The 64,788-nt window shown below is 39.6% G+C and overlaps 1 protein-coding gene across 2 annotated transcripts; it reads right to left on the bottom strand.

The window, feature by feature from the left end:
* Positions 1–14,392: 14,392 nt before the first annotated feature.
* On the bottom strand, positions 14,393–63,968 carry NR1H4 (nuclear receptor subfamily 1 group H member 4). Of its 2 annotated transcripts, XM_053464455.1 has the most exons (10): positions 63,735–63,968; positions 48,836–48,981; positions 41,807–42,175; positions 31,964–32,104; positions 24,290–24,423; positions 22,437–22,538; positions 19,751–19,853; positions 19,515–19,661; positions 16,739–16,852; positions 14,393–14,934 (listed from the first exon to the last, which is right to left on the bottom strand). In XM_053464455.1, exons 2-10 carry the CDS (start codon positions 48,918–48,920, stop codon positions 14,699–14,701), a joined length of 1,431 nt encoding a protein of 476 aa, XP_053320430.1. In that variant the 5' UTR covers positions 48,921–48,981; positions 63,735–63,968; the 3' UTR covers positions 14,393–14,698. The 2 variants fall into 2 exon arrangements, with proteins under 2 accessions (XP_053320430.1, XP_053320431.1); XM_053464456.1 differs by lacking the exons at positions 48,836–48,981; positions 63,735–63,968 and adding an exon at positions 45,435–45,570.
* Positions 63,969–64,788: the final 820 nt, after the last annotated feature.

Genomic DNA, 64,788 nt, shown 5'->3' with positions numbered 1-64,788 from the left:
CGCCGTGGGTAGGAGGAGGGCCCTTCCACCTCCGCGCTAGGGCATGCTTTACTGCTGAGCAAATACGGTGAATGAGGCGCTGAGAGGCAGGCAACAAGGGTAAGTCCGGAACATCCATGACGAGCAGTGCCACTTCAGGCGAAGGGGCAACCGCAGTGCCTAAGGCTGTCGATAGCATGGCAAAGTAAGTGGACCATATCGGGCGCACCAAACTGCACGACCACCAGGCATGCAAGTAAGTACCTCTCTCCCCGCACCCCCGGAAGCAGCTAGCGTCACTATTCTGGAACATTCGTGATAGCCGCACCGGCGACATGTACCAATGCGCAAGGACTTTGAACGCACATTCCTTGGTGGACGTGTTAACTGTCAGTTTGTGAACGTTAGTCGTAGCTTCGTCCCAGATGTCGTCCGGGAAGGACAGTTGGAGTTCTTTATGCCACTTCGCGCGGTAAGGAGGTGGTTGAGGAAAGGTGACGTCCAGGAAGTGAGAATAGTGAAGTGATATGGAACCCCTACATCTCTTGCCTGCAAGGAAACGACTCTCGAATGGCGTCAGCGGAGATAAGGTGCCACCCCTGAGGAGGGAATGGACAAAGTGGCGGATCTGTAGGTAACGGAAGAGTTCACCCGGAGGAATGTGCCTTGATTCTCTTAGATCCTGGAACCGCAGCATCGCACCAGCCCTCACCACCGACCCCAGTGTACAGAGGCCGGCGGAACTCCACCACTGGAAGCGGGATATGTGATGGCCTTCTGGGAAAAGGGGGTGGTTGAGCAGCGGAGTGAGACGAGAGAGCGATCCTCGAAGGTGAAGCTTGAGGCTCCAGGAACGCCACAGGGCCAGGGCCGCCACGATGGTCGGCAGGGCCGGGGACCGCAGGGGCATGGGAGGGTCAATCCAAAGTAACTGCCCCAGTTGGGGGCCGCAAAAGTAGGAACGTTCAATGTCGACCCAGGGAAGAGAGCGAGCTGGGAAGGACCACGCCTCCAGTTGAGATATACGGACTGCCACATAGTACAGGTACAGGTGGGGTACGGCCAGACCCCCAGCCAATTTCTGCTTGTACATCGTAGTCCTATTGATCCTAGCACGCCGAGAACCCCATATAAAGCGAAATATACGGGACTGAAAAGTTGCAACGTCGGATTTGTTAACAGGCGTCGGGAGCGCTCGAAAAAAATAGAGAACTCGGGGGAGAACGTTCATTTTTACCGCGTTGATGCGGCCCAACCACGAGATTGGAAAACGGGACCACTGCTCGAGCTCCCCACGTAGAGCGGTGAAGAGAGGCGGGAAATTAGCTTGGTACAAGGAAGCAAAGTCTCTGGTAAGGAGAATGCCCAGGTATTTGAGATGGGAGGGTTGCCAAGTGAAGTTAAAACTCGCAGCCACGGAGCTTCGCAATGGGTTGTCCAGGTTGAGATCTAGAGCCTCACATTTGGCTTCGTTGATTTTATATCCCGAAAGCTTGGAGAATGTGCGTAGAGTAGCGTAGAGGTTTGGAAGCGAGACGAGGGGATTAGAGATGGTGAGTAGAATGTCGTCCGCGAATAAGCTCAATTTGTACTGGGTGTCGTGGATCCGGATGCCTGTGATGTCTGGATGACTCCTGATGGCCACAGCCAGAGGCTCAATGCAGAGGGCGAACAGGAGGGGAGACAGCGGGCACCCCTGTCTCGTGCCATTGCGTATGTCAAGCGCCGAAGACTCACACCACAAAAGGGCGACGATCGCTGAGGGGTGGCAATACAGGGCTCCTCCAAGACCAAATCTCTCCAGAACAGCCCACATGTAGGTCCAGTCGATCCTGTCGAAGGCCTTCTCTGCGTCAAGGGCCAATAGCATGGAACCCTGGCGTGTCATCTTGGCCGCTTCTATCAGGTCTACCGTTCGACGGATATTGTCCGGGGCCTCCCTGCCCGGAATGAACCCCACCTGGTCCGGATGTATTAGCGTCGGGATGACCGACCCCAACCTTGTTGCAAGAAGCTTCGCGTACAGTTTAATATCCGCGTTTATAAGGGAGATGGGACGGTAGCTGCCGCAATTAGACGGATCCTTGCCGTCTTTATGGATGACGATTATCTTGGCCTGCAGCATCTCCTTAGGTGGAGGAACCCCGGACAGGAACCCGTTAAAGAGCTTAAGCAGGCGCGGAATTAGTATTGACTGGAACTTTTTATAGAAGGAGCCAGGGAGGCCATCCGGACCAGGGGCCTTGGAGGACTTAAGAGAAGCCACGGCAACGCGGATCTCCTCTTCAGTGAAGGGGCCACACAGTTTGTCCGCTTGGTGCTGCAGAAGGGTCGGCAGGGAGAGAGAGTCAAGAAACCGGAGCAGGGGACCCCGGTCTATGGCATTCCCCGGAGCCTTATTGCCATCGTACAGGTTCTGGTAGTAAGCAGCGAATTGATTGGCGATATCGGTAGGGTGGACCCAGGTTTTCTGGAGGGGATCCACTATTTTGGGAATGTTCTGTGCTTTCCTCTGCGACCGCAATCTCCTAGCCAGCATGGTGTCGGGTTTGTTGACTTTTTCAAAAAATTTCTGATTAGTAGCATTGAGGGAGTGGAGGACCTGCTTGCTGAGGAGTAGATTAATTTCGCCTTTTAATTGAATGATATCGTGAAGGACGTTAGTGTCCAAGGAGCGTTTATGTTGTGATTCCAACTCCTGCAATTTAGAGGAGAGCGTGTCAAGAGTTTCCCCGTAGAGTCGCTTGCGACGAGCCGCGATGCGGAGAAAGGAGCCTCTGATGAACGCCTTGTGAGTCTGCCAAAGGAGCGTCGGGTCTATTTCAGGGGATTCATTGTGGTGAAAGAAGTCTCCCAGATCCCTGAAGATCTCCTCCACAACAAGAGGGTCGGTAAGTAGGAACTCGTCGAGCCTCCATAGTCCCCGCTGCTTCAGGGCGCCACCCAGGCTCACAGTACATTCCACTGCACCATGGTCCGACCATGTGATAGGATGGATCCCTGAATACACCACAGAGTGCGCAGAGCGTTGGCCAAGAAACAGATAGTCTATCCTAGAGTAGGACTGGTAAGGATGGGAATAAAAGGTATAATCCAGAGACTTCGGGTGGAGGAGTCCACCAAGGCCGCGGTCCTCGCGAAGTCTCTGAGATGTTTGGCGTTCGTAGGTGGATGCCGCAGGGGTGACGGACCCCTGAGGTCCAGGAAAGCCTCCCACAAGGTGTTAAAGTCTCCACCGACTATAACTTGATGATTACGGTGTGGTAGCAAAATGTCGGAAAGGTGCGCATAAAAGGAGGCCGCCGCTGTGGAAGGAGCGTAGACATTGAGGATGACCGTCGGTTGGGAGTGGAGAAGCCCGGTTACGAGGAGATACCTGCCCCATTTGTCGGCTGTGACCTTCTGGAGTTGAAAGGCCAGGGACGTGCGAAGAAAGATGCTGACCCCGTTCTTCTTCATGGTAGGATGTGTAGCGTGAAAATGAGTGCCGTAATGCTTACTCCAATACGACGGCAGATATGAGGATCGAAGATGCGTTTCCTGGAGCAGAACAATATCACCTCGGTGTCTTTGGTAGTAGGTCATGGCCAGGCGCCGCTTCCGAGGGGAGTTCAGGCCCTTGACATTGTGCGATATTATGGTGACGTTACTTGCCATTCAGAAATGTAGGGATATCGCTGAAGGTCGGAACAGCAGCTGAGGAGCGGCCGGCACCCTGGAACACTCGAAGAGAGGAGAAGGGAAAGAGACCGAGAGGAAAATGGAGAAGAGAAGAAAGAGGAAAACAGAAAGGAAGAAAGAGAAGAGGGGAAGAAGAGAAGGACCAGGAGAAGGAACAAAATGGCATGGCAAACAAATGATACAACAGTGCGGGTATAGGCCGCCAAAAAACATAAATGTAAGGAGCTGAGTAGTTGTAGGGCAGCCTAAGGGGAGTCAGTCTGACCGGCGAGTCACAATATGGACTCGGCGTCTGAGACGAAGGCTCAGGTGTCAGTGGTGTCACTATTTTTACAGGAGGATTGTATATATATATATATATACAGGGACCACACCGTGCAAAAGGCCCCGCTGCAAACTGTGCCAACACATATGCACAGACAACATAGCCACCCACAACAGCAAGACCTACAGTATTAAAGGATCATATACTTGCACATCTAGCAATGTAGTGTATATGATACAATGCACTAAATGTGACCTAGGATGCTACATTGGAGAAACCAGCCAGCAATTAAATGGAAGAATGAACATGCACAGACATTCCATTAAACACCACAAGGAAAATTCCTACTGCACCCCTGTGGGACACCATTTCACGCAAAATGACCACTCTGTCAAGGACCTAAAAATCAAAGTACTGAAAAGAGACTTCAGTAATACCAAAGAAAGACAAACATTTGAAGTCAGAATGATTCAACTATTCAACAGCAAGAATAGAGGACTCAATGTCGATTTGGGTTTCCTGTCCCACTACACAGGTTTTACATAACCCCCCCCACCTGCTATATGTACTGTATCTTTAGTGCACCATGTTCATCTATATGTACCTGTATATATGACAACATGTGTAGACATATACATTCCCATCGCATTCTTATATTCATCACTGCATTCCTATTCCCTGTATGTGAGCACTACCATCCTTTTTTTTTTTTTTTATTTATTTTTTTTTGTTAATTTATCTTCAGCAGTGCTAAAACCCCCCTCCAAATTCCCTACTCAGTACATTTATGACCCTCTGGAGGGATTACAACATCTCACCCTCCCTTATCAGATCTGGGTAGTAAGCACCCCCCCCCTCTCCTGCCACACTACATTGAATTCTATGTGTCGTTTTGCTCAGATATGCTTTAGACTTGAGAAAGGGAGAAGAGCTCCCGAAAGCTTGTCATTCCAAAATTCTCTTAGTCCAATAAAAAAGGTATTATCACAAGATACTTATTCCATCTGTTATTTGATATTGACACCACTGGACTAATACGGCTACAACCTCTACTCTACTATATATATATATATATATATATATATATTGTACAAGTAGCATATTTCAAAAACATTTTCTTAAATTCTGGTAACCCTTTCCCATGTCCTATTTGAGGCATCTTTGAAGCCAGACAATTTAATTTGCCCTCATCATGCTGGTATTTGAAGTTTTTCCATGCATGCATTTTACCACCAGCCCTTGTTAAAATTTATTTGCAGTAGTATTTTCTGTGTGTATTTATTTCACACACGGACATCAGGTATGAATTTATAGTTCCTGGTATATGTTGCTGACAAACAACACCCCAATATGTGTTAAGCAACATGTCCCGAGTACCGTGATACCTCTATGCATAGGTTTGTCAGATTATTTGGAAGCTAAAAGACCACATTTGTGATGTGCACATTTGTTTTTCATTTTGACATCTGGTCAGTCTGCACCCTTGTCCTATCTGGTACATTTTTGAACCCGGCCAATTCAAGTTACCCAATCAAACCATAGATTTATTTTTTTAATTAGACACCACAATGTTAAAATTCCCCACTAACAAAACTTAAACTAATGACTTCCAATTCACCTAAGCAACGTACTAGCTAAAAATACTAACATTAAAATTCCCTACTCAGTAGCCTTAACACTAAAATTCCCTTAGTAACTCTAACTGTAACACAAAAATTCCCTGCTAAATAACCTTAACCATGTTTGTATTATTATTTATTGTTTGTCTAGCCTTCACAATTTGGCCCTTGTGAAAGTCGCTCAGATTCTTCCGCTTGCCCAACTTTGATGAAGAAGTGCTCATTTGCTGCCTAATATATCCCACCCACTGACAGGCGCCATAAGAAAATTATCAGTGTTATTCAATCAGTGGTCCTAATGTTATGGCTGATTTTTTTTTTTATTTTTTTTTTTACATTTTGTTGGAACAGGGTGATTCCCCTGATGGTGACAACAGTGGGGGTTTATTTTTACATGTTACAACATTTTTTTTTCTAACTATTTTTATTATTTTTTTATTTTACTAATCACATTATTATTAGTAAGCTGGGCTCCATCGCCTGGCATGGTTGAATGCAGTACCTGTAGTGTTCTCTTGAGGGTCTGGAGAGACCTTCTTGAAAATTTTTGACCCTGCATATGATCTTGTTGGATGTCCCATTCCAAAACCATGGACACGTTGTGTTTTTAAATATACTTTTTATATTTGGGGAAATATAGGTTTTTATACCTAGTTTTCCTTATTTTAATAATAAAAGAATCCAGAAGGAAAAGAACTGTGTGGATCCTTTTACTGCCTGGAGTGGGTTCAGAAGGAAGGCATCCTTTCGTTTACACTCCAAGTGGGCACCCGGAGCTGTTTATAAAGAGCCTGTTCACGTCTCTATCCCATGTGAGTCTACTATATACCCCATTACAATCATTACTGCATTTATGGGTTACACTATGATCTCTCTGTGTCTCAATTTACAGGGCTAAAAGAGAGGTCTAAACCACATTTTATGCAAGTATATATACATATTTACTCTAAGGTTGTGTATTGGGGCATGTGCGCTTACACCTTTATGTTTATTGTTATTTGTATTAATATGGAGATGTCTCCTCTATTACAGCTATAACAGCCCCCTCTCTTCTGGCATGATGTTTCACAATATATTGGAGTGTGTCTATGGGAATTTGTACCCATTCAGTCAAAAAATAGTGAAGCGTGATTAATTACACATTTCCACTGCTCCAGAGTCCAGCGATGGTGTGTTTCACATCTCTACAGCTGACAATTGACATCGCACATAGTGTGCTTGTGCTGATGTTACTTTTATGTTGCTCATCTTTTTCAGGGATCTGGGGAGTATTCTGATTTATATTTGTTGTCCACAGGTGAAAGCTGTCAAGACCTGGGTGACGGGGGTGGGGGGAGTGGAATTGGTCACACAGATCTCATGTTTGCTGCATCTAAGGTGACTATATCACTGTCTACTTGGCTGGATTTGTTTCCTGGGTGGGAAAACTGTTGGTGAGCCAGCAGCATGGGGTGGCAGTGGCTTGGGAGGGGGGCTAAGTAGTAGTGCTCTAAGCAAAAATCTTATGCAGAGAACACTAAAATTCACTCATACATCACATCACTTCTAACATGTAACACAATCTCAATTCCCAGCAGTGTAAGAGGAAACTAAGAAATGAAAGTGACGTTTGAGCCTTAATTGGAAATTATCCTGTACATATCGATGGCAAAAATCTGTCACATCTGGTGTAGCACTGCTTGAAACACTTACTGGTTTTCAGTATGCAGTATGATTAATGGCTTATTATGCATAGACTTTATTTTGCGGGCTCTGTACTAGTCATAGTAGTAGGCAAACACTAAAATGATGTGCTCGCTAAATCAAGAGTGTCATGGAGCGAGTATGAATGTACCTGGATTGGGGAAAAGGTATTTCTAGGATCCGCATCAAACTGCTGTGTACAATAAAGGTAAAGGCCGATCCCCACAGGACATTATGGAAAGAGAAGGCACGTTTCTGATTTGGGACCCTTATTCCTAGAACAAAATGGAGAAAGTAGGCATCCTTCTCATTGGTCTCTGTTTTCCATTGAGCTAAACAGTGAAAGTAGGTGCTTCTTCCATTTGTAATCTTATGCCCTAGCCTAGACCATACATGTTGTTCCCCTTAATCAAGATGTGTCCGTTTTTTAGTATGACAAACGACTTCTTAAATTGCTATTGTATTGCTTAACATAGTATTTCAGAGACAGATATATCAGCAGAACTTCACTGGGTCCCTGGAACAGGGATAGGTGGAGACAAAAAGCAGAGTTTAATCCGTTGCACCCTGGACACCAGCACAATGAGTTTGCAGAGAAGTTGAGTATTTCCTCATCAACTTTACTCTGTATTATGAATGATCACATGGTCCCTGCATAGTGCATATGTAATATGGGGGATATATTCAAACATATCTCACTGAGTAGGCATAATGTAGGGCCAGCTTGGACATTGCAGAATTTTCTCCATTCCTTATTTCATAGGCACAAGAACATTCACTATACCTACAGTCTGTATAACACAATGTTGTACTTTTGATTTCTCGCATTTTTTTTTTTTACCTCCCTTTATTTTGAAACAGTTCCCCAAGAGCAATGATATGTCTAAGGAGGACATTATTAGAAAATTCTGACTGTTATATGTTTAGGGCCATTAATTGTGTACATGTGGGTGTGTACATTAGTCAGCAACTGAAATTGCAATTTCTAGTAAAAAAGAGGAAAAACAGAGGCAGAATATTTGAGTCAAGAGGTAGTCACAGAGTGAGAATCTGTGTTTCAGGATGTTGGACAGATTCCACGTTCTATAGAATGCAACTGGGGTTGCACAAGTCATGTAAAAAAATGAAGCAACAGCTGTGATATAACTGTAAGCAGACATTGATATGCTGTCATGCAGACTTTGATGTAAAATAATTGTTCTTATGTACAGTTACAGGGGTTTCATGCAGCCACAACCCAGCAATCATGTCACATCAAGGTAAACGGGTCTTATTCTGTGACTATATATATTTATATAGGATAATGTGTGTACATGTATGTATATGTCATTGGTATGCATGTGTGCATGTATGTGCTGCCACCAAAACACAGCTGTGGCCACTTTGGTAGACACCAAAAAATCTGAGAGCCACTCATGGAGAATGCGACCTGATGCATACAAAAAATGGTTGAGTGAACAGGAAAATACCTACCTTCAAAGCAAATCAACCTGCCTGTTGCGGCACTTTTGAAGAATGTTAAGAAATAGAGTAACTAGTCCAGTGTGCCATATTGGACATCGGGTACTAAGTACATTGTACAAAATATACTTTTACATTGCTATGTGAACCAGAATGTACAGTATTATATGGCTGGTGATAAATTATTAATTATCTTGAGAGTTTTCTCTCCAAAGCTACTGGGTCTTTTAAGCAATATGCCCATTGTTGTGGAGTGTTTTTATTGCTTACAAATAACAGCAAGCAAGAAAGATTTAATGTCCTTTGATAATTAGCGTGATTTACCACTGATGCCACACTATACGCATTTTCATACCAGGAAACTTTCTAAATGAGCTGACCCTGAGAGTCTTGAAATATTAATAGAGCATTGTGAAAGTTTTACGTTGTGAGTCGCCTAATGTTTTACCCAGATAGCTCTAATACTGCATGTGAGAGTTTGTTGTGATAATATATCAGCATGGGGACAACACATTAAATGTAATTCTTAAATACAGTTGTGCTTAACCCCTTAACGACAAAGCCCGTACATGTATGGGCTGCTGTTAAACAGCTGGATCACTGCGTTTTCGCCATGATCGTCGGCTTTGCAGCATCCACGGAAGCCTCACAAGTGAGAGAAGAAAGCAATCTCAGGTTGCTTTCTAAAACAGTTTAACCTTAATGACGTACCAGTCACGTCAATTGTCCTCAATGAGATGCTTTTCCGTCTTGTTCCTGGAGTACCACTTGTTGTGAAGTGGTTAAAGGTCTGTCTAGTTTGTGACCTTAATTTAAGTAAAATATTAGATATCGGGTCTACTATTTTATCTTTATCTGTCCTCGGACATGCTTTATTTATATGTTTCCACCAACTTCCAAGCAAAAGAGCAGAAAGTATACACATAATAAAGCAATTGTCTTAGATATGAATATAATTTATACTAATAAATCTCACATGCAAAAAAAAACAGTTGGCAAGGATTTTTATAATGGCATTGCATGCCATTTATAATATTTAAAATATGTTGATTTTTTAAATATAATTTACCTTTAGACTTGTTTTCAGAAGAAGGTTCTTAACAAACACAAACTGGGGATGGTTATCTCAGGCAGGGGACTTTTCTGGAAAAATGAACATCTGTTTTCACTTTTAATATAGTTACATTTCTGGATGTATTGTTGTTCTTAACAGGATTATAAAAAATGATGTATTTATAAAGTCAATGGATAAAAACTTAAAGGATCTTTATGCAAATTATTGGTAATATCATTTGAAAATATTTTTTAGGAGTGTGTTCGTTTTTGGTTAATATAGGGAAAACTTTTATGTGTATCATAGCAGTGTATTATTTAAGTTTGTTCCTAAAAAGGCAATTATCTGTTCAGTACACATATTTAGGAAAATTAAGTATTTACAAACAGTATGTACAACAAACATACTACACAAAGTAAAAATACACGAGATGGTATCCTCATAGCTAACAACATTTACAATATTTAATAGTTTCTGGGGATTAAAAAACATTTAACAATGTAAATAAATGTTATAGGTTAAATGATATGTTACATTTACATCTCTACATGTTTTCTTACAAATCATTATCAATTAACGAGAAAAAGAACATTGAATCATTAAGAAAAAGTTCAAACAGTACACTTACTTTACAAATTTACAATATGTGAAATTTCATTCATCACAATAAATAGTTTCTTTCCTTTAAATTTGTGTATCTGATGTATCTGGCTCATTACTGCAAAACTGTTTCGGTTGTCACACTTGACAAGGCCAAAATATGTTGCAAGAACTGTAGTGTATATTGAAATTTATAAATTTTTGTAATTTACATAATATAGTGGCCATATCCATTTACATTTCAAATCACTAAGCAGGCAGCACATGAATTCAGACCCTCGTTTACTTACCAAGTATTGCCTTATCATTATTCATTTGTACATCAGTCTAATTGTTTTGTGTCTTTAATCATCTGAGATTATAATTCTTTACATCTGAAGTCCCTGAGCAATGACTCTGTGTCAGGCTAAAACCTTACCTACTTTTGTACCTTCCTCCCATATTCTTAAATAGAAATTTAAAAGTAATTCCACTGATGAACTACAGATTATGTACATAGATGTGTATTACTGAAAGGATTTACATTGTGTAAATATTCCCCCAAACTAGGTATTTGACATCCCTGTCTACTAATTATTCCAATGTATTACCAAAATTGTATTATTGCTTGAGTTTTCACACACATTTGTTTTATTCACCATACTCTATTCTACATCACACATTTCACATTGACTGTTCTTTGTTAAAAAAAGCCAATACATACATTTGTCTACCATCTGTACTCTATGAACCCATAACCTGAGCTCCCATTTCATGGTCCATGGTTCTGCTAACATATATTACATTGGGATAATATACGGTATATACACAACTCTTTAACTGTGTATAACTATGTTTATTTGTTCATACATCTCTTCCTTCATACTCAAAACAAAAGGTCATACATCAAATTTTGGTATTTGATTCCCCAACAGCCCAGGTTGTTAGTAGTTCCCAAGGTCACCATGATCAATTCCATCAGTAACTGATTAAATCCAAATACTGATTAGGGAGCTATTTTTGTACCTATGACTATATCCCGAAAAACTACATTTTTCGTTTTCCTTGAGGGTCAGAGGTAGAAGTCAACACTACGAAAATCTGCCAATATGTTGGTTTAATAATTTAATTGGCTGGTAATTATCTACCAAGCATAGCTGAAAATGCATTTTTTATGTGTGAATGATAAATGTATAGCCTTTTTGTGAGAAATCCACTTAAGGCTATGCACCATAAACACTGCATTTTTCTTGAGGGTAATAACTGGAGCAATTAAGCACTTACATCTTGTTAGCAAATAACCACCTTCTAATGCACTGTTCAGAATCAATGCTCATGACAGTAACCAAACCTTCACTGTAGTGAAGCGATAAGAATTAACCAGGAACATAAGAAAACATCTTAACATCAAGTTAATAGTACTACAAGCACATTGAATGGTTTAAGGTAGGGTTACTGTATGTCCCCCCTTTAACCCCTTCAGGACCGGGATTTTGATACTAACGTGTCGCTAAAGGACCGGAGCCGGTTTTGTGTTTTTGCCACGTCTTTCTTCAACTGTAATTTCTCTCTTATCAATTGGTGCACCCACACAAATCATATATTGTTTTTTTCAGCACAAGTAGGGCTTTCATTTGAAACCATATTAAGCTGGGTAGTAGATTGTTTTGTTTGAAATAAACTGGAAAAAGTGGGGGGGGGGTGAAAGAAAAACGCATTTTTTTACAGTTTTGTATACATACAAATTGTACACACATTGAACCAATGGGAAAAAATTATCCCAAATATATTCATTAAGTTGTCCTGATTTGGAAACCACCCAACATGGCCAGGATTTTTATCTATTTTGACCAGTATAGGGCAAATATTGCAAGGCATGCATCACGTTTTTGAAATGTAATTTTTTTCAAATTTGGCATGGTAGTCTAATAACTGCAATAGTTGTCACAGATACTGATTATCCCCCCAAAATTATATGTTTATGAACAGTAGATAAGTCAAGGTGTACAACTAGGGTCATTTTGACACTTTTCAAACAGGGATTTTATCGCCAATTGCTGCCAAATTTTGAGGTATGTTTTTTTGCATATGTTGTTTTAGATTTTATATTATATTATATTTTGTATAGAATATGTGCAACTACAGAAGAAAACACCAAATTGTGTTCACCAACATCCCCCGGTTCCAACAAGGCCTCACATGCATGGTTCATGCATTTTTTGAGGAAGCTATGAGGGCAAAACTGGAACATGTGCATTTACATTTTTTAAAATATTTTTTTTTTCATGGAGCGATCAGACAGCAGGGGGGTGTTGGGTCAGGTCCCCACACTTGTGTGGGGACCCATTCAACACACCACCCCCTTCCCTGAAGCTGCCTTGGCAGCTGAAACCCCGATTGCAGATTTTTCTGCAATCCCGGTTTCTGCCTAGAGAATCACTCTGTTTCAGTAGCACTTATTATATTCTGGTCACTCACATAAAGTACCTCCTATTTACTGTTTTACGCCTGCCGTGAAACACATTATAAAGAGTTAAAATACTGAAACAAGCAGCCAATCAGAAAGAAGGGCCAGGTGCAGAGACCAAGAAATATATCTGCAAATTATCTTAAGTACAGTTTAGTGACCACCAACAATTAACACATATTCAACTACTTTAATATGCATTATTTTACCTAAAAAAAAAAATGACAAAATTTAAGGTTACAATGATTTTGCTGTAATTGGTGTAAAAAAAACTAATTCAGGTAACTAACTGAATACTCTGTTGACCTTCACATGCTTTTTCTAGCACACAAAAGCCCAACATTTTAAATGGACTGGTGTATTTTTAAAACATACTTGAAAATAAATAATGTCGCTATATTTGGACAATACTTCACCATTCGCACTGTTACAATTGATTTTCAGTAGTGAACCATGGATATTTATACAATATATACATACTTGAAACTCAATTATCATGTTAGAGCTTTTTTAACCCCTTAGGTACAGAGGGCATAATATTACATCATGCAAAACTGACACAAGTACCAAAGTGATATTTTGTCCCTACTAATTGCAGCCACGTTCAGGAGCCCCAGACAGACCAGCTGCGGCCAATAGGAACCATGTTTGTTAACATTGCCATTGGCGGTGATCACTGCCTCTCTCTGTCTCACGTTGATTGTGAGGAAGAGAGAGGAAAATAAGACAGCTGGGGTGAATACAAAATACATTTTTAATTTTTTTTTCTAGTTGATTGATCACAGCTTCTCATTTTTTTAACCGTAAAGAGTTTAGGGTTTTTTTTCCATTTAGAGTTGAGAGAGGGTTCATTCATAACATGACATACCAAGGTATACTGAATGGTTCTAAAATCTGGACACATTCTGTCTATTAAAATAGCATCAAATTATTCAGAAATACAGTGTAGACGTTGTAAATGTTGTAAATGACTATTGTAGCTGGAAACGGCTGTTTTTTAATGGAATCATCACTCCTGTGTTCCAATGGCAAGTTGTGTTAGCTAATCCAATTTTAAGTTTAAAAGGCTAACTGATCATTAGAAAATACTTTTGCAATTATGTTAGTACAGCTAGAAATTGTAATTCATCTGCATTGGCTATGTATATTTTTTAGGTAAAATCGTGACAATTTTATTGTTTCTAATTTGTTCCCATTTTAATGGAAAAACTATAAAATATATAATTTGTGTGTTAAAGCTAAATATTAGAGGGGAAATAATGCTTGAAAACTAGATAGTAGTAGAAGCATTATTAAACACTCATCGACAGACACCAGACAAGCCAGAAGGCTTGTTTTTCCCTCAGAAATCTCATGGTGCTGCCACAACGAAAAGAGATTCTGGGTAGGCACATGCAAATAAGGTCAACAATGATCACCTTTTGCCTCTAGATCCACTTTATTCTGAGGGAAAAAACCAAGCCTTCTGGCTTGTCTGCTGTCTATAGATGAGTGTTTAATAATGCTTCTACTACTCCCTTAATTTTAAGTGGTTTCCATCACCTTTACCCACCATAACTTTTGTTATTGGCAATGGTTTGAAAGCTGTAACATCACTTTGTCCAGACATTACCTATTCATTATACAGGCTCAGGTTCATAATTCTGTCAGATTTAAATGCCAAAGGCTTAAACAGAATATGGATCTTATCACATCCCTAACTGCCTCTTTTTTGAGTGTGCATTTGTCTATATCTCTGTAAATTTCAATAATGATGTAGTGTGATCAATTACTTAAAGTATTCCTTTCCGGTATATTAATAATACAAATTTAGACATTTCAATAAAAAAGTACATGTTTAAAATGACACCTAAAATGAAACGCTTTCTAAATTGTGGCTCCAATTTTTGACACAAAGCAAGCTATAATGATCAAACATCCCAGATTTCACAAAGGAGCGGGGTAAATTTGTGCTCATTGACTCTCCATGACATCAACATGTCAGTATGGTGGTGACTAAATGTCCTTAATTCAGTCAGCCGGCCAAGTAGCCGAGCAAAGTGCTGCGGATTGTTGGGATGATGTTGCTTACAAAGCTTCTCCAGAATGTTTAGGAAGGATTCCTGAAGTTTTTCCACAGACTCTTTATCTTTGATGTATTGTCGATCTGTGTAGGTTTCATGGAGAAGAAAAAATACAAGATCAGCATTGTTATGCTTTTCATGACAAATTAAAAGCCCTAGCATTAGAACACCCTCTTTAAGTATATTCAGACTATACATTTAAATCAAAGTTAAATGGGCAGCTTGTAAGGATATATCACCATCATATCAGATATGATCATCTTCCCAGCAGAGGAGACAGAAATCCTTTTTAGTTGCTAATGCACCTTTCTTTTCCTGACCTCTCTTGTTTCTAATTTGCCCCACCAATGTCTCATTATCCTTCTATGCCCAGATCTCCATCACAGTTGAGAATTTGCCAATATACCAAACAGCCTTTGGCTCTAATACACTCGAATCTCTCGGTTACCCCTCACAGGCAGCTGTTTACCAAATCTTGCTGCCTTCACTTAAATATCTTCTTCTCACAACACATTTTTTAAATACTAATAAATTTCCTTATGATATCCCCTCTGCATTATTGCAGCACTAACTGGCTTCCTTGTCTCATGCCTTTTAATCTTCAAATGTGCAAATGGGCCAAAAATGATTCAGACAAATGTTTGGGTTTTTTCTGGCCCATTCAATTTCAGGAAATGTGTTGCCCCGTGCCCACATTCACTCTCTCTCACTGTCACTCAATCTCTCACACACTCATTCTCGTTCACTCTATCACGCTCTCTAAATAATTTCCTACTTTCTCTGCCAATTACTTTCGCTTCTGCTGACCACTTCCGTATCTTCATCTTCTCCATTTTCTTCCCTATTCTATCTTCAATTTTAAACCCTTAATCTTTTTCTTTGTCCTCATCTCAGGGGTCATAACCCAGCAACTTCTGCGGTGGTGTCCTCCCCGAGGACCTCACCGAATGCGCCAACTTTGGGCAATCTGTTGGCGCTTGTGGTGACGTCCTATCCTCCATTTGGGGCAGAGGACGTCACTGCAAGCACAGCCCTCAGTTCCTGTGAGGGCAAAATGACGGCACTTCCAGTGAACTTCCTCTCCGCCAATTGGAGGATCAGGGTGATGACCTCACCATAGCGCAGCAATTTTGGCGGAAATTTACGTGTTATGAATGCTGAGATAAAACCGAAAGAATATTAAGGATTGAAGAATAGAAAAGAAAGGGAAGAAGATAGTAGATGAAGAAGTTGCAGAAGAAGATGCGGAAGTGGTTGGCAGAGAAGGCAGGGAAACATTTAGAGAGCGTGAGAGAGGGTGAACGAGAATGAGAGTGAGTGAATGTAGACCCACGCATGTCGGACTAAAATTCGGAGCTTTTTGTAGTAAATTTCCAATTCATACGAATCTACCTCCGATACATTATGTATAACTCTGTCTAATTGTCTTTTCCTATAAAGCCTTATCCAATACCCCACCACTGGCTCCCTCTATCCTCAAAATTAAACTAAATCCCAATCCCACTGAGCCCTTAACAGTGTGTCCCCCATATCTCTGCTCTTTCGCCAAATACCCTCTTTACGACCTACTACACTTTGACTAATACTTGTGTTTTTCTTCAAACATTACGAATTGATTCCACTCATGTCTCCAGGATTTTTCCTGCTTTTTACCTAGTCTCTAGAATTCCTTCTAGCAGACTCTGCTCTACTAATTCTAATCCAAATATTCAGAGAAGCATACACTCCACCCTCCTGACAGCCACAATCAGAGTTCTGAAAATAAAACATCTGTTCTCTCTACCTTCAAGATCTGAGGAAGAATGTGTTTAACTCTCATTTTCAGATAGAATAGTTTTTCACTCAGCTATGTAGAGGAAAACATTCTGATTCTTTACAGTAACAAACCTGGAGTTAGGATCACTATTGCTGATAGAAGAGCATATTCTTCTTCTGCCATATTTAGCTCTCCAACACTTTTGTAAAAATTAAACAATGGATTAATGTAGTCCTGCGAAATACCTAGAAAACAAAAGGGAATGTGAAAACTTTTCACTAATTAAGCCTCCTTAAATAACAATATAACAATTCAGATGCTCCTGGAGACCATAGGGTAAGCTAATCTTAGACCTGTTGGCACTATTTTGATGACTTCTCGCTCTTAGGAAGTCTGAATAGAAAAATAGCTGAATACTAAAAAGAAACTAAACCAACAGCCTTCTGCAAAAAAAACACAAAATGAATGCCCTTCGTGTGAGTTCAGGATATCCTGAGAAAATGTATTCTAACTTAGCATGATTTTTAAAAACAAAAAATTATAGGTATGGCCTACCTCCCAATATTTCCCTCAAACCATTAAATTACCAATAAACAGAGTTAAAATGTATTACATGAAAGTACCACAACGATATTATTTTACCAATCAGCAACTAATTGTCTATATTCTTGCATTTTTTTAAAAAACATACTTTGTAATATTTTGTATAAATATTTTTGATTTGGTATATTCTATAGATTGATTACCTCAACAATTTGTATCCGAGGAAAACTATGGAAAAACTAGCATTACCGTAACCTGTACAGTAATTTAATTTCCGCACTAGAGGGCACTATTCTCAAACGTATACAGTGATTAAGTGTGATAAAATTATACAGCCTGTTCTCTGTCAATGTTTATTATTTTAATAAAAATATCGGGATTGCAAAGAAAAGGATTCTCTTTTTTAATGTTACATATTTTCATACAGACTATTGAAGTTTTAAATATTATTATTATAGTTACTAAGGTTGAAAAAAAGAAAAACACAATCCATTAAGTAACTCTTCCAGGCAAATAACAGTGGTGGAACTACCGGGGTCGCAGGGGTCGCGACTGCGACCGGGCCTTGGAGTTCTGCCAGTCAGGGGGACCCAAGGGGTGCCGAGTGTTGGTGAAAACGACTGCTCGGCACCTCTTGGGCCCCCCTGACTGACAGAAATCCAGGACTCCTCTGCTCCCCGCCGCTGCCGCCCTCGCCGCCGCCTGAGCCAGCGTCAGCACTGCCTTAACAGATTCTCGCACCGGGGCCCTGAGGTTTCTAGTTACGCCCCTGCTCAATGAGACACTTATCCAGCCTAGATCATTACTTGAATGTCTGTATTCACAAAAGCACCAACCCAAAGGGACCGTTTAATGTCCTTGACACCCCCATTAAAAATGATGTATTGTAAATTACTATGTGTGGAACAAAATAAAATAAAACACCTGAGATACAAGCTGCAGCCCTGCTGCTGCAACTGCCCTTTTCCTGCATAGTCCAACATATCTTGCCACTGATTGGGTACTTGAAGGAGCCAGTCAATGGCAGAAAGAGCACCCACTGAAATTAACCCTGCCCACAACTTTTGCCACACCAAAACTGGAGCTGACATAAGTAAATCACACGCAGGAATATGTCTCCAGCACGGAAAATAGCTGGAGGATGGGCATAATGCATACGGGGGATTCTGCAAAAGTAAGACCATCAAAATGTAAAGAGACCATGCAGCTATCGTACCCAGTAATGTGCATATCAAGGCTGGAATGTCCCTTTTAATTATTAACTGAATATGTCCAAACGACTTGGCAGTGCATTCCACATCTAGACCCCTTCCTGTACCAAAATTATCATGTGTGGTCTTACCAATGATGTGTAAAGAGGCAATAAAAATAATACTAATTATTATTATTTTTCATATATCAAAATTTGTATCTAATAACTTTCACTAGTACTAATATAAAAATGTAAAAAAATTGGGAATTGTAGAAACATCATCATGTCACAATTACTGTGCACATAGAAAAGAAGCCTAATTAATATTTATTCCGTGACAGTATCTCTGCATCTATAATTAGATAAATTAGCAACTATATTAAAAGATTTGAATTTGAAAGCTTCTGAACAAAAGCATGTTTTTATTATGAAAAAGAGCCACACATGAAAGAGTCAGACAATGTAAACAGCATTATCACAAGCACATGAGGACAACAGCTGGAGCTCCAAAAAGATATTATATCATTTACTGATTGCACTTGTTTATTAGACCAACGGGACAAGACAAGCAACAAGGAAAAACGTAATCGGATTGGCAAAAAAGGCCTTCTTTGTTTTATGTTAAAGTAAGGCAAATGGTATGTTGGGCCTTTCACATGGTCAAATACAAAGTGATAAATGTTATACATGAATATTTTTTTTTATACGACCATTGGATCAGTGAATAAACTGGTGACGGTTATCATTAGTTCTTAATGAATCAATATAAATGAATAATGTTGAATTCTTATCAATCAACATATTATGGGGTAGGGAGGGCATAAACGTGTATACATGCAAAATGATGCAGACAAGATCTACCTAAGTGCCGAGCACAATTCAGCCTTCCTGGAGATAGTATTTGCTAGTATCAGATATCTTGAATCTTACATTTAATATGTGCTGCTATGAGCATATATTGGGGATATTCATTGATTAATTATATATTTAAATTGTTTATGAATTTATTGTTTGTGTTAAGGTTATTTTTTAATTGTATTTTTTCCCAAGGTTTTGTTGTAACCATCTCGCCTCTTGATATGGAGTGTATTGTTAAAGAGCTACTCGGTGATAGCCAGTACTTTGTATGCTACCTGTTGGAGAGCTCCACTACACAGAAATTGAAATCTTACCACTATTCCGAATTCTCTCTGCTAGTCGATCCGTATGTGTGTCAAGTAACTTCCTGTTAAAAAGCTCTGCTGATCGAAGGAACATTGCTTCAACTGCAGAACCTTTTAGCAGAGCAATCTGGTCTTCATGGTCCAATGTTTGGAAACCTAAAAAATATAACAACATATTATATATGGAATAGTGTGGTCTTTTGCAAAACTATATCATTATTTTCGTGGATTAATATGAAATTTACCTGGTAACTTCTTTGTAAATTCCACAAGGAGCTGTACATGACTTGTAGCCATAGTTGTCAAAAACACAAAGTTGTCATCATTTGTGACAATATCATCCTGCACCTTAAACAAAAACAAACAAAAAATTACATTAGTGCATGTATTTTACATTATCTGTTTGACTTATCTAGTTTCTCCAAAAAGAGATTAGCACAACAATTAATTGCCTGGGAAAAATAATGATGTATATACAGATATCCTCTGAACATTTTAAGGAAGTCAAGGATCCAATAATGACTGACTGTGAACTAAGTAGGGCCAAACTAGCCCAAGGTTTTCTAGCACCTTAGGGAAAATATGTCTATTCCTCCATCCTCCGTTCATTTGGAGATCAGAACCTGGAGGAGCCAGCTGAGTGGCATAGGAAACTGCTTGTATGCATGTCATAAGAAGGTAGGCAATTATGGCTCTGTTGCTACCATATAAGCATATGCCCTTGCTTGTACCACGCTGTGTCACACAGTACCAAGCCTAGCACAACCTCTCTTCTTCATAAATTGCACTCTCACCAGTCTACAAGTCTAAAAACAATAATAACAGTTATATAAGTATATACATTGTGACATCACTATAAAATGTATAGTAAATGTAAAATGTATAGTAAGATAGTAATTTGTATTACTATAAAATGTAATTAAGAGGGTTGTATAAAACACAAAGGGTTAACACGGTTTCCTGACAATTTGTTGGAAAATCAACACAAACTGTAATAAGGATTTAACTTTTGTTTGTTAATATACTTGTTTTGTACATATTTAGTTGTACTTAACATGTATTTTAGGCAATATAATATAAAATAGACTTGTGCATTTAAATTCATACAAATTTCAATTTGGTCAATTCATACGGATCTCAGAAAATAAAAAAGCTCCTAATTGGTGGTCAAGTGGTTTGGCCGTTTTCACAGCTTATGTTGCTTACTGTTTACATGTAATATAGACCATTTGTATGTTTTTAGTCTGAGGCACTGAATTACCACATTTATACTGTGTATGGAATGGCCGTTCTGTATTTTCTGTAAAATTACCTGACTTGATTGAGTCAGGTCATTGAATCAAACCTATTATGCATAGGCTACCTATGTGCTGTGTTTGCCTCTCCAAGCTATTTAGAGCTATATAAAAGCGAATTATATATATTTTTTTTATATCTTACTTTTACTTTATATACTATGTTTCAATAGAAAGGTCTGCTTAGGTGACAGGTCTATCCAATTACGCTGACTATCCAATAGCAATAGCGTAAAACTATTATGCGGCTAACCAGTTCACAGTAGTGAGTTTTAAACCTTGAAATCACCTCATAATCCTTGGAGTAATGTCTATAAGGAGATCACTAGAGATTACATATTTTATCACAGGCTACAATCCAGATATTATTTGGAATGACACCTTTATGATATGCCACACCAAGGCAGATATGAATCTATGCTTACAAGTCTGTATCTTATCAGTATCTTTATAGTCACATTTTCTTACACATCTTACATGGCACAAGGCCACTTTAAAATAAAATATTAATCAGGCTACTTTACATGGATACAATGATCATAGAACAATAATTTCATAATACCATTTATGCCAAACTGTTTTATTGGTAAAAAAAAAAAACTTTCATTTGTTACCGTTTATTAAAATTTAACACAGGAACTAGTCAAGATGTACTGCTCTGGCTCTCGTACAGTTAAAATAGGAACTAGATAAGAAGGTTATCACCAAGATCTGAGACAGATTATCTATTTTATAACGTCATTCAAATTCCTAAAGGTTTTCACAACCACCTTAACTTTAAAGTTTCTTTAAAAAAAAAAAAAAGATTGTTTGGCTGTGATTTCAGAGCATGTGAAATGTCAGTTTTCAGTGCTTATTAAATTATAATCTGGTAGATTTTATAAATGTCCCCCAGCATTGTAAACAGGCTGATGTACCCAATATAAATTGCTGAGGATCATTATTCTTTGTAACATATTAAGTGTGATTGGGCATTATTTGCCACCCATCACCCTTACTACTACAGTGATGTCAAAACTTCCTAAAGTATTTCTGCTAATACCGGGAGTTTTTCAAAGAAGCTGGTAACAAATATTTCCTTTTAACCTCTTTATAACCAAGGCTGTGTTAGCGTTTTGTCTGCTTTTTAACCCCTTCACAACAAAGCTCATACATGTACGGGCTCACAATCCATTGTCTTTAATGTGTTTAAGGACAACCCATTGCCTTCAGGGATTAAATACTTTTGCTATGTGTTTGTTCAACTGTGATTTCTCACTCACTGGTTTAAGGTCTCCATATGTTTTTTCAGGAGAATCATGGCTTTCATTTCAGACCATATACATACATATAAAATAAGCATTTAAACATTACTTGATGTATATAAAATGGGTGCAGATCACGCAGTTTGTCTCCATTTGTGATCAGCCGCTGAAAGGGTCATCAGAAACACCACCGAGTCTCTTTTATTATGGCTAATGTTTCCTGTAGTGTCAGCTTTGATAATGCAGAAAACGAGCGCCCAATCTTCTGCTTTCAGCATTTACAGTAAATGCTGTTGGTGTAACAGCACTCTTGCTGATCGTTGTTACGTCTGCTAAGAGCCATATCATTTCACAAGAACCCCAAACAATTACTTAAATTCAACAGTACTCACTATCAGTTTAGTAGCCAGTTCCTGAGGCAGGCGATTTTTATTATATGCGTCCATCACAAACTGTAAAAGTTCCATCTGCTCTGATGTAAGTTCTGTGTTTCCCTGTAAAAAAACAACAATCTCCATGTTCACTACATCATGCTGATCTGACATATTGTGGCCCCTTAGTTATATCTGCTGTACTTCAGTTGGTGTCTCATGACAGGTGCATTGTCTATCTGGTTATTATATTATATTAAAATAAAGACACAGGCAAAGAGGCATGGAGATAAAAGGCTTCAGTGTTATTGAACACTGTGTCCATTTATTTGAAGGCAAACTGTAACAAAATATAAAGGGCAACTTATCAAACTTGTTAGCATAAACTTGCTGATGTGATTTTAATGAATGGCTGGGGCCCCTGAAAGTACTACCACTGGCGTAGCATCCACTGTACTGCGGATACACTGCTTATCACTGCGATTGGCTACTTGTGCTAGCCTCATGTGAATCGGCCATACATCAAACAGCTAAATTCTGCACTGATGCCAGACCTCAGGGACCCCTGCCCTATGCCATTCATCTTGTCCTGAAACAAAGAAAAGGGTAGGGGGGACAAATCCTTACTTACCTGTACCCTGGGCACTGTGTATATTGAGGATATTCCATACCCAGTCAAGCAGCCCCTTATTAATGCTGCACCATGGGGTGTTATCTCACATATAGCAACAACCCATATATTGATTATAGGAAATCACGTCTCACAACTTGCATAAATGTTCAAAGCCCAGGCTTACAATTATCCTCACTGAATGTCATGTAGGGCAGAAAATGTGAAGGGATTGGGAAAGAGGTGATTATGTGAAAGAGTTCTAGGTAGTGGCACTAAGCTTTCTGAAAGACCAGCCATGGTGTGTCCTAATGCTTTAGTATTGTATTTTTTGTGGATTTTTGTCGTTGTTATTGATTAAAAGCATGCATAGTCTTCCCATGATGGTTAAATGCTTTTTTGACATATATTCTTTAGCTTTATTGTTACTGTGGACAAACAGCAGCTGTAAAATGCATACCTGCAATGTTTACCTGGCATTGGTATTGATTATATCTAAATGTCAGGTGCCACTTGTTTTTTTCACTCACGCTCTACGTATTAACTAGTCAGTGTTTAAAGAAAAGTCATTTTTTAAAAGCTACATATCTAGTTTAACGTCCTCAGTGTTAGTTTTATGAGAAGTGGCAGGTGTGTATGTGCATACTGTGTGTAAAAATAGCACAAAAGATATTAAAACGCAAACAGATCACCCTCTAATATATGTAATGCAGCCAATTACATTTTAAGACTACATTTGTAGTAATTTAAAATAGAATATTATATATTTTTCTATAAAAATGTACATTTCCAATTATTTCCTATACAAACAAAGCACTGTAACTTATTTCAGATCAGCTCCAACTTTTTAATATTCATTATGGTGAAAAAACAAATGACTGCAAGTCCAATACCTCTGCTCCCTGCAACCCTTTTGCTGATGCCCTAGTGAATAAGGGATCCGAGGTTTTCAGTTATACAAATCTCCTCTAGGGTATAATTCATTTTTAATAAAGTTTCATTTGCAACTGCCAACAAAAAATCCATATTGCTAGACTTACTCGCAAGGACTGGACTGAGCCACAAGTGAATGGTAGTTATAATGAAAAGTTTAGAATCATGTGCATCTGAGTGGAACAAAAATAGTTATATAAAAGAGCCAGGTTAAACAAAAACTCTGCTCACCCAGTCCCCTAATTCATTCTACCCTTAATCACGGAAAGCAAGAATTCCGCTCAAAATGAAAAACAATTAATGGAAATAAATAAGTAAAATATAAGATCACCTTGCTTGATTTTGTGGTGGAGGATACTTGTTTCAGCTCAAGTCCGTCATTATCTTCACTGAAACATTTTTCTGAGGGAAGCTTCATGTTTTTACGAAGGCGTTTTGACTTGCATTGTATTTCAGTTAACAAACCTAAAACATTAAATATATTTAAAAGTAAAACATACATTTTTTTTATTGTGACTACATGTACCATAAACAAAAGAAAATCAGAAATCATGTAAGAAGATATGGGGCAAAGGATTAACTAGGATGCCTCTGTCATGCATTTCCTTTTATGTGCCTCAGTCCAGTGGGCACTGTTATGAAAAAGTTGTGTGTCCAGAGTCACTAAAAAAAAAGCCCATAGAAATAAATATGAAATAATCTAACAAGCTAATTTAACAAACTCTGGCCCTTTTTTAATCTACAGTATACAATTTCAGCAGATCTGTATATCATGTTAAGATGCATGCTAGTTAAAACGCTTGTTTCCTTTTGTAATGGCAAGACTGAACAAAACCAAAATAAACCGCAAACAAAGGCAAAAATAAATACTGTAATAAGTATCTGAAGAGCAGCAGCCAAGAACATGCAAATGCAGATTTTAAGGCAGACTAGTGACCATAACAGTACCAGTAAAGAACTTCAATTAATGGACAAACATCTCCTCTAAAATTGGTCCAGGTGTCTGCAAGAATGACATTTTGATGGCCCATCAAGGCTATGCACACAAATAAGGCCAGCAAATGACTCATGTGGCATGTTTATGGTCTGGGTCAGAATCACTGTCTTTAGTTAGCCCAAGGTCAGAGACTCCTATATACACAACTGTCTGCACCCATAGGCCATGTAACTGAAGACTTGACCACCTCATGTGATATCAAATGTAAAATCTTTAAGACTTAAACTTAAAAGATATTTTAATTCTTCCACACCTAAAAAAATAAATAAAAAAAACACTAGTCACAAACCACTAGCCACAAATACCAACAAGCCACATTACCAAAGGTAATACCTGCAGCTAGCAGAACGGAGAGTGTAAAGATCATCCATCAAATGGTCTCTCACACACTCTCACTGCACGCTGTGTCTGACTGATCCAGCATGCAGGAAGTGACATTAAATTCACTTGCTGTATGCTGGACCAGTCTGCACGCAGCATTGTGCCAGATAGACACACCAATCCTGCAGGTAAATTATGTGGGCCGGCACATAGGTAGGCTTTTTGGGCACACTGATAAGTTTGGTGGCAAAGATGGCACAGCTAGGCTGTTTGATGGCAAATACAGCACAAACAAGCTATTTGGGGGCACTGAAACTCCTGAGGCAAAGATGGCACAGACAAAGTGTTTGAAGGCACTTACAAGCTGTTTTGGGGGCAAAAGATGGCACTATCGAGGTGTTTGGGGGCACTGGCAAGCTGTTTTGGGGAAGATAAGCTGGTTAGGGCAAAGGAGGCACTCATAAGCTGTTTGGGGCAAAGGTGGCACTGTAGGACATGTTGCTTTGTGAAGTTGGGTAGCACCGGGGCAATTTTCGCACACATATATGATCATCAATGTTACAGAACAGATTGTTTTAGCATGTTAACCTGACATCTTCACCATGTCTAATTGTTCATGTAGGTCATGTACTGCATGGATCTCAGTGGTACAACATGGTCCCTATGCAGCCATCTAATTATGGCCACAAAGTCGCAAATGAAAGCAACAGAGGCTGCTGATGGTGATCAAAATGATCAGGAGCAGAGGCTGGTATGGTATGTCCCCTTATTAAAATAAATCCAAGGGGAGAATGTGATTGAGGGACCCAACTGGAATGAGTGAAGTTGGGTGACGGTGCATTCATGAGGTGGTAAAGACATGATCCTAGAAGTGTAGGCAATATGGTTAATGATGTACAGGGATTACAGAGGTGGTTTGTGCTGTGGTGGTGAAGTTGTTTGATAGTCTGGTGTTTTTAGTGCTGGCAGTGCATCTGTTGAAGGAACACAAGTAGAGTGCTATGGTTCCAGCTTACTCTTCTGCATGACAGTAGCAAATATATCACCTGCATGTATGAATAGATAACACATATGGATATTAGAGGCTAGAAACATTACATACATCCTTAATCCATTTAACTTTTTTTTCCTGACCACCTGGCTAGACAGGTCATTGAGAAATGCATGGGAGAGATAATAGATATCTAATATACAGTATATAATAGCCCTGTCATGCTGAGCGGGGCTTAAATTAAGGTCCCGTCATAGTGCATTCTGCTTGCCACAAAGTGTTTGAATTCCTACAAGGACATATGTTTTAGCCCGTCTCATCCATTTTGATCTGTCCTGTCACACTATCACCGATGTTAACAAGAACTTGGAGATATCCTGCAGGCACCCTGGAGCAGGCATGAAACATAGCAGTAGACTCATGTGCAGGATGCTGCAGGCTGGGAGTGTGGAAGCTAAGCAGAGTACAGGTAAAACAAGACAAGGAATACTCAAGATGCGACATGAACAGGACAACCCTCTACCGGGGCTTCAGGACAGGACACCCCTCTACCGGGATACAGGACAGGAATACACAGAAACCACAGAACCAAACAGGACTAACCTAGGACTACAAGATAACAATTGGAGATTCCGTCACATCTTATGGCCATAGTATGCTTAGCCCACCACTAAGCCAAAGTACTCCAATATTCGGTGGGTCCTAACGCTAAACCCTGCCTACAGATTTACTAATAAACTGAACACAAAACCAAGAAGGACATACCTTTAGACTGCTGATTGAGACAATCAGAACACATGGGTGGGGCACACCTTATAAAGGAAACAGAGCTGAAGCAAAGAGCAGAACAAGAATCCAGGAATCAGGCGGTTCAGGACAGAACATACAGAAATCCAGAAATGGACCACAGCAAGACAAGGAAACAAAAGACATGCAGCTCCGCAGCCTGGATGGAGCCTGACACACAATCACCTGTGCTCTGACTGGCTTCCCTTTGCTTTGGACCAACCTTTCACCCTCTGCTAGCGAAACAGAGAAAAGATGGGAAGATAGATCTGTGCAGAGAAATTGGGGTGCAAGAGAGAAGGAGAAGAGGGAGAAAGAAAAAGAGAAGCAGAATGATTTTTTGCCACTCCATTTTAATAATGGACCTATACACTATCCTCAAGCAAAGTGATAGAGCTCAGTAGTGTAAATGAATAGGGAAATGTTTGGGGCCTGTTAACTGACATCCTAAGGTATAGATATTTAAAGGGGATCCATTAATTTTCTTATTACTAGCATTAAATTAAAATCACTTTTCTTATAAAAAAAAAACATTGTGTTGTTATCTGTTTTACAATTCTAGTTTGCAGATACAGTTTACACTGTAAATTCGGCATCTGTATGTGGTCTAGCTCTGTTATCTTATCCTAATCCACTAGTAAAACACCCTGACTCCTTATCATACTGCCTGTGATAAACACTACAATCACTAAATCAGAGTCATCACACAGAGGGACCCTTCAACTTATGAAACTCAACTCTATTAGCTTTGTAGTAAAGATTCATCTCGGCTTAGTATTTATGCAGGGATAGTTGCACAAAACATTACGTGGTTGACTTGCACAACAGGCTTGTGGCTTTATTGTATACATCACAGTATTTGATGTTCAAAATTAGTTTTAGAAAGGAGGTAACTTTGTGGCCTTACTGGTTCTCATCTAACATTCTAATGGTTATTAGTGTAACCCCATGGGTATAGGGTATATATATATATATATATATATATATATATATATATATATTGTGATTAACTAATATCTTGGGAGTCAAGAAAGACTTTAGAGTAGGACGTGGATAGAAGTTTATATTACCTGATGCAGATAGGATTCAGACAACACCAGTGTCCACAGCCTCCAGACATTGTTACAGATATCAACTTGATCATCAGCATCTCTTTCCAGCTACTGAATGTGATTGCTTAGGGATGCTCCACCCACTCTCTAGGGTCTTTTAAGTTCAGCTATTTTCTTCTTCACCACCCACTTGCAGTTTGACCACCTTTTCATGATGGCGTCCTTGGACGTCTCACTGGTAGGAAAGGTCCAGGGAGGACATGCTAGCAAAATTTCTAAAACTGGTTTGATCCATATTTAACCAGCTAGATGGAATTTTCAACTGGCACATTTTAAAAGACTTGCACTCCTGGGAACCGATTATTGCTCTATCTCACTCCTGAGGGTCCTGTCCTAGTAGTGCCACAGAACCCTTCACTGTGTGCCAGTTTCGCCAATCTTGCTCGCCTCTTCATCCTCTTTGCATCAATCCAAAAGGAAACATTTTGCATCTGAACAGCTATAAGCATCTAAATGGGATTAATTGTGTAACCCCTCAGGGGATTTTAGTGATTGCTGCTGTGTCACTGACTGACCTGCAGTTCTTATGGAGTGACCAGCAGATAGTGAACTGCAAAGCACATGGCATGAGGTAAAAAAAAAGGTGGCCATTTAGTGATGGGAAGTTCGGATCATTAAAGTGAATCGGATCATTTCGACTCGTTCACGGAAATGATCCGATTCATGATCCGAATCTTCGGATCACTCAGTGTGACTCACAGGAGTTACTGTTTTCCAGTAACTCCGTGCAGGCACACTAACGATTGGCCCCGCCCCTTTCATTACTCAATGAATCCTCCCCCCTGCCTACTCCAGTGATGTCAATGAAGGCAGAGAGTCGTTCAAAGATTCGGATCTTACAGGGATCCGAATCTTACAGTGATCCGGATCTTTGAACGACTCTCTGCCTTCATTGGGATTCGAATCAGTCAGATAATATCACCATACTGTTATAAATAAATACATTAATAATCACTGCCCCCAGGATTTACATTCCCCTTTACCTGCAACTGCACCTTAAGCTAACTTTATTAAATTAATTAAATTAACCCTCACCATTAAATTAACCCTAAACACCCCATCAACCATGACTGCCCCTAAAATTAACCCTTAACACCCCATCAACCATGACTGCCCCTAAAATTAACCCTTAACACCCCATTAAGCATAACTGCCCCCAAATTAACCCTAAACACCCCATTAAGCATAACTGCCCCCAAATTAACCCTAAACACCTCATTAAGCATAACTGCCCCTAAATTAACACTAAAGACCCCATTAAGCATAACTGCCCCTAAATTAACCCTAAACACCCCATTAACCACAACTGCCCCTAAATTAACCCTAAACACCCCATTAACCATAACTGCCCCTAAATTAACACTAAAGACCCCATCAACCATACCAATTTATTAGGTAATTTATCTGGAGTTCATGCAATTAATTTAGGGGCAGTTATGGTTAATGGAGTATTTAGGGTTAATTTCAGGGGCCGTTATGGTTAATGGGGTCTTTAGGGTTAATTTCAGGGGCCGTTATGGTTAATGGGATCTTTATGGTTAATTTCAGGGGCAGTTATGGTTGATGGGGTATAAGGGTTAATTTTATGCTGATGACTGAGGGTTAATTTAATTAATTTAATAAAGTTAACTGTAGGTGCAGTTATAGGTAAAGGGGGGCAAACTCAGGGGAATCTATATCCTGGGGGCAGTGTGAACATTATTAATGTAATTATTTATAAAAGTATGGTATCAGTAATATTCTCTGAATGATTCGGATCCTTGTAAGATCCGGATCCCTGTAAGATTCAAATCATTTGAATCATTTGAATCATTCGAATCTTTGGATCATTCGAATCTTCGATCATTCGAATCTTCGGATCATTCGAATCTTTGAACGACTCTCTGACTCTATGAGTCATCATTCCTCTGTGAATTAATGAGCTGTAACCTGACCCCAGAGTCTGTGTCTGAGTGCTCTGCAGATGACTCACAGCTCTAGGATCAGGTTACAGCTGCATGATTCACAGACTGAACCGCTACAAATGAATCGTTCAGTCTACTGAACTGATTCATCCGGATCACTAAAAAGAACCGGATCAAATGAATGATTCGTTCATGATCAGGACATCACTATGGCCATTGGGGTTTTGGGTAGAGGAGTTCAGAGTTGGATGCCGGAGGTGAAGGACCTTTGCTGAGTGAGAGAGGCCTAGGAACAGAGGCCTGCAGAAGAGCACTGCAGCATCCTGACAGAATCTTCCAGCAGACAGTCCAAGATACAGAGCTGTTTGGCACAGAGTTTTCAGTGAACAGTGAAGAGATTTAAAGCTGAACTGACCTGACTGCAGACTGTGGAGTGGTAAGCCTAAAACCTCTCCTCCTGTTTCCACAACAGGGCACCCTGAACTTAGTCACACAAATGAAAGACTTTGATCTCCAGTTTTACTGACATACTGTAAGTCTCCAAGAGACTACTGGCTGGGGTAAGGAACCACAGAGATATTGGTGGGCCTATCCAAAAACCTGTTACAATTGATATTTAACAATTAACTAAATTAACATTTGGCTATGTTGGACTACTTAGACACTCTCACACATGTTTGTTGGCATGCAGAGATATTACATTATTTTTTTGTTGCTGATTTTACAAATTATTTATCATATTAACTATATATAATTCATATTTGACACTGTGATTATTCCCCTTGTTGTTTACCTGATATATTTCATTAGTTATCACAATGCATAACTATATATTTCTCATATTCATTTTATAGGTGTATTAGGGTGGTAAACCTTTTTGATATCAGGTGCCTGATTAGTAGAATTTACTCATATTGTGTCATTAGCAGTTGTCTTTATACATATAGCCTTTTTTATTTTTTTGTAGTTTTTGTAATTTTTCAGACTTCCACTGTGATAATTCATTTTCCCTTTAATGGCCCCTACGACTTGACCCTTTCTCCTTCTCTTCCCTGAAGAAGACTCACTTCTGGTACATGATATAAGTGAACCAACTCCCTCACCTCATATGGCATCCCCTAGGTCTCCACAAACACACTGTATCAATCACATTGTTTCCGATAAAAATAAACACCCAGTGTTTAAAATAAAAGTGTGGTGTAGATGGAAAGTATGTGTTGTAGAACGCTTTGTTGCCTAGCTCACTTTTAGAAATTGTTAAGAGATGGTTTGATGAATCACTTTTTTTTCTTCCCAACTCCTGTTTGTCCCTAGCGCCTTTTCCCCCTCCAGAGCGTAGTGTTGTCTCTCACTAAAGGCAATGGTATATTCTTGGATGGCTAGGCCTGCTGCAGCATATCCAGGGTGCAACTGCTACTCGTTACAGAAGACATATCACTCTTGGGCCAGTAGGTTACCCAGTGTGCCGCTGAGCCATTTACATTGTTAAAATTATACTACAGAGGCTTGTATCAAGCCAGCACAGCCTCTAGGGCAACCTTACCCAGCACTGGACACCCTTAAAAGGCAGAGAGCCAGAATATGAAGTTATATCCCAGCACCCATTGTAGATGACCACAAGCCAGTGTGCTGCAAAAATATGCCTCTGGCTAAAGGTCCAATCAAAGGCAAAGTGAAACGCTGTGCAGTTTATTTTTAAATATACATTTGATAATCATCTGTATAATTGTGTTATATCATTTGTAGGATATGGTCAGGAGGAGTAGGTTTTGGTAGTGGTCATTTTATCATATAGCTGATAATTTGGAAGCATAACACACTTAGAACCTTGAATCACATTTATAGGCAAGCAACAGATATTTATAAATTACTTCATGCTATCAAATTTGCTTACATTCTGCCAGCATTCCCATCTGTTTGCATTTGCGTAGACGACATTCTTGGCACTTTCTTCTCATGTACATGTCCATCTCACAGTTACCTCCATTCTTACATTTGTAAACCGCATTCTTAGTAATACTTCTTCTGAAGAACCCTGCAGATTGTAATAAGTAGATTTAAAACACAACCTTTATAGATGCTGGACTGTCATTTGTGTTGCCCATATAATAGGGATATGCTATACTAAAGTGTTCCTGTAAAAAAAATATTCATTTCAAAATAGGGTTTATACATCCAACTGTACCAATAATGATGGTTGGAAAGGGGGAGAGAAAAAAGCTGGTATTTTTCATAAGTCATTTTAGTGATGAACATACCCACTACTTTAGCTATAAAAGTGTTGAACTCCGTAGAGTAGGTGGAACAGCATCTTTAACTATTATGCATTTCAAAAGGAAAATTATATTTTGGCCCTCAGTGAGACTAAGACTACAAATTAGCCAGTGTAAAAAATGTTCAACCATGTCATACTCTTCCAGAGGGTTCAGAACATGAACTTTGTCCTTTTTAACCCATGAATATTTAACTTAGTAGAACTCAAACCCACTATCGCTTTTAATATCTCGTGTACATAAAGCACATCAAACACTTAGTAAATCCATATAAAGCAAAGGAGCAATTTCCTGATTCGGTGATTGAGCAATACAAGTAAACAGTGTGATGAAAACAGGTTTCTGTCTTACAAAATACCATAAAGCCTGAACTTCCAATATTAATTACACAAATGTGTCACACACCTCATAGCAAAGGAGATGCAAGTGGAGGGTATGATGGTGTTTCCCCCACAGGAGAAAGCCCATTAGCCTTAGAATAGTTCTTCCCCCTCCAACTGGTTCCCCCTCAGATTGAGCCTTTTGGGTTTGAGCAGATGTGGGATTTTGTGGGATAACTAAGTCCAAGTCCAAGGGTGCACACACAGGTAGATCAAACATGTCTTAAGCCAGGAGTCTATGACCAGGGAAGCTGTGTAACAATCCAAGGTCAGGAAGCTGGAATTCAGAATGGTTGAGTAACAAGCCATAATTTAGGATCAGGGTCAAGGCAAGCCAAACACAGGAGCACGTTTCTCAATCGTGGGCATCTTGTGTGTGACAAGGCTGTTTGCAAGGCTGCAGTGGGCCACTGTAGAGGGAGGGCGCCTGATGAGGATCTGCCAGTGGAGGGACCTGCTACGTAGAACCGGCTGGGGGCTATCCTCATCAGTGCAGCGGATGGACCAGCCACATGAGGCCTGCTGGGGGGCCTTCCCCGTTTGAGTGGGTAAGTAACAAAAGGCTAGAAATATTGTACACTAATCAACTTTAAGTATATATTTGACTAATCAAATCCACAATGTATACAATTTTGAAACTCAAAAAGCCCAGGACAAAGCAAGTCAGTTTCACCAATGCATTATGCAGGAGGTTGTGGTGCTTCATTTAGCTTCCAGTGATAGCCCATCTTAATGCTCAAGATAAGCATTATATGGACAAAACTATTGGGACACACCGCTTAATTATTGAATTCAGGTGTTTCAATTAGACTCGTTGCCACAGGTGTATAGAATCAAGCACTAGCCATGCAGTCTGCATTTACAAACATTTGTGAAAAAAATTGTTTGTTCTAAAGAGCTCCATAAATTCAAGAGCGGTGCTGTGATAGGATGCCACCTTTGCAATAAGGCAGTTCGTGAAATTTCATCCCTGCTAGATATTCCACGGTCAACTGTAAGTGGTATTATGGTAAAGTGGGACAATTTAGGAACAGCAGCAACTTAGCAACTGGACCCAACGAAGTCACAGAGTGGGGTTGATGAGTGCTGAGGCATATGGTGCATAAAAATCACCAACCATCTGCTCATTCCTGGCTGAAGAGTTCCAAACTTCCATTGGCATTAATATCAGCACAAAAAGCAGCTGCATGCAAGCCTCACATCACCAAGTACAATGCCAACTGTCGGATCATTTAAGTAAGGCAGTTAATGTGTCAGGCCCAGAGGACCACTCCTAGGCTGCGTCTTACCCTCACAGGTCTCTTATCTCAGGGTGCTCCCTCCAGGCCCACTTCCTTCCACAATGGGACTGTGGAGTAGGCCACATTCTAGGCATGGAGGAACGTGCATGCCGCACTTAGAGGCGTGACTGTGCTGCAACTGGTGGGGGGCATGTGCTGCAGCCCAATGGGGTGCCCTCATTGGTGGGGATCCTGGGTGAAGCGGAGAAGGGGTGGATCTGTTAGACCTTCTATGAGGGAAGTGGCCCATGAGTAGGTGGATCCTCAGGCCTATATAAACCCAGCACTCATTTTATTCTACACTAGAATTTGCCAAGCTGTGGTATCACCATTCCCCTTGTGTTCCTTCCTACAGTTTGCTAACCTTACTTGACCTTATTTGATGCTTTCTGCCTTTGGCTTGCTCCCTGCATTATCTGCATTATTATTAGTCTGTTTCCTGTCCCACGACCTTGGCTTGTAAATCTGTGCTGCCTGCCCTGACCCTCTGAACTGCATCAGGATTTTGCTTTCTGGTGTTAAAGACTACCTGCCTCTGGGTGACTGTACATTCTGTCTTTACGCTCCCAACCCTGCCCTTACATGGCGACATGATCTAAGAAAGAAGGACTCCTGGAAGTGAGAAGGCCTTGAAAGGAAGCGATCTAAAAAGATATTAGCAGGGCCAGGAGGATAGTATACAACAGCGAAAACAATGTACAAACAACAAATAAAATGTAATGCACATGCAAGGTTGAGTAATAACAAAAATGTATTGCACAGAAATTCAGCTATTTTCATGGCCATATTGTATATTGCCAGTAAAAGCTACATTTTCCATGGTACTGAACAGTACGGATTCAAGAAATAACTTGGGGAATGATCCTGCTAACAAGAGGGCAAAGTACCTATTATATTGTTTTAGGATATAATAAAAGGAGAAGAAACAGCACCAAAGCAAAACCAAAAATGTATTTAACAAAAGGTAGGTACAAAGTAGCTGTAATACAACATAGGGTTATACATGTACATGGTTATATATGTGTTCCATCTCTGTTATCAGCCTGATCTACTAAGAAAAGTGGATATAGCTATATTAGCTCAAGAGAAAGTCTTATGTTGACCTTTTAATGAGCTAACAAAAAAAGATTTAAAGTTATACAAGTTTTGTTTCTTTACATATTTTACATAATTTTCTGCTCAATAAAACGTTGACTAAAGACCAAATAGAAAAACAGACTAAGTATTTTATTGTAAAATGTCTTTGTGGAAATCATCCTGGAGGGCATCTGGTTAATATAAGTCAATAAGAAAGGACTTTGGTAGCGTATCAAGGACCTAATTAGCTGTGACATAAAGAAATTGATCAGTATGGGTTGTGAGTAAGAAATGCCACTCAAATTCAGCATGTAAAAATATTTTTTATACGGGACGTTTGTCAGGTTAATGCATGTGAACTTTGTTGCACCGGGAAGGATTCCATTATAGAGTAAATGTCATATTGCTGGGATGACAAGCATTTTGTAGGAAATGGAGAATCCAGGAAAGGACAATTTACCTTTGACTTGAAATTAGACTAATTTAAGGACTGTAGTAAGGCAGCAGAATGAATATGAACTCCGTGATCTTGGGACATATTGCTATTTAGACTCATGATATCCCATGGACTTTGGCACCTCTATGTGATAAGATGCACAATCCAGAGTAGATAAAAATGATAGGCCATTGCTTACTGAAAGTATGTGACCATGGTAATATGAAACACTGTCTAAATCACAAAATAGGAAAGCAAGTGATACTCAATAACTTGAATCCCAAAGTTAAAGCAAAGCCATAAGTGCCCACTAGTTTGTGTGGTGATATTTGGAATACCCAACACTAGTTATTTTATAAATAAGTCCATGGGATATCATGAGTCTAAATAGCAATATGTCCCAAGATCACGGAGTTCATATTTATTACAGGAGAATGTAAAAACACACCATCGTTTAAAATGAAAAAGATCTTTAAAAAAGTGGGAAAGTTAACAAAAAAAGCCACGTTTTCACGGCTATACATAGTGAAACACCTCATACGCTTGGCATTTTCATCTATTTTGGTAGTCACAAGGCTTAAATATGAATGATGTCCATCACTGTTTGCAAACAAGATTGAAAAAGAAAAAGTTGGGTCCCAACAGCGGCCAGAAAAAGCAACACTGCTGAACAAATTTTTGTGCAGTAAAATGTATTTTTTCCATAATTTTATAGCAAGACAGCAGACTTCACGCAACGTAACAACTGTTGCAACAGCTGTTACAATATGTGCAGTCTGCTGATACAAAGCAATTAAATACTACAGCCACAGTATATAATATATTATAGCTTATGCTTGATTGCAACTCACAAGGCTATTTTGCTTTATATTTATTGACTCCTTTAGCGATCATTGCAAGTGTGTTAGATGTATAGCCTGTGCATGTGCAATACAATTATTAGTGATATTAGGCTGTTACCCTGATTATCCCTCATTTCATAGTGGAAAAAATGTTATATATTTGCTAAAGGTGGCTAAACAATATTTTACCCCTAATCTTAAACCCAGCTCACTTGCAGGATGGTTGTTTAGATACCCTCACTCACTGACACTGCGTGCCAAAAAGTAAGGTAATTTCCCAGCTGCAGTGTCAGTGAGGGAGGATGATTACCATACATCACAGGACCTGATCGGATTGCCGCTTCTTAGGACTGATGAGAGATAAGGACCCATAAGAACACTAGGTCCCTGGAACGATTGCTCTGTTAAGCCCTTGATGACAATTGATGGTCCGGGCACGTCATGTGAAAACAAACGGTTAATGACAATTGACGTGCCAGTAATGTCATGACTTCAAACGGGTGCAGAGAGCGATCTACGTTTGCTTTCTGCACCCAAACACCAAGGTCCACATCCGCCATACACTGTATGGCGACGGACGCCCGTTTTAAAAGAGTTTGATCACCTCCTAAACTCCACTGAACACCCACCCCAGGATGCGCTGTGACCGCCGCTGCGAGTGATCTTGCCAATCGCAAGATGGCGCGTCCTCTCCAGATCCTCCTGAGAACAGGTACTGCATTCAACCATGCAAGTCAATGGTGCCCAGCTTTCTAATTACAATGTAATTAGTAAAATAAATGTAAAAAATAAAAAGTTTTTTTAAAAAAAAAGGTAACATGAAAAATTATTTTCCCACTGATGTCTTCCAGTTCCAAAAAATGTTTTAATAAAAGGCCAAATATATATATATATATATATATATATATATATGAAAAAATTATGAGCAAGTCCTAAAATTAGCGCTTTATTTTCTCACATGGAACGAGTTAAGATACTGGCATGTTAAATGTCAATGGGGTGTCTACTTTTAAAAAAAATGAATGATTTGATGGGGTAAATTGAATTGGCCGGATTCAACAATGTCCCAATTAACCCATGGAGAAGGATGACCACATGACTAATTTCCAATTTGAAAAATGCACACATCCCAAAGGTGGCTTTTTAGCCCCCAAACAACCCAACAAACCCATGCATGTTGGGTAATACTGTAGTCACAAGATGCTGCTGAACACATATTGGGGTGTTGTGTGACAGGACCTGTTAATTCATACATGAAGTAAAATGTGTGTGGAAAAAAAAATGACTACCACAACGTTTGACAAAGACTGGTGGTAGAATTAGTGCATGGAAAGAGTTAAAATACTAGCAGATATGGAGAAAATGGTTTTGAAATAGCAAAATGCTGCCTGTCCTTTTTCCATAATGTGCAGAAAAAGGAAAAAAACATAAAAACATTGGGTTATTCTCAACTCAGGACAAACAGTAGAATCCTATTTAGCAGTTTTTTTTCATTAGCCTTTATAGGTGAGTAAAATATTTTTTTATAATAAATCAAAATAATGAAAGCACCTCTTGTCCTGAAAAAAAACAATATATAACTTGTGTGGGTTCAGTAAAGGGGAAGGAAGAAAATGATCGCTAAACACAAGCAGCGCAGCAATGTTAAATCAGCCATTGTCACGAAGGGTACAAAAAATAAAATCAGCCATTGTCAAGAAGGGGTTAATCTGGCCCTGTGTGAGGGAACTGAAGACACAAACATTAACCCATAAATTGGTTGCGTCATAGCGGAAGCAATTGTGCACCAGGGGAGGGTCAGGTCCGGTCCTAATCATGTGACTGAGCCAGCACGATCGCTCCTGTAGGTTCAGGGGGTCTACCTCACTGTTGCTGGCCTGCCTGGGCACTTAAACTGTCCCTTTAATCATACAGACAACCATGCACCCTAATTGTCCCTTTTTAGGTCCTAAGTTCCTAAACTGAGTATATAAAAGTCACACTAATGCATGTGTTTATACATTCAAATGTGTAAAGAAAATACATAAATTTTCTTCTAAATAGTATATGTTGACATGAATAACATAATACATCTTATTTACTATGATCTTACCCTGTAATAGGTTTTACAGATATATTAGTTTCCGTATGGAGCAATAAAAATGAATTTAAAGTAATATATTAGGGAAACTCATTTTGTTTCAGGAAACAGCTGTGGAGATTTGACATTTAATTACCTCCTTATCTTTTTCATATTCTAATCTAACTATAAACATATCAAGTCACTAGGCTGAAAAAAATATACTAAACTTGTGTATTCGGATTCCTATGAACTTTATTTTTGGTAAAATTTGACAATTTTTTGTGTTCGTAAGAATCTCTGATAACGAGGAGGGTCCCCAACAAAAGAAATGAAAATGAATAGCAAATCCTCCAATATTTTGTTAAGATTTGTGACCTTGTTTGCCACATTTTGCCATCATTACAACCTGTTTTGGTGCTCTCTGATGAGGTAAAGTGCAGGGCCGGACTGGCCCACCCGGATACTGGGAAAATTCCCGGTGGGCTGGTCAGTCCGTGGGCCGGTCGGCCAGCAGACCTACCTTCAAAAAGAACCGCTGAGCGGCTGCAAGTGGGACTGAAAGCAGCACCTGGGTCGCCTCCTCCTGCCGCTGGCGCCTTTTGAAGTTAAAGGGGCCCGGCCTGCACACACCGCGCCACCCAATGGCTGTACCTTTAGCACTTTGTCCCACATCTTAAAAGGGGAGGGACGAAGAGCTGAGGCACGGCCATTGGGCGGCGCAGTGCGTGCACACCGGCCCCTTTAACTTCATGAATGTCGGCCTCCACCCGCTGCCCTCACCAGACGCCAGAAGCAGTGGTAAGTCAGGGGGGCAGTGTTATATGGGAGCTTAAGGCTTTTCTGGAGGCAGAGTGTCCCATGATATGCTTTTAACCCCCTTTATGCCACTCTGCCTCTAGAAATGCCTTTTAACCCCCTTTATGCCACTCTGCCTCTAGAAATGCCTCTATGAATTGATGTGTGGATGAATTGTCTGAATGAATAAGACTATAAATTAATGTATGGATGAATTGTCTGAGTGAGAATTTGTGAGAATGCATTAAGTAATATGTGTAAATGATTTGTGTGAATGAGTGAGAGAATAAATGATTGTGTGAATGAATTATATAAATGAAAGTGTGAATTAGTGAGTGACTGTAAAAGTACTTGTGTGTATCATAAATGTTAAATTGACTTGTGGAAAGGCAAAGATGGCACAAGCAGGGTGTTTATGGGACACATGGCATAGGATGGGCTGTTTGGGGACAAAGTTGACTCATGCTGGGCTGTTTCGGGACAAATATGGCAAGTCCTATGTGTGTTATCTGGGTGCTGGTCAGGTTCTGTGTGGGCAGTGTGGACGTCAGGCCTGGCTTTTGGTTGTGCAACCTGTGATCTATGCCTGTAATTTAGGGCATTTTATCTATACCTTTAATGCTGAGTTTTTATGTAAATTCCAATTGATCTATACCTGCAAAGGTGGGTTTGCGTGTTATTCTGTTGATTCATATCTGTTGTGTCCATACATTATTTATGTATACCTGCAAATAGAGGGTTTGTATGTCTTATTCAGCTGATCAATACCTGCAATGCTGTTCCCATGTGTTTGATCTATACCCTCAGTGCTGAGTTTACATGTGAGTTCCAATTCATCTATACCTGCAATGATGGGCTTGTGTGTTCTGTTGATCTATACCTGCAATGCTATGTTTCCATATAGTATTATTGTATACCTGCAAATACAGAATTTGTATGTCTGATTCTATGCCTTCAGTGCTGACTTCACATGTGAATTTCAATTGATCTATACATGCAAAGCTGGGTTTGTGTGTTAATGTGTTGCTCTATACCTGCTATGCTATGTTTCCATACATTATTTATGTATACCTGCAAATATAAGGTTTGTATGTCTTATTCTTATGATCTATACAAGCAAGTGCTGTTTTGTGTGTTGTCTATTTGATCTATACCTATTTTTCGGTGCAGGAGCGAAGGGAGTGATTGCATGCTAGGGAGCATGGAGCGGGGCCCATGGAAATGCTTGCGTAGGGTCCATTTTTTTCAATATAAAATGTATTGGCAGCAGGGTCTAATATTTACATACTACATTACAATTACATTACATGTATTTATAAAGCGCCGGCAGATTCCGCAGCGCTGATCCAGTCAGTAGGACAATTTTGAATCACACACAATTACAAACTGGTACAAAGGAGAAGAGGGCCCTGTTCTTGCGAGTTTACAATCTAGTCATATATATATATTGGCAGCAGGGGCATATATTTATATATATATTGACAGCAGGGGCTAATATTAACCCCTTAAGGACAATGGGTTTGTCATGAATGGGGTTAATATATATTGGCAGTAAGATCTAATATATATATATATATATATATATATATATATATATATATATAGGCAGCAGGGGCTAAGATTAACATATATCATCAGTAGGGGCTACTATTAAAGAAACTGCCCAAACACACCTCCAAGACGACCACTGCCTTGCTAAATGAGCATCTGTGGGGCATCCTCGAACAGAAGGTGGGGGAGCGCAAGGTCTCTAACATCCACCAACTCCCGTGATGTCGTCATGGAGGAAAGGAAGAGGACTCTGGTGGCAATCTGTGAAGCTCTGGTGAACTCCATGCCCAAGAGGGTTAAGGCAGTGCTGGAAAATAATGATGGCCACACAAAATATTGACATTTTGGGCCCAATTTGGACATTTCCACTAATGGGTGTACTCACTTTTGTTGCCAAAGTTTAGACATTAATGGCTGTGTGTTGAGTTATTTTTAAGGGAACAGAAAATGTACACCATTATATAGGCTGTACACCCACTACTTTACATTGTAGCAGAGTGCCATTTCTTAAGTGTTGTCACATGAAAAGATATGATAAAATATTTACAAAAATGTGAGGGGTATACTCACTTTTGTGAGATACTGTATATATATATATATATATATATATATATATATATATATATACCAAAAATCTAATAAACGGTCACTAATGCAACAGTTCGGAATTATAATAATAAAAAATTAAATTCATGATCTCATATACCATTCACTAGAACCACCTGGATTATAATATAACATTATCAAGACAAATTACTTTTTTGGTTTGTTTTATAAATAATCTATTACAGCTTTCTACCACATAATCATACTCAACTTCTGTAATACATCTCCTTACAATATTGTAATTAAAATTTGCAATTATAAAAAGTACACTTTAAAATGTTATTTAATCGTAAAGTGATTAAGGTATTAAATGCATTACAGGTAAGTTTGGTTGGACTGTAGCGTGGTCACGTTTGCTTGTGTGAGTATCAGTATCATGACGATAACACAAAGCCCACACCTGAAAACTCCCCAAAATGTACATTCTTTTCTTACCTTTGCATCCTTCACAGGTTAGTGCATTGTAGTGGTAACCAGATGCTTTGTCGCCACACACGACACACAATTCATCTCCTTTCACCCTTCCAGAACAGTGGTTGACCCTGCTCTTTTTGACTGCTGGCAAGTCCACAATATCACTGTCTATTGCAAATAGGTTCTCTGAAGGTATTCTATTTAGCTCATAAATCCCACTGGAACACCAGTCTTCTGAATGCTGAGAGTAGTAGCTTGAATTATTGTGGTACGGAGATGATGTAATTGGTTGATGCACTGTCGGGAACTGCATGTGGTTGTACTGTGTAGAGAATGATGAAGGGCCTTGTGAATCATGATCCGGTGAACTTGAATGTACTGAATGCAGGCCTAAGAAACATACAATACAGGGCAACAGTTATTTCTTCCAATTTTAGATAATCAACTTTTATAACAATACATTAATGGCATTAGCACAGGAGTAGTCAACCTATAAGGGATTAGTTGTTGAAATGCAACTTCACTCCAACTACAGATGAGATTAGCCTATCATTATCTAGAGTGATATAGATTTCCCAGCATTGCTTCAGCATTGCGGCCCGCGTTCCGGACTGATACGGCCCCCCAAGTGAGCCACGGGACTTGGTGTCATCAGCCGGCGCAGGGAGAAGGAAAGCGCGAGATTTGGGCTTTCCTTCTCCCTGCGCCGGCACACACAGCCACAAGGGCATCTGATGAAGAAATTGTGTAGGGGAGGGTTAGATTTCAACCCTCGTCTACAGTAACTTTAAACAGGGTTCATGTTTGACTGTAGACGAGGGTTGAAATCTAACCCTCCCCTACACAATTTCTTCATCAGATGCCCTTGTGGCTGTGTGTGCCGGCGCAGGGAGAAGGAAAGCCCAAATCTTGCAATCTCGGACGTCGTTAGATTTGGGCTTTCCTTCTCCCTGCGCCGGCACACACAGCCACAAGGGCAGTGGCGGAACTACCGGGGTCGCGACTGCGACCGGTCCCTGGAGTTCTGCCAGTCAGGGGGGCCCAAGGGGTGCCAAGCGGTTGCTGAAAACGACCGCTCGGCACCTCTTGGCCCCCCTGACTGACAGAAATCCAGGACTCCTCTGCTCGTCGCTGCTGCCGCCGCTGCCGCCGCCGCTGCTGCTGCTGCCGCCGCCGCCGCCTGCCTCTGCGCTGCCCGGAGTGCAGTGTTGGAAGCGTGAGGCGTTTGTCTCGGGTGCCGGCGCTTCACGCTGAGCGCCGGCATATAAAGTCATATGCCGGCACTCAGCTGTGAAGCGCCGGCACTCGAGACAAACGCCTCACGCTCCCAACACAAGAGTTGACGGTAAGTGACCTAGGGAGGGAGTGTGTAGATCGTAAGAAGGGGGGGTAGGGAGGGAGAGGGTAGATCGTGAGAAGGGGGGGTAGGGAGGGAGAGGGCAGATCGTGAGAAGGGGGGTAGGGAGGGAGAGGGTAGATCGTTAAGAGGGGGGGAAGGGAGGGAGAGGGGAAATCGTGAGAAGGGGAGGGAGGGAGAGGGGAGATTGTGAGAAGGGGGTAGGGAGGGAGAGGGGAGATTGTGAGAAGGAGGGGTAGGGAGGAAGAGGGGAGATTGTGAGAAGGGGTGAGGGAGAGGGGAGATTGTAAGAAGGGGGGTAGGGAGTGAGAAGGGGGGTAGGGAGGGAGAGGGGAGATTGTGAGAAGGGGGAGGAAGAGGGGAGATTGTGAGAAGGGGGGTAGGGAGGGAGAGGGGAGATTGTGAGAAGGGGGGTAGGGAGGGAGAGGGGGGATTGTGAGAAGGGGGGTAGGGAGGGAGAGGGGAGATTGTGAGAAGGGGAGGGAGAGGGGAGATTGTGAGAAGGGGAGGGAGAGGGGAGATTGTGAGAAGGGGAGGGAGAGGGGAGATTGTGAGAAGGGGTAGGGAGGGAGAGGGGAGATTGTGAGAAGGGGGGTAGGGAGGGGAGATAGTGAGAAAGGGATAGATGTGGTATGCCGTTTTCAATAAACTTTGCATAAAATAGTTAATTTGTATTTAATTTTAATGGTTCAGAAAATGTCAGGCAAAATGGTCGGCCCTCGCACATGTTCACTTCATCAAATCTGGCACTCTTCGAAAAAAGTTTGGACATGCCTGTGTTAGAGTGACCACATTTTTTAATTGGGACAAATGTGACTGTGTTGCTTCAGCAGGGGAATATTAGTCATGATGTAACTGAATGCAGATAAATGTAAAAGTATGTGCAGTGCATGAAATCAAATTTTGTCCTCTTAGGTGCACTGAATGGTGGGGCTCAAGTCTCCAATTGAGTCAATCTGGCCAAATCCACTACCTGACCCATACATACATAAGAGACTCATGGCATGGCATCATGTGCAGTTGGTTGCAATTTGTTTGATAATATACTAGTTCAGTAAACATCTAGCAATGTGACATTACTATTTTTGCTTATTTTTTCACCCAGAAAAGATGGCAACCTTACTTACTTTTAATGGCATATAACATGTTACACATTCTCCCTCAGACATTAACACGAAATTCTTATTTTTCCATACTTACACATCCCTCATTCACACATACCTATTTTCCCCATCCCACCCTAACACATACATGCATACAATGCTGAAAGAAGGATTCATAATATTTGTAGCAACTGCCAGTACTCTTCCTATTGAGCCTGTGAACAACGGAGCAATGTGTTGATTTATGTCTTCTAGTGTGATACTTAAAGTGTGATTAAAAGTGAACTTATATTTTAATTATTTTTGCTGCAGTGAGCACTATTGTCTTTTTGTATATATTTCTAGGTATATTTTTTAACAACCGACATTCAATGTATATTTGAACAAGAATCCCGGAAGAAAAATGGGTACATTTTTTGTTACACCATTATAGGTACACTATGGGTGTTCCATTTCTACATTGTTTTGTGCAGTGTATATATTTTAATTTCACATTGTCTTGTACAGTATAAGATATATACAGTATTTCTACCACTCCATGGTCACTATTGTTGTTTAATAAAAACAATATAGACTTAGGTAACTTGATCAGTTATAAAGAAGTGTCTTTTATTTTGGTAAATAGTGTCTTTTATTTTGGTAGATATTAAAGTGACCCATAATATGTATTTATTCAGAAAACCAAGAGAAAGGGGAAGAAAGGACATGAACGTAAAATGTTTTGTTAAGTGGTAAAACTGGACTTAATATGGTACTGTTAAAATCTTTTTTTTTCTGTTATACAATGAATCTAAGCATGTTAACCTAAAGTATTGTAATGCTCTTAAAATACGTACACTATTACATTACATTTTTTATATAGCGTCTGAAGATTCTGTAGCGCTGTTACAACAGAGTCGGTAAAATAAATTAAAATCACAAACAATAACAAACTGGTACATTATAGAAGATTAGAAAGGTAACACAAAAGGTAACTTGTTGAAGAATAAAAATATACAATATATACATATCACATGCTTCTTACTTCCATACACTATGTACGGTTATTTGTGGTTGAGCATTGTTGTGTGGCATGGTAGTGATTATATACATTGTTTGTAGTAAGTACCTCGTAAGGGGCAAATCCAATGTTTACCGTGACAACTTGGAGAATTTCCTATAAAGAAAATATACATCACAACAATCCTACCTTTCGTTTTGTTCATTCTCACAACTTCCATGGTAAAGTCAAGATACTATATATGTCTCCTGGGTTTTTCTAATCTTTTTGGTGGATTAAAATTTCCAAAGAGATTTTTTCAGGGGACTGATCATTGCCCTCGAGTTATACTGTATATCTGAACAAAAAGCAGAGTTTCCTTGTACAACATGCTAAGGTGTGACAGAACAGAGGTTAAATGTGGCTTACTGATTAACTGATCACTGAGTACAATACGTCAAATTGGAAATGCTGATGTTAATAATTTATTCTAGTTAGAGAAATACTGTGTGTTAGATCTTTTTTTTTAATTATGTATAGAATGAATATATGGTGGAATTTTTAAAATTTTCGTAATATTTGCTTTGTGTTTATTTCACAATATATGAAGTCAACATTATTCCATTAGCCAATAAAAGGTTTTGATATTACTCCTAGTGATTGTTGATAATTGGTAAGTTTTCTTTTGAAACACAATATCCATGCAAGTGTTTTGTTTAATTAACATAAGTATTACAGAACTATTCATTTTATGAATGGTAGAATTTAAGAAACTGGAGGGTCTAAAATGGAGATTCAATTTCATTGAATAATCTATTCTAAATGGACTCTGACTTGTTCTGGGAGTGACCTATTCAATCTATTTATAAACTACTTTATAAACTAATGTACAAAACCAAATGCTTTTTAATCTCACCACTGCGGTAGCTGTAAGGAATGTTTAACAGAACATGTTAGGGGATAACCAGACGGCCTGTAATTATCTTGTGTTAAAGTGACGAGACCTTAAATAAAAAGACTGATTTCTTATTCATGGCTCATTTGTGAATAAAAAAAGTTAAGGGGGGTATCTGTAGCTGAGTCAGTGACCTATAAACAGCCACTTCCTGTTTTTCCTTCAAGAACATTTTTTCCATACTGAGAAAAGTGTCATTTAAATGATTGCCACAAAATTTGTACGGAATTTTGTTTTAGATGTTATACTAGGGAACAACCGGTATATATACTTTTTATATTTTTGTATAGTTTTTTACTAGCTAATTATGTGATCTATACACCAGTGGACCGAGGAATAGCTATATGATGAACATTTTCTTCCTAGGGTATCCATTAAAATACCTGTATTGCCAAACCAACCTGGCTACCTTTCTTGGTTAAATACCAGCCAGTCCTAACTCTGCAACTCTTGAACATATGGCTATTGTCTTTGTCTTTGTTTAGTTGGCTGTTATTCCATCTTCTATTCCATTTTCTAATGTTCATGGGGAAACCAATGGTAATAGTTTGTATGATTCTGATTAGGTATCACAACACAGGTAAAGGATTTATTCGAGCCTGGGGCTTTAATCATTATCAATACAGTTTGTTTGTTTTCTAGAAGCCCAAGGTATCTTGTGCTTTCCATCATCATGTGAAGACCAGTGAAAGTTGTGCAGCATGGCCATGATGGAAACCAAAACCCTAATCTATCTATTCTGGAGCTGAACTCCTCATGTGAAGATATCAAGCCCGTCCTCCCTTTGCCGGCCAAAGCCTCAAGGAGGTCCAGATCTTTTAGAACTCCCCAAAGAAGGGCCTATTAAAGTCTTCAAAGAGAGATGGCAGCCAAAAGGCAAAGCTCATCAAACCCCAGCAAAAGCAGAATCTTCAGCAACTCAGCTCCACTGTGATTAAAATGAACAGTGTTTCAGGGGTATGCTAAGGCTGGAGCATGACATGGCATGTGATTTAATGTAGTAAACAAAATCAAACATGCTAGTGCCTGTGAATGTGTGAGACAAAATATTAGTGTCATACCCAGTTTGAGGTTTGGTACCTTACCTAGAGCCCTGTGAAGGGTTAATTTGGCTATTCTTTAGTGGTCTTAAATTAATGTGTAAATTACACCTCACTACTAAAAAGTTATCTGCCATCAAATGCCATGTTCCAATGGAACAGACTTCCAACAGAAGTGGTAGAGGTTAACACAGAGATGGAATTCAAGCATGCATGTGATAGGCTCCCTGAGGATGCCCCAGTCCTGGTGTGATAAAAAAAATTACCCTGTATACAAACTCCACACCTAGCCTAAAAGGCTGGAGCTAGTGTATACAAAAATAAAAGTGCTGATTTTTTTTAAATAGCACGTGTGCTTTTTTGTACTTTGAATATTTATTTTCAATAAACACTAGTCTCGTACACAAAATTTTGACACTGGAAAACAAAGTCGGTCCCCTAAAAGGCCTGTTCTTACTGGAGAGGAGGGAAGTTAGGTAGCTCTTTTAAGCAGCCCCTTTCCTCTAGCGACTGTTTCAGTGGTCTTAACCCTTGTGGGGAGGGACCAAGAAGATCCGGCCCTCCTGCAGGCCTAATGGCTGGGGAGGGAAGGAAGGGGCCATATATCTATTGTGGAGTGTGACCCTCAAAGAAAATGAAGAAGGGGGCCTGGTTTCCACCGCGGCCTTATGGCACGCTGGCACTAGTCACTGTTTTTCTTCACTACGGAGCCACGCATGGGATAGGCTAAGGCTATCATCAACATAAATCAATATAAAAGCCAACTAAGGTTGGCATTATGAAAAGAATGTTTGGAAAGGAACAACAAGGGAAGAAAACACTAGATACAAGGGCTTTAAGGAGTACTGTGTGGAGCTTATGCTACGAAAAAAGTTCATTATTATAGTAGATCAATCGCCTAAAAACAACCAGCCTAGAATTCCTCACCACATAAAATACATTTACTAATATATGAGATGCTAGAAAGTAGCTGAAAATTTCCCTCCATGGATTATTTTCCATTGCTTAAAAATGAGCATAAGGAATCTGAGTTTTCATTGTGGTCTGGCTTTGAACTGTTGAACTTAATACTGTTATGTAACACTAATAAAAATTATAATAATCTATAGAAATGTAATATATATCCTAAATTCATATACACGTAGTACCCAATTTATAAGGTAAATCTAAATAAATACACAGTGGTGTACCCACAGGGACCACTCATATGATATGTCACAAACCCTGTGGTCAGCTTCAATATGTCACAAGGAGGTAAAGGCAGATCCATAGGGATGGGCTGGCCCAGGGGGCAATTGCATACCAGGCTGGTCCAGATCCTTCAAACAAGAGTGGTGTTAGAGTGTTAATATATGTCTGTGTGTTTGTGTGTAAGTATGTGTGGGCAGGTTGTAGTTACATTCCACTTACATAATGGGATCCCCATGGCATAAAGATACTTTGATACTTGGAAGCGTCTGAGCACTTAAAGTTTGACTGCTCATAAATGACTAATTGATTAGTAGTGCAACTTGCATACTATTTGTTGTCAGCTGGTGCCTCCTCAAAGGGTATAAAGATCCTTTGCATTCTTGTTCTTCAAGCTGAAATGTCAAACACTGGAGTTTTGTACTTACCAAGAAACTGAGAACTGTCTAAAACAGAAATTGAAACGTCCACTGGATGATGACAATATCCTGTTGGATTAATTTCAGATTCCATCCAGATACTTTATAATAGATCTTTTTTTAATTTTTTCCTGAGATGCTTAGATAACACTGACCTGATGAAAAAAAAATGCATACATGAGAATAATTACTTTCATAATATAACATTATCGCTAATTGTTAACTATGAAAATACTTGCTTCTGTCTAGCCCACCAATATCAGCTTCTTTTTTTAGCAACATGAAGCTTGCAGTTCAAGATGCTGGCTATTGATATGGTGCACTTTTCCTTTGTTGAAAAGAGAGGATTATTTCTACTTTTGCCATCTTTGCCCCCCTTAAGCAACAGATACCAAAACAGGGCTTAGTGGTGGATGAAGGAACACTGGTAGTAGGAGCCCAAGGCAAACAGTTCGTGTTGCTGGCACTAGTGAGTACCGCAGTAATACAGAGGAGCAGACTGTGACACAATGAATCTCATTCCAAAGCATTATGTTGTTTTGAAAGTTTCATCCTAGACTCAATAGGCAGACTCAGATTACGGTGGTGCTTGTGGAGGTAGAGGTGGCATGCTGGTGACATTTAAATATTTGTTTTGGTTTACACTCTTTATTGAGTTTCCTTATAAAAGTAGTTTGCTAATCAAGTTTCCGATGACTCTCCATTATAAGTATTTCTATAGAGTAAAATTGCTTAACAAATAATAGCTCAAATGTAAGCAGATACAAGCGGAACAAAATAGTAGCATTAAAATATGATACTGGAAATCGGGAGTTAATGCTTCCTGCAGTAGTCAGGAAATGTACTACCATTTCTTTCATCTTAAGATCTGTCTGTGCAAAGATCATTATGTAGGCCTGATGGCAGCTAAAAGAAGATAATGGTGCTGGCTCTACACGTGGGACAGGACCATGATTTTTGTGACCAGAGGGGCAGCAAGTACAGCTGTATAGGACCCAGCCTTTGCAGGGGGCCCCAGAGTCCCGCATAGGTGTACTTCCCCCTCCCACATCCCTACTACATGCCTGAGTAATAATGTACTTTTGCACCCTTTTCACATACAGATCACGCTACTGTTATTTAGTTCAGCAACCTTAAATGTGTGGGGGTCAGAAGGGGGAAAAACACTTCAGGAGAAGTAATTGATTACCTGATTCTGATTCTGCCACTGGCTGCCATTGTGCTTCTGCAAGCTGAACTTTAAAACTAAATATCCCCACAGCAATTACAATTGCCAAACAAAAGCACAAGCTATAGGTAGTTTCAATTAAATTTAGTTATGATTAAAGCTGAAAGCAACAGATTACTTTTAAGTGTAATGTTTTTGTTGTGAGATGTGTAAAAAGCATGCGCCTTTGGTGCTCACTTTAAAACTAATTCTACAAAAAATGAACCGCTGTATTCAGATAATCAAAATACATAGATATATGCAAAATGTACAGATTAAAGGCTATAATATAAAGATTAGTATTTAACTTCTGGGGGACAAGTAGACGTATTGGCTAAAGAGATTTATATTACCGTAATATACAACTAATTGTTCGCCAAGTTTTCCTTTCTTATACCTTTTCATTAGCCTTGTGAAAATAGGGTGCTGATTTGAAATATCCTATATATAATGTTTATTTTTACAAAGGTAAAGAAAAAAGGATTTAAATAAAAAAAAAGATTAAAAGAAAACAAGTGTCCTGTATGAAATATCATATTTCAGTTAAAGGGACATGTATATAAAGAATGCAGTGTAGGGAAAATACAATTTTGATGATGGTGTTTTTTTCTGCAGAAAGTAGTGGGTTTTTTTTCCGAAAGGGAAACACTGTTTCTGTCATGTGACTGTCAACCAGTCATGGTGTGATAGTAAAGTAGTTAGTGATTGGCTGCAAGTTGTGATGTGTGATTAGGTAACATCTACTTATATCCTCAGGTTTAGTGTTACAACATAGATGTTCTCTCTGTACAGACTTTGCATGGAATGTTAATATGGAATGGATAGCAGATTACAAAACCATACTCATGTCCTTGGTGTTTTTGCAGGATAACCATATGCCTCATCTCCTGCGTGTTAAATTGCCTTACTGTGTTAACCTCTACTAAATCTGCTTGGAGGCTGTTCTACTTATCTACCACCCTCTCAGTAAATAGGAAGTAAAACTTCCTTATATAAAATGTGATTTTAGTAATAGTTTTTTACAGATTATGCTTGAAAAATGTTTTTTCCTGGAAAAACAATGCTTTCTCCATGCTCTCTGGTGTCAGAACAGACACAAACCCATCAGAGCATGTATTAAATACGGTGCAGAATTATACGACGACATTGAAGAAAGCTCTGTTTTTGCTTTTAACTTTATCTTTGTTGTTGAAATTAGTAGCCATTAGACAGGAGAATGAAAACATTATAAACGACGGTTATCAAATTTTACTAGCTAGTTGTAATGAATAATGGCAATTATTAAGCAAATAATGGCAAAATAAAGTAGTTAATGTCACTTCAATGATATAGCATGTGTTTCCTCAATCATTAGTTGTATGAGTGATTTAGTTTCTCAGTGTCAGTTTTAATGTGCAACATTTAATGATTAAAGGTGTATACCTTTTAACAAGGGAATGGTAAACAAATCATGATTTGCTTCGCTTTATAAAATTTCCATTATTTTGCTTTGACCTTCTTGAATAAATCGAGGAGAAATCTGCCTGTGTTAAATATACACTAGGATTACCTTACCCCTCTTGCAAGCTGACACTTCAGAATGCTTATTGAAGCGACCTTTGACATAAACTAACTGTCAAACTCACAGACTAATTAATTAATAATTGAAGCCTTGACTCAATACATGGACTACAAGTCTATTCACAGTAGTATGAAAGTCTTCATTTAATAAACTGATGATCCATCAAAAAATATAGATTTCACTACCATCACTAGGCCACATGGGTTTAATTTAATCTAGTTTCTAGGATTTAATTAATGGAATTCAACCATATTAATAGTGGCCTCATATAATAACTATTTTCCCAACATAGAACTAGATATTTGCTTATGATGTATAAATGAAGATATCATTAAGTACTTAAAATGTATTTGCTTTTCAGTGGGTTTTAAAACCTTTCTCAAACTGATAATAGCACAAAGTCAGTACAGATACATTTTAATAAAGAAACTTCTTATCAAAAGACTTTCACTGGAGCTGATTATTGTCCAACTCCACTAGATTTGTACCAGCTGCACTCATAAAAGTTCACTCTGTAGTGACCTCTGATCCAGTTTTCCATATGTTAACATAGAATTGATTTTTTTTCTAAATCCATTACAAGTTGCCTTTGTTGATACATGATGAGATGACAGAGATCAGTAAATACATGTTTGTCACAAAAATAAGGTAAAAATACAGCAAGATCATTCTGACAACTAAAGCGCTGTTTTCATCAATAATCAGCATTCTAACTAGTAACCTAGCCACAGTAATTATTCCTTGCTGATTAAACAGTTGCTTAGGGCCCCCACTTGCTACCCTAGATGTGACCCAGGACAGTGCCCCAGCCACCCCCATTACTTACCTCCACAGCCATCATTCATTCTGCTGAGCACCAGAACATGTCTTTATATGGTGGGCTCCACCTCCTAAGAATGTGTGGTGCCAGGAAAAACAAAGTTATGGAGACTTTGTAAGCTATGCAGTTGTCCATACTGTAAATGGACCAGGTACAAGGGATAGCTTCAATGTCCTCCACCAGAACTTTTGAGTAAGCATTCCACTGGAGATCCCAATTGCCCAATGGGGTGACAGGTCTCTGGTTATGAGCTGAGGACTTGTCACCCAAGGCCTAGTAAGCCTATGCCAGAATATAATACTGCCCTTCAGTCAATTTTGGAGTCCTGAGGCAGATTCTTGCTATATGTACAGTGGCAAGAAAATAAAATGACCCCTTGGGAATTAACTGGTTTTCTTAATTAAGGGTTTATAAAATGTGATCTGATCTATATCAGTCACAAACAGTAGAGTACCTAAGGGGGCAAGGGGGGTGTGGTCTGCCCCAGGTGCCACTCATCAGGGGGGTACCCGGGGCGGCAGCCTAGCAGATGTTTTTGTGGCCTGACGGTCACCTAACACAGGTCCACAGATTACCGATGTGGAGCTCACAAAAGAAAGTTACCTAACATAGTGTGTGTGCGCTACAGCGGTAAGCTGCGGGCCTGCGCTAGGTGGCCGTTGGGCCACATAGACATAGTGGCATAGTGAGTGAGTGTTTAGGGGCAGGAATGGGACAGGCAGGCTGTTTAAGGGGGCAGAGGTGGCAAAGGCAGGCTGTTTGGGAGGGGCAGATGTAGTACAGGCAGGTTGTTAAAGGGGCAGAGGTAGCACAGAGAGGCTGTTAAAGGGGCAGTGGTGGCACAGACAGTGCTGTTTCAGGGGAAGAAGTGGCACGGGCATGTTAATTTACCATATCAATGTCTGATATATCATATCATAGTATATCTGGCTAAGTATATGTGCTTAAGATATTAGCATACAAACGATAATCTTTCATGTCCTTATTTATTTATAAATAATTTGTCTGTGGACTAATTAACTCTTTGAGAGTACTTTGTAACCCTTTCCAGCTTTCTGCAAAACAATAATTCTTGATTGTATGTCTTCTGAGAATTTTATGTCCAAGTAGCTCTAAAACACACCTCCAATTTAGTTTCATTGATTGGACTCCAGGTTTACTAATTCCTGACTCCAGTTAGCTTTTGTTGAAGTGATTAACCTATGGGTTCACATACTTTTTCTAACGCACAATGTAATGTTTGAATGATGTATTCAATATGGACAAGAACAATACAATATTTTGTGTATTACCGTATTTGCTCGATTATAAGATGACCCCCCAAATGTGAATATTAATTTAGAAAAAAGAAAAAGCCTGAATATAAGACTACCGTATTTGAATTAATTAACCTGTAAACTATTTTTTCATATTTAATAAAAACTATGATTGAGAAAAATGCATTTCTTGTTTTTACTTACTTTTATTTGCCAACCTTCCCCCGGCTATGCACATCTGCCCCACGACTCTGCCCCCAGATATGCCTTATACCTTATTCATCACTTTCAGTATGGACAGGATTGTTAAAAAATCTGAAGTCACGTGGGTTTCAAGATCAAAAACAACATGGGTTTACCTCAGGAAGATTATGCCAAACGAATCTTATTGATTTTTTTGATTGGGTGACTAAAGTAATTGATCAAGGTCAACATTGCGTATCTGGATTTCAGTAAGGCCTTTGATACTGTGCAACACAGAAGACTTATAAATAAACTGCAATCTCTGAGTTTAGATCCCAATGTTGTCGAATGGATTAGGGAGTCGCTGAGTGACAAAAAACAGAGGGTTGTAGCAAGGTCTTGTTACCAGTGGGGTACCTCGGCAATCTGTACTTGGACCCATTCTCTTTAATATTTTTATTAATGATATTGCAGAAGGTCTTGATGGAAAGGTATGTCTTTTTGCTGACGACAAAAATTTCCAACAGGGTTGACGTTCCTGGAGGGAGAAGCCAAATGGCAAATGATTTAGGTAAACTGGAAAATGGTCAGAGCTGTGGCAACTGGCATTTAATGTGGATAAATGCAAAGTAATGCATCTAGGGCATAAAAACCCAAGGACAGAGTATAGAATATTTGAAGATTTAAAGGTAGGCAGACAATGTAATAGAGCAGCAGGTAATGCGAGCAGAATGCTTGGTTGTATAGCAAGAGGTATTAGCAGTAGAAAGAGGGAAGTGCTCATGTCGTTGTACAGATCACTGGTGAGACCTCACTTGGAGTATTGTGTACAGTACTGGAGACCGTCTCTCCAGAAGGATATAGATATGTTGGAGAAAGTTCAGAGAAGGGCTACTAAAATGGTTTATGGATTATAGCATAACATTTACCAGGAACGGTTAAAGGAAGAAAGACGTGACATGGGGGATATGATAGAAAAAAGGAGAAATACTACCACAACAAGAGGACATAGTCATAAGCTAGAGGGGCAAAGGTTTAAAGGTAACATCAGGAAATATTACCGTATTTGCTCGATTATAAGACGACCCTGATTATAAGACGACCCCCCCAAAATCTGAATATTAATATATGAAAAAAAGAAAAGGCCTGAATATAAGACGACCCTATAGGAAAAAAGTTTTACCAGTAAATGTTAATTCAGGTAAACTATGTGAACTATTGTTTGTTAATAAAAGCTACGATTGAGAAAAATGTTTTGTTTTTATTTCCTTTTTTTCCCAACCTGCCCCCTCCCAGTTATGCACATCTGCCCCCAGGCTTGCCACTCTGCCCCAGAAATGCCTTATACCCCATATATGCCACTGTGCCCCATGATATGCCTTTTAACCCTCTAAATGCCACTGTGCCCCACGATACACCTTTTAACCCTCTATATGCCACTGTGCCCCATGATATGCCTTTTGACACCCTATGTGCCACTCTGCCTCCAGAAATGCCTTATACCCCTATTTGCCACTCTGGCATTTAAGGGGTTAAAAGGCATATTATGGGGCTGAGTGGCATATAGGGAGGTATAGGGCATTTCAAGAGGGAGAGTGGCGTATAGAGGGTTAAAAGGCATTTCTGGAGGCAGAGTGGCATTAAGGGGGTTAAAAGGCATTTCACAGAGCACTATGCCTCCAGAAATGCCTTATGCCCCCCATTTAACACTCCCTCCCCCTCCCTCCTCCAAACTTACCGGTGCTTCTGAGTCCCCCGGTGCTTAGTCCGGGCAGCGTGTATTCGCGTAGACAACTTCCGCTCTATGCGAATCGCGTAGAGCTCTACACGCTGCCTGGACTAAGCACCGGGGACTCAGAAGCACCGGTAAGTTGGGGGGGGGCATACACAGGAGGATCCAGGTCCCCTGCATCTGAGTCCCCGGTGCTTAGTCCGGGCAGCGTGTAGAACTCTACGCGATTTGCGTAGAGTGGAAGTTGTCTACGCGAATCACGTAGAGCTCTACAAGCTGCCCGGACTAAGCACCGGGGACTCAGAAGCAGCGGTAAGTGGGGGGGCATACAAAAGAAGATCCTGGTCCCCTGCATCGCTGCAGGGGATCTGGATCTTAGTCTCATAGTCAGACCTATTTGAGCATGGGATAGGCATAAAGCCAAGCTAGATACAGGATAAAGCCAGGTACTAAGGAAAGTACTCAGAGGTTGGACAGACTGGATGGACCTAATGGTTCTTATCTGACGTCACTTTCTATGTTTCTATAATGTCTGTGGCAACTGCCACTGGTCGTAACTGGTCCTTCATTGTTTGTCTTTCAGTTTGGAGATTTTCACATTGGAATGACAGCAAAATGTAATTGTAATTGTCATGTCCTAACCTCCATAAAAATGTTTTCATTAATTCTACCTCTCCCTTTTTGCCAATGATTACATGTAGAGGTGGAGCAAGTGCTGCTTTTCCATTCATGGGCCACACTTTCTACTTATGTCCTTGACAATCAGTAATGTGCTTTAAAAATGGCATATGCCTTTTGTAAATACAGCTTTAGGGTGTATATTTATTGAACTATTTTTTAAATAAAACTTCACTTAGCCCTGTGAATGAAAAGGCCTGCAAAGCATATTCATTGTCCTATAAATGTGTCATCGTAGGAATATGGGGTAGAGTTCAAGGACTGCCTAGAACATACATTGCTGTGCTCTGTCATATGCATTAGCAGTCACACAGGAAATACTCCCACAAATACGCAGCAGGCCTGTAAGAATTAAGATGCATCTTTGTCTGTGACACAGGTACTGATCCATACGCCAGTAGACAACTAGCTAATGTGCATCTAATGTATGTGAAGTAAATGGAATACTAGGTCTTGTGGAATATGTGTATATGTGGAGTGGACATGAGAGAGCATAGGGGCAAAACAAAGAATGCTGAAGCTTCCTTCCTATATACATGGCTGCGTCTCGGCTAACAAAGCCCAACATAAACTACTAAATATGAAACCAAAATCAAACAATTTCTGTATATTATTTTTTGTTTTATTAGTGCCATCAAATTCCATAGCTCTGTACACTTTGTAGACAGGACGCTATTTAATGTGTTTTTTGCTTTTATCCCTCTTTTATTATTCAGAGGTAATAATTGTTATATTAAATATCTATTACATTACATCGCATATAGTATTTACACATATTTAATCACTATATACACTCATACAGTATGCTATAATGTGAAAGGTTTTAAATGTATAAGTAAAGGTTGTACTTGACTTGTATTAGTGTCAGTTTATACCAGGGGGATCTGTGTGCTAAATGCGTAGAGATTTCCTTTGATCTGCTTAGACACGAGGTGATTTTAATTGGAAAAACAGTGTATGTTGAGAAACATGTATGTTTAGTTGAACAGTAAATGTTTGTTACTTGACTGTATGCCGTGAGAGTTAAATTGCTATTTTGTACTGTATTTTACAGAAACAAGTATTGTCTGTCAGGGGCGTAACTAGAAACCTCAGGGCCCCGGTGCGAGAATCTGTTAAGGGCCCCCCCCAACCCATCTATCCCTTTCTCACGATCTACCCTCTCCCTCCCTACCCCCCTTCTCATGATCTACCCTCTCCCTCCCTACCCCCCCTTCTCACGATCTACCCTCTCCCTCCCTACCCCCTTCTCACGATCTACCCTCTCCCTCCCTACCCCCCCTTCTCACGATCTACCCACTCCCTCCCTACCCCCCCTTCTCACGATCTACCCACTCCCTCCCTACCCCCCTTCTCACGATCTACCCACTCCCTCCCTACCCCCCCTTCTCACGATCTACCCACTCCCTCCCTACCCCCCTTCTCACAATCTACCCACTCCCTCCCTACCACCCTTCTCATGATCTACCCACTCCCTCCCTACCCCCTTCTCAAGATCTACCCACTCCCTCCCTACCCCCCCTTCTCATGATCTACCCACTCCCTCCCTACCCCCCCTTCTCACGATCTACCCACTCCCTCCCTACCCCCCCTTTGTAGGTCACTTACCGTCAACTCCTGTGTTGGGAGCGTGAGGCGTTTGTCTCGGGTGCTGGCGCTTCACTGCCGAGCGCCGGCATATGACGTCATATGCTGGCGCTCAGCGCGAAGCGCCGGCACCCGAGACAAACGCCTCACGCACTCTGGGCAGCGCTGAGGCAGACAGCGGCTGTGGCAGCAGCGACGGCGGCGACGGCGGCAGCAGCAGCGGCGGCAGCAGCGGCGGCAGCAGCGGCGGTAGCAGCGGCGGCAACAGCGGCGGGGAGCAGAGGCATCCTGGATCTGTCAGTCAGGGGGGTCCAAGAGTTGCCGAGCGGTCGTTTTCAGCAACCGCTCGGCACCCCTTGGGCCCCCCTGACTGGCAGAACTCCAGGGCCCGGTCGCAGTCGCGACCCCTGCGACCCCGGTAGTTCCGCCACTGTTGTCTGTATACAGTATAGTCTTTATTGTACAAAAATAAGATAGGCCATTGCATCTGGCCCATTATCTCTGTGTAGCCTGACATGTAACAGTTTGCAAGAGCTCTTTCACATGGATTTTGGAACCGTATCATATTTAAATATACACAGGGACAGTAAATATAATGCAAGAAATCCTCTGATAACAATAATACGTAAAATACATGATTACCTCTTAAAGGTTTTGTTCCACTAAGGCAAAACCACTCTCTAGTATGGTAAACAAATGAAGGCTCAGCAGATCTAGCATTTCATACTTTAATAAAAACACAGAAACCTTTAAGAAGCCTTTAATATTTTCATGGTAACAATTAATCAGCATCTGTTTGGATGTCACATTAAAATTAAGACTTCCTAGCAAAAAAATATGAGTATGACAGCATTTCCAATGATGAAATAAATTCATGGAAGGATATGTTCATTCAACTGTACTAAGAATTATGTTTTCAATTCTTCGTTATGTTACAAAAGTATTTAATTCAGCAGAGTAGGTGGAACAGCTCCTATAACAGTCTTCTTTATAGCAGAAAAACTAGACAGACAAGATGGGCCGATTGTTTATCTGCTGTCTAATTCTGTTTCTATGTTAACCAAGACTTGTAAGATATCAAAACAACTGCAGTCTGTAAAAGTCATTATTATCTACTCATAAATGTGTGTTTCTTGATTTACAGTGAATTTGTAATTTTTCATAGATGCTACTGTCATGGAAACTTCCGTGCCCTGGGCCCCTGGAGGCCAGCCTCTATACAGACCATGGGCCCTGGCCTTGGAAGGGGTTCTGTTTTTGGGGAGGTGGGCTCAAGGGATGCCTTAAGACTTTTTCTTCTCCCTGGTACAGAGTGCCACATTTTCCCAATTACCAGAGACTCTAAAGACTGTGGAGCTTGGACAGCGATTTGGGACACCTGCATTATGAAAGGGGGGATTTATGTGTAGTGTGTGTGGTGTGTTACTCTCCATCGGGTGAGGACTTACAGGACAGAGAGCTCTCTGGCCAGTAGTCGGGGAACTGTCTGTGTTTACCATCTTCCCCACAGACTACAATAGCGGTCCCCTACTGAGCGGAGGTGGGCCGAGTGCAAATACTGAGCCGTGGGCAAAGGAGGGCCCTATGGAGAACTATGAGTAATTTGCTGTGAGTATTGTATGTAAATACCCCCTTGTACTTTTTAAATACTGGTGTGTTTTCAATAAAACTCAGTCCTGTTTTCACCTCAACATTGGTTCTGTCTGAAGCTTGGGGTAGGCTGTTGTAATAACTCACTGTCCTTTTCATGTGCTGAATATGCTAATCTATGGCTAGCCACAGCACCAACACAACTCTGGTGCAGCAGCATCTCCCTTCTCTCTACAATGCTGGTTCTGTATGGTGCTGAAGGGGGTTAACTGCTGGTCTCTCGGCAGAAGGAAGCACAGCTTGGCGGGAGTTCCCCATTCGGGGTACAGGGTGTCCCGTCACAGCTACATTTTACAGTTCCATACACTAAATACAAGTGTGTAATGGTGTTAACAGTTTAAAATAGAAAATATATATGTATTAGAAGTCCACCTTATATATATTATGATATCAGCCATCTTAAGCAGCCTTTGTAAGAGTGGGGAAAGAAGATTACTTCAGGACCAATTGGATAACACTGGCTGTCCCATAGGCTGCCTCCATCTCAGCTCCCATGAGGTCAATTTTAAACAAATTACCTTCAAAACAATTACACTGGTAACGTTGTCATGACGTTGGTAGTTTTGCATTTCATTGGTGCCATAAATGACATTTTATGTAATGTAACAATCTGAATTGAAAAAAGTATTAATGTAATAAAATGACACACAAGTAGGATGATACAGTAAGTGTTAAAATGCATAAATAAAACAGATTATCAAAAAACTGTATTATAGCTGTAAACAATCTATTTACTCTGTATTGCTTTAGTAAAGGGTATTTCAGACAGAAAACCATGATGTGTTTAACAAAACTACATGACTCGTTGATATATAACCTGCTCATTTCCTTTGGTACTGATATCTTTGAGTGCTACACATTTCATCACCTGCCCAGGTGAAAAATCAAAAATTAAGGTTCACTGTGTTGACGAGAAGGACTGTTGGGCATGGCTGAAGCATCTAGCTTCTATTACTTGTTAATGGAACAGTGATTTGGTCTGTGAGGAGGAACAATTTTGCCTATTCTTACCTATGCACTTATTCCCAGATGGTGTGCCACTGAGTTCATCACTGAAACAACAGTGAGCCCACAAGTACTAACATTTCTACCAGATTGATGTTGGGAAGCTGATGCTAGGTGGAAAAATACTGAATGACCATACCTATGTAAATTCTCTCTTTCTGGCTATGCAGTTACTTTCAAAAAGCAGTACTGCTTAAACCTATGGTTTTGTTAATATTTGGTATTTTCAGATGGTCCCTACTAATAAATACATACAGATTTGTTAGGGTATGTGCCACTTTTTACACATGCAATTAAAACTATTGAGTGGTTTATTAGTGATGGCCGCTGTCCTTGTCCACAAGTGCCCCACCCCCCAGAAAAAAATGAAATCAGTCTGGTGGCTTTTTGAGACCGTTTCAGATGGGACTCCTCCAGTGAGTTACAACAGTTGGTTGCACAGAGATCTGCATCTACCCTGGCTGTCACATATTCCAACCATCTCCTCAGTGCGGCAGGTCTGGGAGAACATTACCCATATCTGTAATGGAAAGGCCCCTCACCTCTGGCGGACCTCTTTAAAGTGCCCCACACAGGTTAAGGTTTTATCACCACTTTTGACACCCAGTTACAAGATGGCAAAATGAATGAATGAGTGAATGAATTGTGCTACTTCTAACATAATCATATTCACATTTCTTTAGTTTTATTTTGGCAAATGAGCTTAAAGCCACAAATGTCTATTGGTAACTATATGTGCAAAACAGAATTGTGATGCAATTCTACAAGGTTTGTCACAGTGACAATTTGCACAACCCCCAATCTGTTCTAAAGTAAATAAAATTGCATAGTTATGCTTCTTACACAATGCCTTTCAGTCATCAATGTTTATAAATGGCATTTACTTCTATAGTAAGAAATGTGTAAAGTCATCATACAAATATGTGTATTGACTTTAACTTTTGGGGAATCAATAGTTATTTATCATAACATTATCATCACTTTAGTGGCAGTATCACTGCTATGAAGCAGACTTTTCAGAGTTGAACAATTATGTTCTAAGAAAAATGGTGATGAGTGGCTGATTTTGTACTCAAATTTTCTCTACAATCTCAATACATAGTTCTGTATGTTATTCCCCCAGGAAACAAACATTGTCCTTAAAGTGGAACTCCAACCATTTTTATTACTAACATCAGATTAAAAATAAATTTTCATAAATATTGTGCTGTTTTATTTTTTAACAGGTCTAGTTTTTGCATAATATGTTTTCAGACTGCTGCATTTTAGCCATTAGTAAGTGTACTAGCTCAATCTGCTAGACAAGCACTCTGACTCTTTATCATGCTGCCTGTGATAAACAACAGAACTATTCAGTGTTAATTAACCAGCCGGAAACTCTGACTAAAGAAAGTTTATGGAAGAACAGACTTCGTTAGCATTGTCATAAAGAACCAGTGTGGTTATTACGCAGGGAAAGTTACATGATTGACAATAGTAGACTCCAGGTCTGCAAAAAATGGAACTTTACTGGAACAAAATTAACTACAATCCTACCATATATTACTGTATATATCATTGCATTTTAAGTCGAAAGGTACTGGGACTTCCCCCTTATGGAAAAACAGGAACACCTTCTTCTCTAGAACACATTTATTACTCGGTAAGTAGAACTGATTGTGCAAGTCAGTACAGACAAGTCTGACGTGTGATTCTGCCAGCCAGCACTTTGTTTAGCCTTTTATTGTATTCTAACTATCTCTGCCAGACTAGTCATTTTATCCAATTGCACTTCATCTTATGACCCACTCTGTCAGTCCATCAATTGGTATCGCATACCTGCCACGTTAAACTTTAATCTCCTGACTCTTGCTTACACATATTTATTGAGCCCTCAACACATCTACACACTTTCACATCTGTTGTCTCTATATACTGTCGTAACAGCCGACTTCACTATGACTTGATTCACTTCTTCGTAGTAGTGTGTCTGCTCTCTGGAATTCCCTACCTCATTCAGTTAGAATTTCCCCTAATTATTTTTCAAGCTAAATTCCTCTTTCAATTTAATATACTCTGTATTTCCAGAACAAAAAAGTCTAAAATAAATATAATAAATATAAATTATAGAACTACAGAATTAAAAAAATATATGTATTACAGAAAAAAAAAATTTCCCTCATTGTATTTCTAATTTAAAAAAAAAATAAAATTACAGGGGAAGTGTGTTACTGACTTTTTAGTACCAGAGCTTGCCTTCCAACTGTCCTGCGTGGGACACACTGGGGAATGCATACTGGGCATGGGCAGAATTGTGCGCATGTGCAGTAGCGCAGCAGTCGACCAAACTCCACCCCCTCGGGAAGCCAGGCATAGGAGTTGGGAAGTATGCCAGAGTATAACAAAAAATATATAAATAGAATTACAATACAAACGTATGCAATTTCTAAAAAAAAAATCATACTGATATATACTTAATAGAGAACTCACATTTACAAATAACTTTCTAAATAACTGCTGAATAATGAAAAAATGGAGTAATGTTTTTATACCCTCAGCCAGACATACTGTACACATTTATATAAATAAATACAACATATATGTATTTTTGGTGATTTATAAATATAAATCTACAAAAAATAAAAACAAGTTAAGTATTTTTTACATGATAAAGATTTTAGAAAAATTGAGATTAGTCTGCATTTACTTAGAAATGGACAATTTTTTTTTATTTGTTGTCAAATACATTGTAAATTAAAGGCTAAATGTGGCAATAGTAGAGAGACATACAGCATGAATACACCTGTGCAGAATAAAGGGACCAGGGCAATCCACTGACAAAAAAATGTAATAGTTAAGATTTTTTGTTAACGTAAATCACTTAGTTATAAAAGATTTTCAAGCACCCTGTTGTGGAATTATATGTACCTATACAAAAACATTGTAAATTTTAGGCTGAGAATTCCCTTAGAGAAAAACTCCAGATGTGTCCTGTTTTGTATAAACCTCATCTAGACTACATGGTAAAAACAAAATTGTATTTGTAGTACATTTAAACGTTTCCTCCCATTTAAATGTGAAATGTCTTGTGCTGTAGCAGCCAGAAGATAATTTGAATATATAATCCCTTAAAAATAAAAATGTACAATTAAATACATTTTCTCCCCCATATGGATACAAAGTTCTAAATAATTCATATACCAACCAAGTAACTGCTTTTTCTTGAAAACGTCTAAATATTTGCACTTACCAAGCAGTAAAATGTCTTTGCTTCTTTCGGTTAAACACAAGTAAGCGTTCTTCATGCACTGGTAAAAACTCTGCTTTAGTGTTTAGAAAATGTACTTTGTGATAAGACTCTTGATTCAGTGACAAGCCCTCCGGACTAGTGGTGTCCAGTAGAGACACAAAGATTACTCATTAACTGCTGTCTTTCCTTTAAATAAACAGAATTGGAATTCAGTCACCAGCTTGAGCACAGACAATATGTGGCCATATTAACATATATGTTGGTACTTCAAACAACAACAACACTTATCAAGGTGCAATTTGTTGTAAACATTATTGTATTTTTTTCTTACTGAGGCAACCATGGCGTTTAAATGTATTTATCATAAGGCGACATAATGTACTGATAAAGACAGGTGTTATGTATGGACTGCAAGGACTAGAGGGCAGTGTTAATCCAGTGACTACATTCAAGACATGAAAGGAGTAGTAATACCTGATTTGTTTTCAGTAAAACAAATTATATTTATTTCGCTATTCCCAAGCCAATCTAAGTGCCATTTTGCTGAACGGGCTAGGTTGGGCAGGCATTCATTTACATGATAGGTTACATGGTTAAAAAGGTCAAGTCATTTGCCCAGCAGCTTCCTGCCTTCATTCAGTTACAAGTGCTGGGGTAATTGTGCACAAAATGTGATGGGTAAATGAGATGCGAAAAACCTGCTAAGCAAACATTTCACTTCTAAATGGTGTACTTTCTTTGGTTTCATAATAACAAGAAATATGAAATAAGCAATGCAAAGCACTTTACAACTAACAAGACCTATGGTCATAGAATTGAAATAAGAAAACATATATAGATACTTAATTCTAGAATAACATATAAAACAATTAGATTCAACTACTATGTGTTTTCATTGGTGTGGGACGGCCAGCTTAAGACATTGTGCTGCCTGAAATGCTGCATTCCCACACCAAAACCACAGCCACATCCATTATGTTATGTCATTATTAACAAAACTAAACTTATCACAGAGTGACATGCATTCAAACATTTACAGTACATACCCAGACAA

Source organism: Spea bombifrons, chromosome 4 (assembly GCF_027358695.1).
Source record: "Spea bombifrons isolate aSpeBom1 chromosome 4, aSpeBom1.2.pri, whole genome shotgun sequence".
Taxonomy (NCBI): domain Eukaryota; kingdom Metazoa; phylum Chordata; class Amphibia; order Anura; family Pelobatidae; genus Spea; species Spea bombifrons.
This window is presented reverse-complemented; position numbering and strand designations above follow the sequence as displayed.

Bases quoted from the DNA above. Each gene is read 5' to 3' on its own strand.
- NR1H4 (XM_053464455.1), bottom strand. From the start codon at position 48,920: ATGGAATCTGAAATTAATCCAACAGGATATTGTCATCATCCAGTGGAC. The intron at 19,854-22,436 runs GTGAGTACTGTT...TTTTTGTTTAAG, and splicing joins AACTGGCTACTAAACTGATA to GTGCAGGATGATATTGTCAC. The intron at 16,853-19,514 runs GTAAGATTTCAA...TTTGTTTTCTAG, and splicing joins AGAGAGAATTCGGAATAGTG to GTATTTCGCAGGACTACATT.